Here is a 67,989-nt window from a genome sequence, read left to right as displayed (position 1 = left end):
TGGTTGGAAAAACATACGCTAACCCCTAGAGCAGTTGGATGGAGAAGATTTTCCATTTTTCAGCAGTAAAACATATTGCTTGGGCAATTCCCAGACAGCAGAGAGCGTTTGCTGGGCCAGGCACACCTTTCTTGGGAAGGAGGCACCAGGCACTCTAGGAACAGCAAAATGGTTTTGCCTCCAGCTGGAAGGACTGGAAACACCTACTACTGACTGCCAGGCAGTCACCACATCACATACCAGGAGGCTGGGATGGTCCAAGGCTCCTGCCACTCCTTAATTTGCAAACCTGGACCAGCATGTGTCACCAAACTGCAAAGAGCTGAGTTATCCAGGTTAAAAAGTCAGGTTTCTCCTGCAATCTAGATGCAGATTATGGCGCTATTTCTAAACTCCCTCCCCACATCTGCAGATGTTCAGCAGCATGTTACCACATGGCAACACACTGGGCTTTGCTCTGCCCATGGAGAATGCAGACCTAGGAGATGAGCTGAGCTGCAGGAAGCCCAGCGTGAAGCCAGGCACAGGGTATTGATCCTCTCTTTGTCCAAGAAAGTGCCTACAACCAGCAGAGCTCATGCACACACAGCCAAAACCTTTGCTCCTATCCTCATCTGCAATCCACAGCAACCCTGCAGCTTCCAGCTGTTCATGGGCATCCCCCCCTTGAGCAATCTCTGCTCTGAGAAAGTCTCACATGTTTCCCAGGCCAGTTTTTTCAGCCCTACATCTCAGTTTTCCCGCATACTACCACTCTGATGGCCTCCTGGGTCAGCCCTGGGACTGGTCCCATGAAGGTCAGCAAGCCCCAGGGTGTAAGGAGGAGGCACAGTGCTGGCAGTATTCCTCATCCTCTGCCAAAGTCACATGGCAAAACTCCCAATGTCTGTTCAGTTTCGGTCTTTTGCTTTCACCATTCACCTCTCAATTGATTTGTCATGTTTTTCAAAATGCTTAGCACATCACCATACTATACACCTTCCAGCTCTTAGCCTCCCACGCAGTGCAAATCCTTCAGCCTTGCTGCACCACAGATAAGGCTCGTCTTCTGCCACAGAGCCACAGGAGCATCCATGCTCTCCTTCCTGCCTAACCTCATATACCCCCTGTTCTCCTAAACACAGTTTCACTTTCCTTTTGCATCTACAGCAAGCCCCAAACCCCTGGGAAGCATGGAGGTCTTGCCTGCTTGAATGTCCTCCAGGTAATTTAACCTGGCTGGTTTCACATTATGGTGCTGCACAAAGCCAGCATGTCCCTTTTTTGCCCTGTTGCGGGGAGTTAATCCATCCCCAGGCCAGCAGTTTGCATGCATCCGCCAACTTTGTGAGGTCCCTGTCAGCCCAGCCCCAGACTGTTTCTAGGACCAGCCTCGTCAATATGGTTCATTTATACTCATTTATACCACTACAACAGACATCACAGTTTATTGGGTGGTTTTGCTCTTCAAGAGCATTCGTAGGATACAACAATATTTGCAGCTGAGCTCTTGTTACAGCAGGAGCAGATCCAGCCTGCAGCCTTTTCCTAGAAGTGTAAAACAAGTTAGCTACCCTTTCTGGCAAGGACAGCTTCCCTACCCACTCTGAGGGATGCCAAGCACTGTCCTTGGCTCTTTCACAGGCAATGAAGAGCAGATGTAAAACACTCAGGTTTTGGGATAGCAAAACAGTTATCTACCCTCTTCTCCCCCCTGCTTAGCATTTAGCTCTGACCAAGACAGCAGCAAGAATGCTGAGCTGGAGGAGAAACAAACAGGACGGCTGGTGCTTGAGGGAGACCCCCAAGGAGCAGCAGTAGCGTTAGCCCATAGGTTCAGCCCATCTCTGGCAGACCCCTCCCAGAGCAGGGCTTGCTGCAGAAGAGCAGCTTGCGTTGTCCTTGCTGATCACAACCCCTGCTGCAGCTACAGCTCTGCCCTCAGGTCCCCCTGGCCCTCCTTGCTTGGCTTCCTCTCAGTGCTATGAGCCACACGTCACCACCACGCCAGGGCTGTGCTCCCAGCGCTCGTGCTTAGCTCAGCCCTGCTCTTTGGCTGGGGAACAGCTCTTGGTTCGGCAGCGTCCTTGCCTGCAGCCCTACAAACAGGCGATGCTTTGTCGCTGCTAGAAGAGGAACAGTGTCATATAAGCACTGCAACTCCATCGGGGAGGGCTCCAGGACATGCCAAATATGGGGGGATGGCTAAACAACTCCACTGCAAGTTAGCAGAAACACTTGAAAAAGCCTTCTATTAAAAAAATGATGGGCCACCAAGATGGTCAAGGGCCGGAACACGTGGCATACGAGGAGAGGCTGCACATCTTCAGTCCAGAGAAGAGAAGATTAAGCCGGGGGGGGGGGGGAACCAAATCTCAGCCTTCCACTACACAAACAGGGGCGATAGAGGAGACAGAGCCAGACCCTCCTCAGAGGCACACAGCAGACAGACAAGAGGCCACAGGCACAGTCTGCAGCAAGGAAAATCCCAACAGGACACAAAGATAAACATCTTTCCTTCACTGCTCTTTTATAGGAGCTCTTAAAGGTAAACAGGCTGTTCCTAATCTTCAAACACTCACCCTCTTTTTAAACTTCTCAGGAAGAAGCAACCAAACACTGCAGCAAACTGACCTACAGCAGATGGCTGGGTGGAGCAAGGACACCCCCCTGCCTCCTCTCAGTGCTTTCACAAGCCACTGAGTCTCAGACTAACCAGGAACATGGGTGCTCTGCACTTCAGTGGCCACCCTACCTGCAGGGTGGGCACCCATCCAGGGCCTGCAGTCCCACAGAAACCCTGAAAGAAAAGCTAGTGCAACCAGGTGAAGAGAACTGCTGGTTAAAATCCCTCTTCCCCCAGGCCTGGGCAGGGATTCAGACCCTGCAGGTGGGTGGCAGGCACCTGTGGGCTGACAGGGTGGGATATTTAGGGCTGCCTCCCTTCTTAAATAGCACTATTCCCCAGCAGCCCTGCCCTATATGCTGACATGGGCTGAGCCTCAGGTGCTTGCTCTCACAACTCCAGGTACAATGCTGGCTCCGAACTAGATGCTGTTCCCTGCCCATCAGCTGTCTTTGTAGGGAGCCTTATCACTGTTTCCAGCTGCTGTGCAAGGGCATATCTAGGACTGCAGCCATGCAAAGTGCTTGCAGATGCCCTGTGACTTGCAGCGAAGTGGGGAAGGAGTGCTCCGAGGGTCAGAGACATGCCGGAGCCAGCCTGGCCCAGGTCCTCACAAGCATCGGGCTCAGACAGCAACATGTACTGCTTTTTGCGGGACTGCTCACACAGTGCTGCTGCTCCAAGATACCGGTGGGAGGAGGGGGCAATAAGTCTCATCTCTAAGTCAGAGCAGGGCCATGCAGTCAGCTGCTGGGGCAGGAGAAACCCAGAGAGCCTGTTTTCTCGCAAAAAGTGGGGGTCCAGGCCTGGAGCTGCATGCTGCAAGTAGTTGTATGGATAGCCCTTGCCAGGCACTGAGCCTGTCTGGCTGCTGGCGTTACAAATGCTGATAAATCACAGGAGCTGTTACCAACTGACAGCAGTTTTCACATTCAGTCCATGTACGTCATCCTCCAGCCCTGTGCGAAGGTACCAGGACTGGGCAGGAGACGTGGCAGGGAGGGCTGAGCAGGCTCATGGTCCACCCCAGCCCAAAACAGCTCTCCATGCAGATGGGGAGCAGCTCTCCGGCCAGATGCCGAGCCTGTGTGTATGCTCATAACTTAATGCTTGTCTGCCTGGAGCGTGGCCAGCAGAGCCAGCTCGTTGCAGGCTAGCTCACAGGGTAATGGCCTGTTCCTGAGCAGGCAGTTTGCTTCAGGACCACCCAGCAGATGTGCAGGACAGGCGACAGAGGAGAGGTGGTCCCTGCTGTAACTTCAACCTAACCATAGTGGCTGAAACATAGCGTGGATGTACTCCTGCTTGTGGCTAGCGGCTAATACTTACCCATTAGCCCACGTGAAAGCCAGGCAGACAGGAGCCAAACCAAGACTTTCCCCGGCTGTGCTGCAGGCTGACAGCTCTGCAGAGGACTGGTGTGCCAGGCCATGGGGCCCTGGGCACCCCACAACGAATGGGGTGAATGCAGCCTGGGTTAGCATGGCCAAGGTCACCCCCAAGCAGGGGTCCTGCAGCAGAGCTTCACCAGGGGTACTTGGGGCAAGTGCCAGCACCCATGCCAAGTCAGAGCCAGCGCTCCCTGCAAAGAGAGTTTAGCATGGATAAAAAGTGGGCTCCTGTAGCAAAACTAAAGCTCAGCAAACTGCTGAAATACAGAAGGCTTGTTCATGGGCCCATAACCATAAACCCTTTGCAGAGCCAAAGGAGAGTAGGGGTAACGTGCACCCTGGAAAACACAGCTTGCCCTTCCAAATGGAGAAAAATGTTGGAATGGGCATTTTACCTTCATTTCCCCATCAGACCAAGGTCCACTGAGACTGGGAGGGCAGTACTGGATTTCCTGGCCGCCTTGCTGCATTTCAGCCCCTGTGCCAGACAGGGTGGGGTTAGAAACCCCACATGCATCTGGGCCAAACGCAAAGCAGCACGTTTAGCCAGGCAGCTCTGTTTCTGCTAATCATTGGATGATGCCCTGCACAGGACCCCATTCAGCCACGGGCGCTGCTGCCTCTGGGGGAGCCCCTGGGTTGAAAGCTTTATCCAAGCACAGGGGTTAGGTGAGCGTGGGGGTCTGGCAGCTGTCATGACATGACAGGAGCACAGAAGTGCATAGCTGTGTCACGGTGAATTGGGGCAAGTAGTGTGGTGGGGAGGGATAGTGCTACGGCATCATTTCTCAAGTGAGAAACCAAGTCTCCTGGGGAAAATGCATGCTGCAGTGCAGCCTGAAATAGCACCGCGGGTCCCCGCCAAGCTCCAGGCCTGGCACGTGGTGCAGGACAGCCCGGGGCAGACTGACTTGAGAGGAGCCATTGTATGAGGCTGGCCAGGCAGCATGTCCCCCCAGCTGAATTGCCTGTCCCGGCCGGCCTGCAGCCCCCGCCATGGGCTGCTCCCTTCCGGGGGCCCAGCAGTGACTCACATTTGCTATAAACATGTCTCCTGACGGATAATGAATCCCGGGCTTTGCCGCCTGGATGCCTTTTGGGAAAGCTCTGGATTTTCTTTGCACTACTCCCCCCATCCAGCTCCCCTTCCCCTTCTGGCAGCTCTGCTCCTGTGCGTGATCGTTTCCTGATGCCGAGCAGAGCCAGGAATCTGAGGCGCTTTTTCCAGCCGGCTGCCTCTAGGTTACAGTTTACTTCAAGGACTGCGTGGGCCGAGTTGCTGCGTTAACCCTTCTGGGGAGATGGGTGCAGAAAGACAGGGAGCTCCTGCAGCAGCGGGCTCGAGAGCGGGGCCGCCCTGCAGAGTCCTTCCCGCAGACTTGCTGCTCGACACCGGAATCGCACATCCCGCTGCCGGCTGCTGTGGTCGCAGCCATGCCTGTGGGGCAACAGAGCAGCGTTTGCAGCTGCTGGGGACCCAGGCCAGCCCCTCTCTGCCTGGAGAGCAGAGGGAGGTGGCAGTTCTCATCCCGGCCTTCTCCCGCTAGCTGGGCAGAGGGCCTTAAATAGCGAGAGCTTTATTGCGTTTGCACAAATAAGCCACGAGCTACAGGATAAGGCTTGATCGCTTACGGGAGCACAGTGCTAGAGAAGACTGACGTGTAGGCTGTGGGCATAAGCAAATACATGTCACCAGGGGGAGAAGAAGCACTAAGTTTGAGCCATGTTGGCAGGAGACTAAAGCGAAAAAGAAACACAAAGAGAAGAGACAGGGAAATGCTCATTTGCAAAAGCAGGTACTGTTGGATCGCAAGCAGCCACATGCTATGCAAGCTGGTTGCAAGCTCCCATCCTCTTCCAAACTGCTGCTCAAGCTCTCTGGTCCCTGCTGGTCCTCCAAGCCATTGCTGAGGGAGAAGACACGCCAGGGACCTCCTAGTGAAGCGCAAGTCCATGCATCTACAGGCAGGGCGGTTTTGTGCTTCCAGTTCAGCCATGCGAGGGTGCGACAGTATGACCGTGGTGAGGGAGAAGCTAGCAAGAAGCTGGCAGTGTCTTCAGGGGCAGCTCCAGTGTAAGCCCCCAGTGTCACGTTTGCTGTGACGCTCCAGTTACGCAGTGAAGGTGTTTCTCACATGGGGCTCTGGATCCAGAGAACTGGGAAGTCAATCAATGAAAATGGTCAGGGCTCAGCTGAGGCTCCCAAACAGAGGCCTCCTCCTCCCAGATCTGTCCCCAGCCATGCCTTGGGCTCTGCAATCACACAAGGCTGTTTCAAGGCCCCCCACCATGCTCTGAGCAACTCCCCCATTGCTTCTGAAATGCTCCAATGTGATGCTTAAGACATCTGTGCCCGTTGGCCAAGCCTGGGCTAACAGTCACAAGGCTGCACTCTTCACTGACAGCCTGACAACCCAGTGACACCAGCAAAAAATTCCTTTTTCTGGTGAAGCTCACACCCTAACATATATTATGAATTTGCTCAAGCGTGCCAGGCTTCCAAGGTACTCACGCAGTGTACCACTGCCCTGCAGAGAGGCTGAGAGCTGGTTGGACCCCAAGACCACAAGTACCAAATAGTCCTACACTGCCTGCATCGCTCCTGTGTCTGGAGGGTGGATGGAGGCAAAGATCATGGGGATGCTGCTCTTCCAGGACACTCCTGGATGCAGGAATAGCCTTGCCAGAGAAAGTACTGCAATCTTCATGGAGACCTTCCCAGCATCCTCCCAAGACAGAGGTGGGGAGAGGGATGGATGGGTGGATGAACCTTGGGGTATGGCAACTACTGGGCTGGTTGGGAAGAAGAAAGGGACAAAAGGTGGCAGAGGGAAGAAGTCTGGATGAAGGGCTGGAAAGCTTCCAGCTTTTTTCCTGTGAAGGACTGGCATGGGTCCTTCGTTTCAGGGTGATTGTGTGGCCGACTGTGGTGCAGATATGGGCTGTGGGCTCTACCTGGGCACTGAAAGTGGCTCTTTGGGAGTCCTGGCGGAGCCATCCAAAAGCACAAATGGCACAGGCTTTATGCAGGAAAATGTATTGTTAGCACATGCTGGTGTGGGTAGAGAGGTGGCAGGGAGGGGATTTGCAGGCTGGGTAGCTGCCCGTCCACCTTGGCCTGCCTACAGGAGCAGGGGAAGCAGCGGTGCAGCTGAGGGATGGGGCTGGTCCCAACTCTCAGCCCTCTGGGGACAGCCTGGGAAGGGCAGGCAGCAGTGATGGGGCAAGCAGGGGTCCCCTGGGCAGGTCATGCTCCCCATCCTTCACTCTGGGTCACCTTTCTCACATCACACCATTCCACACCACACAGTGTGGCTGTCTCTGGACTGAGCATCACCCCTGCATGCCTCCCTCCCTGTGCCCTGCAAACGCAGTGCTGCGAGGACAGCAGAAAAAGAGAGCTGTCGCTGCTGGCCCCATCAGTCAAGCATCCCAGGTGCACAGGTCTGGTGGAGAGCAAAGTCAGAACAACTCACACCTTTCTGCAAGTGGCTGCCTTGTCCCCTGTCTCCCCTGCAAGGCAGGGCTGGAAGCAGCCCCACTGAGTAAGGAAGATCCAGCCCCATGTGCCCTCCGGCTACCTGCCAAGGAACTGCTTGTTGCAAGTGTGCAACTCAAAATTTGTTTTAAACACAAATGGAAGTTTCTCTTAGATGCAAGATTTGCGTTTTTAACTGGCTTTTCAGGAAGTTGCCAGCAGTGCACCATTCCTCTGTGGCACTCTCCTAAGACATTTTGGAGCATGGCTCTGTGCTTAGTAACATGCAGAAACGCCCCACAGGCAAGGACAGTACTGCCTGCAACAGTAACCTCAGATGATGGCATTGCTCAGCTGGTTTATGGCATGTTTGGCCACAGCCTCCAAGGAGCATGGGCATGTGTGGATGGGAGCTCTTCCCCAGAAGAAAGAGATTGCAAGGACGCAGCAATCTCACCAAAAACAACTGAATGAAAACTCACAGGTGAATGCCAAATGAAACTGTCTCCTTTTTCTCCTTTACAATGAAAATCCTGCTGGATTTCTGTTTCAGTTTGACCCTAAGCAATGGATGCAATCCCAAATTTGGGGCTTGTGTTACTCCAGCCCTCCATCTCACTCTTTGGGGGAGTGTTGAAAAGCGCTTGGGGTCACCCCACTTGGTCAGGACTCTTTGTGCTTAGCTGGGATCCTGGCTGCTTAATGGCCTGCCATCGCAATGCTGCGATGCCAGCACTGCCCTGGGAGCAGCCTGGCCCCCTCAGTGTCTCATCTGAAGGTCAAAGCCCAGAGAGGGGCCAGAGCCAAGTGACCCAAAGTCTCACCCAGCACTAGTTCACCTTTTGGCCCAGTCACAAATGCTCTTGGACATACATTTTCCTCCAGGTATAAAAATGCCACTGATACTTCAGGGAAACAGAAGATAGCACTCTGGGAGTGTTTCAAATACGCAAGTCTTCATGCACATTCCAGCCTTCCGTTTTAGCATCAAAACGGCTCTTTATAGAAATAGCATGTGTGTTTTAAATCAGCAAGAGCCCAGAGTTCAGCATGGAGTTAAGCTCATGGTGCAGCTACAAAGCCTCCTCCTGCCAGCTTGCAGAGATTGTTCCCATCGCTCCATTTTATCTAACTCATCTCCTAACTGGTTTTGTTCCCTGTGTGTGGAGCCGATATGATTACAGATTTCTGGGAAAAGACATCCCTGTGGTTAAGCTGCATAAACACTGGTGTGGGAATCCTGAGACATTCTGGTTTTGCACTTGGATAGATTTAGCCTGTGGGATACTTTTGGAGTGATTTGGTACCTCTTGTTCCTCTTTGCAAGACAACTAGGCTGAGGGTGAGTGGGGGGAGCTGCACATCTGGAGTTAAAAGAGTTGCACATCTGGTACATTCAGTGCTTCCTAAAAGTCACTGCCACGTTACCCTTTGGATGGAGGCCTCAGGCTTGATGCATAGCACAGTGGATTAAGATCCACAGCTGCATTTTTTGAAGGGAAAGTAAAAATAACTCTCTGACCAGTGCACTGTTCCTAGTGATACTGAACACAGGAGCAGGGTAATTGCACCGAGCCCTTGACCTTTTTGCAAGTTGTTCCAACCTGATCTCTGCACTGGTGTCAGCTGCCAAGTGTTTCTGAAGTGAACCAAGGAAATCCACTCCCCATCTGTGCATGCAAGGCACCAAGGGCCCAGCAAGAGGACCGGAGCCGCTCGGGAGCTTTCCAACGAAATGTCCTTCTGTTGCGAAATGCCAGGCCACCAGAATCAAATATGCTCAGGCCTGTTGCAATGAAAGTTGGGGTTTTCGTGCTGTGAACCTCTTCCCTTGGTGTAACCAGTAGCTGGAGAGCACAGGGAGACCTGAGGCTGAGGTTTCAGGGGCCCACTCACCAGTCCGGCCATGCACAGGCTTCCCAGATGGGCAAAGCCATTTCCATAAAGGTCCGTGGAAATGGTGCCTGGCTCAGCTGGGCAGATGTACAGGTTATCACCAGGGGAGACCCTGTTTCTGGCTGAAGATATTCACTCCCTTCTCAGGCACCGTTTCTCACATGTCCTTCCCAACAGCATGGCACGTGAGCCCAGATTTCCTGCAGATGGGAAGGGGCTGAGGCTGGGAGCACTGCACACCCAAACATTAGCTGTGGCCCAGGCGTCTGCACTCTCGCACCTCACCTTGCTCATGAAGGTCCTATCCCGGGTTGTAGGAAACACCTCCCAGCAGGGCCCAAAGCCCCCACGACGGACAGCCATCAGGGCTGGCACAGGAGGGGATGGACAGGCCAGGGCGGCCTGGGGCAGGCGGGGGAAATAATGCATCTGGGGGAACTTGCAGAAAAACTGGATGATGGCAGGCAGCCCCCAGGTCCCACACAGTTACTTGAGCTAGGACACCAGCTGGAGCAGGATGCCTGCAAAAAGCAGGGCAAGAGAGACATCTAGTGACCAGCTGGAGGGAGTTTCTCCATATAGCGTGCCTCCAGGAGCTGGGGTACCCCGCCATGGGCTTGTAACCCCCCCCCCCAACACAGGCAGCAGGAGGTGACAGCTGGTACCTTGCCCAGGTGAGTGGCACAGCCCAACCTACAGGCACTGGACATATAAGCCCACTCCATGGTGCAGCCAGGCACCAACCTTTGCCCAGGGGACTTCATCTACACCCTTCCTCCTGAAGCACAGGTGCCGGACGGGGTTGCCTTAGTGCCTCGGCCAAGCCATGCATGCAAACTGCCCCGCGGCTCTCCCACCCGCTGCAGAGCAGCAAAGCAGGAGTCCAGGCAAGGTTGCCCTTCCCTGGGTTTTGCGAGCCATGGCAGGGTGTGAGATGAGGGCTCAGAAAGCCCCAAAGCCAGCTGTGGCACCAGCTGTGGCAGGGCTGGCTCCCTTTGGAAGCTGCCTGCCACATTGGGGCTCTTTGCAAGCAAGCTCTGCTATGGCTGCAGTTACTGGGAGCTGGACTTCCGCGCCCCCCCGGTTCTGCAAACACAATGAGAAAGCTGTCAAAAGGACTTTATGTAGAATCCCAGACATCCTTCCATCTCTGTGACCAAGGAGAAAATGAGATTAAGGATTCATCCCTCCCACAGCATCAAGCGCAGAGCAAGCCCCTAGAAACCCTACCTCTGCAGGCACTGGGAAGGGGGTGGAAATTACCCTTTCTAATGGGCCATGAGCTTGAAATTAGAATAATTAAAAGTGACTAGCATGAATACATTAAAAAAAAAACAAACAAACCCTGAATTACAAGTAAAAGAGAATATTTAAAGTGTTTCCATGGTTAAAGTCACTTTCCCTTAGGTGAAACAATCTATTTTTTCAACCCCATTATGTGCTATATATTAAACCCTTTTGAAAATACAGTCTGTGAAAAATACATACAACAATACTCCAGAGACTTAAATTTTGGAAGCATGACCTAAGAAGGCTATGAGGTAGAGGTGAGACCTTCAGCTGGAGCTGACCGCCATGCACAGTCCTCAGCCAGCCCCTCTCGGACAGAGAGCCACCATGCTCCAGGAGTGGGGGAAGGATGAGGCATTAGCCCAATTCCTTTCTGTCAAAGCCACACTTTCCCAAAAAATAACAAATTCCCAAGAGTTTAACACAGGAATATTGAGCAAGTTACTTCCAGAAAGGTTGAATCATTCTGTCTGGATAAAACATGTTGCTTTGACAAGGGAAAAGCATCACATTAAAGCTATTCTGTTGATTAACTGTGACGTTCATGTTGCATTGAATATTTACTTCATCATTAGAGATGTGCATATATTTTTCCCTGTGGCATGGCTGTGGATGCCTCTCTGCAGCATTTTAAGATCATATAAAATGCAAAACCAAAACAGCTCGCAAGGACTTAGTCACAGCAAAGCATTCTGACTTCTCCCAAAGAAACTAGCATATCTTCGTGCTATCTTCTTTTGAAAGAAGCTGAGTTTGACATTTCCATGTGATTTTGTTGTTGTCATCAACATGCTCCCAGGAAATACGGCAATTGTTGTTTAAACACCTCTTTCCCTAGTCCTCGTTCATGACCAAATGATGATAAAGAAGCTGCCAGACTCCCACATTGCACTGGGTTTCTCTCTCTTTTCTTTTTTCCTTTGCAAAATAATGTAGGAAATCTGACTCAAAAATAAGTTGCAAAGTCAAACACTCCAAAAGTGGGTAATGCTTGGATGAAGAGCAGCTCAGCCACTCCAGCGTGACATATCCTTCACTGCGCTGTCTCACATGGGATGTCACACCCTGTGTTTTCAGCACGCTCCTCTCATTCAGTCCCTACAGCAAAGGGCGCAGTGTAAAACCTAAATGCATATGCGGGAGAGGCAGTGGGCCAGGCTGCAACCCTCCCTCCCTCCAGGATGGGCATCCTGTGCAACGGGGAGGCAAACAAGCATTTGCCATTTGGGGAGCTCAGCTTGGATTTATCATTTTTTGCATGCCTGGTTTGAGAAACTCTCCGGCTTCATTTGCAGAAATGCAGATAGTTTCCAACTATAGTTGCTCAAGTGACTTCTTTTTTTTTTCTTTTTTCTGTTATAAATGGTCTCTGAATAGCAAAAATAAAAATAAAAATGTGTCCTGTGTTACAGTAAAAGCAGAACTATGATCATTTTTGGTACATCAGGGCTCCCTTGCCTCCTCAAGCCAGAATTCAGGTCAGTCAAAGCATTCATTTAAATACCTTGGAAATATCAAGATTTAAAGATCAAACACGCAAACATCATTCACACAAAACAAACTGAAATTCCAAGGTGATAAGGCAAAATCCAGCCCTGTGCTATGGACTCCAAGGTGGCACATTTCAGCAATTTTCCATTTAAAAATGGCCTAAAAAGCATTCATTTTTTATTTAGATGCTGGAAGATTTGTGAAACTCTACTGATGCTCCGTGGAGAGCTGAGGCCGCAGTGACTCGGTTCCTTTTCTTAGATCTCTGCTATTACTTGAGTTGTTCTTTGCTCCTCCTGTGGCATGGAGCACCGTTTCCCAAAATGCTCTCTTAAGCCTGTCTGAAGCTGGAGCATGCAGCCTTCACACAATGGCTTTGATCATGACCTGATGGCAGAGCGACACTTACGTCTGACACCCCCCACAACCACCACTTTTGGTACTTTTTCCTGATGCAAGCTGACCCTGAACCAGGCACAGGCAGATGTGTGCCTCACCACGGCTGTGGAAAAGGCTCTGGAAATGACCATCCTGCTTGCTAGCAAATTCCACCCCATGGCTTTCTCATGGGTCTCCCCACCATTTGGCAAATGCAAGCATGGTGTGCAGACTCACTGGCACAGGGCTGAGTGTAGCCACATTGAAAGTATTACTAAAGTCTCCTCTCTAGCAACTTCTGGGCTCGGTTGCATCCAGCAGACGCTACTGGGCATTTACTGTTTTGGGCAGGGCTTTCTCACTGAAGTGGCAAAGTAGCACAGGGAGCTGAATGCCCATAGCACAGCACATATCTTGCAGAGAGATCCAGGGCAGCCCTGCTCTGCAGAAACCACAGGTCCCAGTGGAAAAGAGTTTCTATCACTCATTGCAATTAGCCTGCCTAATTAAGACTCCCTGCCTTCCTCAGTGCCTAAGTGACCCACAGACATACGAACCCCTGTGAACACATTTGCTTGCAATGGGTTTCCCTGGTCTCAGTTGGCACAATCCTGCTGATGATTTCTAACAGCATCCTTTGTGTCAGAGCTTTAAAATGCTCCAAAATGCACAGAAAGCTGAGCAAAAAGTGGAAGCAAGCTGCTCCTGCCATGCACCCTTGCTGCTGTCTGCATGCCTCCATCACTTATGGCATCTGCTCATCCTCTGGCTTGTCCTACAACCCCATCGAGGACCCAAGTCACAGTGAGATGGGCTAGCTCCCTCCGTACTCTGTCCCTCTCAGAGTACATCACCCCAGGCCACTGGCTGCCCTTGGTTTCTGACTGCAGTACAGGGTCTCAATGTTACATGCAAAACCTGGGTCTGTGGGCCACAACAGCCCAGCTGAGATCAACAGAGCGGAGGGACATCCCTGTAGCTGGCAAAAAGAAAGGGTTACGGAGATTTCCCTGCAAAGGCCCTTCAGTGCTTGGCCATACTGCCCTTGCACTTAGCTCACCGGTTGTAGCTCTGCAGGACGTGCATTTGAGCTGCTTGGGGGGGTTGCAGCAGCATGTGGAGTTTTTGCTGGCTGGTACATGAACCTGGGTCACTGTTCAGAGCTGCTGGGTGGCTCCGTAACACTGATGGAGGATTTTCATGCTGACACTCACGTATAGCTATTTTGTTCTTTCAAAAGGAAAAATACCTGAGCTAGACTGGAGTGAGGAATGGGAGGATACAAGGAGTGCCAGTCACCCACGGGTAAATTCCCACCTTAGCACATGGCTCTGCACTCGCTGTGATCAGCCTGCAATTTGGGGGAGGCAACATTTGGTGCCTGGGCTCCCGCCCTGCTCTGGCGTCAGCACAAATACAGTGGGGGCTGCTGATTTCCCCTGGAGGAGGTTACTGGCCCCATCTGTGCCCATTCCCACTGCCAGATGCACCTGGGTTCCCCTGGCCAGGGAATAAGGGGATGCTGTGGATGCCGGGCCACGTGAAAGGCACAACTGATTCAAAACTGCCAGGGATAGCAGGGCAGTGGGCTGGGAACAGGCATCAAAGCATCTTATTAAGGAGCTGGAAACACCTTTAAATGCAGAGGCTTGAAATGCTCTGGAAAACTGAGCTTGCATGGATTTTAAGACACCTAGACTGAGTGATTTGCAGATGCTCAGAGGCAGTGGCTGGCTCCACCACTGTGGAGGAGCTTTGCACACTGTGGGGTCCAGAGCTGGGGGTACTAACCCTGCCAGACCGCTCTAAGGAGAGGGAAGAGGCCAAGTTGCTGCCTGACATGCACAGGGCATGGGAACATGACTCTGACCACCCCATCTGAGCGCGGGCAGAGAGGCCAAGCAGTCAGTACCGGTGGTGGGAGCGACATCCCCGCAGGAGAAGAGAGGAGAGCTGCCGGCCATGCACACAGGGGYATGTGCCAACAGTACTGGGAGAAGAAGGAAGAGCTGTGAAGTCTTGGGGCTTATCTGCAAAAAAGATATATGTTTCCCAAGAGTTATGGTGCAAAAATGTATTATGCAGCTACTTAGTGGTGTGGGGACATGATATATTATGTCCCCCTCATTTGCAAAATGGGAAAAGTGTGCACCATACATTTTGTACAGTAGGAAATTACTGGATGGAAAATATATTTGTTTCTCCTTATGAGAAGTAGGAGAGGGATACAAAGACAAGAGCCTGGAAGCAGAAGGAAGGGTTGAGCCCAAAGGATCCCAGGGAAGGGCATGTGGCCTAGACATGGCAAATCTGTCCAGACAAGGTGGCCAGTGAGAGATGCTTATCATCATACCATAAGAAGTAAATTAATTTTAGGAAAAAAAGCAAGCATTGTGCAAATCAAGTACCCTCCCCTTTATAAAAAGAAGGTCTTGAACCACTCAAGAAGTGCATCACTCAGTGAGGACTTTTTTGTTTTTTTTAAAAAAAGGTTTTGTACATAACCCCCACCTTCTGTCAAAGTAGCTAAAAAGGTGGGCAAAGATGCAGAGGGCAGGATCACACTGGAGATCGTGGGGCAACCCAGGAGAAGAATAGTCAGAGCCCATTGGTAGCAGAGCTGCACAGACGTTTATTGAATACAAACACTGACAAACACAGCCGGCTCACAGAGCTTCCTGAGCTATCATCCAAAAGTTGCTTGTGGGGATTGTCGTAAGAGTGCTTTCAAAGGCCCCTGGGGATTTCAGTCCTGTATAACTGAATTCTTCCTACTTTCAGTTGCTTGTTAGTTAAAAAAGAGTACTTTCTTATGATTAGTATTCCCTTCCTTTAGTAATAAAAATGGCTTGTCTGGACCCTGCCATGTTGCAAAGGGAATAGAGTGTATGTGAACCAATGCATGCGCGTAGGCTTGGCTCCTGCACATTCTGCTTCCAAAATAACGTGGGGTAAAAACTATGCCTTAATCTCAGGGCAAGGATTCAAGGTCGCAAAGGTGAGCCAGGACAAGCAAAATGAACAAAACAGGAGCATCAAAGGAATAACTGCAAGAAAAACAAGTACTTCAAAGCAAGCACAGCTCTGTATGGCATCACAGTTCCATAGGCTACAGTAAGTACCGTCAATGTCAACTCAAACGTTTAAATAGCTAAGCTAGATTGACACTAGAGACTCATCATCTCCTGAAGTCTCACCAGTGGAAACCCCCCTCCCACCCCCCAAAAAAGCAGATGAAGTAACAACACCATATACTGAAAACAAGGACCATAACTAAAGAGTTCAGGAGCAGTACCAGGAGCACAGTACGGAGCTTGTAAAGAAACATTTCAGTGTGTGCATATGTGTGTATTTATATATATATATATATATATATTTGTTAGTAAAGAAAAGAGTATCTATGGAGATAAAGGGAAGACGGTAAATATACAGATTGTACAAGCTGGGTGGAGTGTCATTGGCTTGAGAGGGTCAGGTGATGCAGGATGAAGGATGGTGGGTGGAAATTAGAGTGCGCCCATTCCAGTGACCTCAGACGTCAGCCTAGAATAGACAGGGGCAAAGAGAGGGGGGAGGGAGGAGACAAAAACAAATACTTAATAACCAGAGTAGAAAAGAAAACAAAGATTCTGTGGGCCAACACTCCTTCTCTCGCCTACCCCCACTCATTCTCCAGCTCATGCTGTCTTTGCTGGGGCTATAGCATGAGGCAACGATCCAGCCCAGCCTTACAAGCAGCGACACCCCAAAAGGGACTCAAGCATCTTTTTTCCCCATGTGTGGCCACTTGGACATTGGGTGTGTGGCCCAAGGGTGGCCCACCCTCTCCCAGTGCCCTCCATGGGGAGGCATCCTCTGATGGATGCCCATGGGCTCCAGACACACACCTGAGAAGGAAGCCTACAGCCAAAGGTCCAGCAATAGGGGAGACAGATTCCCCCTCTCCTAGAGTCATATCAATATCCTGAATTAGGTGAATTTAATTTTTTCCCAGCAGTTGACTCCTTACTGGGTTCCTTCAACCCCTGAAATCTGGCTGACAAGGGGCTGCTCAGGAGATTAGAGGAAGGTTATTTAAAGCAGGATTGAGGGGTAGAAACCAGCCTCTGAAGCTTATGGCAGTGTGTTACAAGCCTGATACAGGGTGACTTGAGGACTTGTCAGTTGGGATTTTGGGGCCTTAATGGAGGTAGCAGGCACCCGCAGAAGCAAGGACCTGAAATATGGAGCCAGCTAAGCATCTGGATGCCTTTTCCTCTCCCTGAGGGCACAAACACTCACTGGTACCCAGGTAATGCCATCCCTGGCACTGTGTTGTGGCAGAGATGCCACCAGTGAGGGGTGGTGGTAGGAGACAACCCAAGCACATGGCCTCACTTCTACAAGCATCTCTCATACCACAGATGGGTAACAGCCCTAGCTTCTCTCTCGCCATGAGCCCTTCTGGCCCTTAACCTTCAAGCTCCCCTGGTCTCTCTGTTTTCCTCTGGATATTGAAGCAGTGGGAATCAGAGATATGTCCAGTCCTCCCCCTGCCAAGCTGCTGTCATTCCCTGTGTTAGTCACAGCACAAGCTGCAGTTCAGCTATCCCTTCCCCAAAAGCGAAGAGCCCCTCACTTTTCTTTCCCTTTCTTTTCTCAAGAAGTTGTTGGGATTTAAGAGGTGTCAGGAAAGCAGCTCACGCAGTGCTTACAAAGCACCTCCGGGGAGTGAGGGGGGGGGGCCCGTCCCTCTCTTGTGAAGCTGGAGGAGCATGGAGACACAGACACCAGAGAGGTGCCATAGGTCAGAGCAGAGGTGCTTCGGCACAGTAAAGGGGGAGCAGGGTCAGGACAGAATGGTAGAGTTTGTTGCAGGTCAGGGCTGAGGTGGGCTGGTGCAAGGAGAAGAAAGCTCGTGCAGATCTTGCCAGTGCTCCCAGCCCCTCACCTAAATGAACATAAAAGTCTTCACCAAAAGCTCCTCCCCACCCTCTTCTGGACCCTCATCCTGCCAGAGGCTGCTCAGAGCAGTGCATGTCCTGCATTAACAGTGCTGGTAACAGACTGACATGGTACCAACTCTGCCTGCTCTGGAGAGTGTGGACAGTTGGCTTCATGAGATGGGTGCCTCAGTTTGCACTGCTCTGCAGGCTGTGTTTCTAAGGAGGGGTGCTAGGTCAGGCAAAGGACCCATTTCCTCTTAGACTTCCTCTCCACGTCACTTACAAATTTGTGCTCACAGGCGGACAGGTTTGCATAAATCCAAAGTCCCCCTAGAAACAACTCACAGCCAGCATAAAGTCAGCCGGTTCCACCTCAATACCAATTTCTCTCCAACTAGGTCATCCCACATAATTTCCCCTTGCAGTTCCTTGCTTGCCATGAGCAGGCTCAGCTTACATGATCCATGACCCAGTGTAACACAGAGAGCATCAGGACCCCAAATGGAGACAGCATTAGAAAAGACTGTTCAACTTAAGCTCAGACCCTATGTGTCCCTGGAAAGTCCTGCCGTGCCAAACTTGTTAGAGAAGTATTGATACGAAAAGGAAACATCCAGGCTGTTCCCATGTCTTTTGTTTATTGGACTATTTGATTATTTTCATTTGATAGAGGAAAACATTTTGGAGGCCTGGACACATGTTAAAGAGGGTCTGAGAAGATATTGAGACAGTTGGTCTGTATGATTTTGCAGCGAGGACAAGACCAGCCCACCAAGCAGTGTCAGATTACGCCTTCCCACCACCAGAACAAATCCATCTCCATGCTCTGCCCGAGAGCTCTACCTTGTTTGCAGGGAAAAGTAGCAATTTTGCCTGGTTATAAGCAAAATCCTCAAGCAAGGATGGCAGGTGGGCAGGTGACCAGCCCCACCACTGGCTCTAGCACAACCTGTGGCTGCTCCGACAGCAACAAAGTGGCTTCTGGTCCCCAGCCAAGGTGCTTGTCTGAGAAGAGGCCCTGCAGGTGATGTCTGATCCCCATTCAGAGGACTTAGCAAGAAACCGTCAGTGTGCGTGTCACATGCCGGCCCAGAAAGCCTCATGAAACCCCTCTTAGCCTGAAGTGACTGGAGCATGTGCTACTCTCTGAGCTCCTGCAGGACTTACTCAGCCAGCCTCTCTCTTTATGGGAAGATCACGGAGGCAGGGCTGGGCTCATGTGGCCTCCGCTAGCGGGTCTCACCTGGCGTTGATGAGGTATTGAGCGAGGCTGATGTTTGCAGGGGTTCCTGTGATGGTAATTTGGCGTTCTGATGATCCTTCCGTGGCATTGGCGATTTTGATCTGCGCTCCAGACATCTGTCGAATTTCATTGATTTTGGTCCCTTGGCGTCCAATTATGCAGCCTATTAGCTAGAAAAAAGTATGGAGGGAATGTCTTAAAGCAGAAGCTCAGGCAGTAACTGGCGGGATGCAAGCACAACCGCACGGTGAAGGTCAGAGGGCTGGCAGAAGCCCTGCTCTCTCTGCTCAAGGGTGTGAGTGACTTTAATGCTCATGAAAACAAGAGACTAAAAGCACTGGGTTGAGTCCCACCTTAACACGAGCAATATTCTCCCAGGATACTTTCATCGTGACCTTTAGCGACCTGTCCCATTCTAGTCCATTGGGAGCAAATTTTAATTATCTGAACATAGTGCCAAAGACCTTTTAGGGTTTCAGAAAGGGAAAGACACCTCTACCCTATACCAGGCTTATTTCTGGTCACATCCTTGGCCCATAATGGGAAGCCACCAGGAAAGGGAGCTCTACATCTCACCTTTTTGTGAGATGGGAAGGACGGCTGAGCCTGTTGGGTGGCTGTGCCCTTGCAAAGTGCCAGACACATCCTGGCAAACCTACTTCTCTCACTGCTCTTTCCCTAGATTTACATCTGGGAGGAGGAAGAGGATCCATCCTGACTCCCTCACCCAATGCATGCTGACATACCTGTGTGGCCAGTAGGTCCTGAGGGAACAGAGCAGCAGTGGGGGGAGCTCACGAAGGTGGTACTGGGTAAGGGAACAGAAAGGGGTCAATGTGTTCTGCACTGATGAAAAGAGGCCCTGTTGATAGCACTGGACTGTAACATTTGTGAGCATAAATACTTCACTGCAACCTGTGCAATTTAGGGTGATCCAAGCTCTCCACCATTCCCTAACCTTTCTCCCAAGAAGCTGTCTCCCAGGGTGAGAGATTGATCAGATCTCTCCACCCATCTCTGCTGGCTGCCCTTTCACATCTGGCTGCCACTCTGGGCAGAAGTGGCCAGTTCCAGCATCTACCACAGGCTCACAGCAATGGAAAAGGTGGCAATAGTGAGAATGAAGAACAGATAGACACAGGGAGAGGGAAGAGAGCATAAGAGAAAAGGTTTGCAGCAGGGAATGATGGAGTTGCCGGCTTTTTCTGAACTACACTTCAGGGCATACAGCTCCAAAGATGGCTCATCTCCTTGAGATATTTAATGCTTGTTTGAGATGGACAGAAGGAGCTAACTCTGGACAGGGTGGGATCGGTGTGCATGCAGAACTCCGGCAAACTGTCCACACTAAATGCCAATGTAAGACACTTATTAAATGCTTCTCTTGTGAAGCAGAAGTCCAGTTAGCTCACTCTGAAAGTGTGCTAGCTTCCCTCAGTGTGATTCCCTGCCACACAGCATACTAAATAGCAATGGGGATGTGATGGGGAATGTGATTACAGGATAGAGGTTGGAAAAGCTTGCAATCCCTGAATATTTGCATGATCATTAAATCAGACATTGAAGTGTCAGAGCCAGCACCTTGGTAAGAGAATCAGGCCTTGGTCACAACTCAGATCTGCTTCTGGCTTCCGCTCAGCTTGCAGGTTAACTCCGTATTACGTTCACAAAGCAATTCAAGCAACCGGAAGGGTTTGGGCTGTTCCAGACTCATTTCCCAACAGAGCGTTTTACTGCACCTCACTCCGATCACAAGTGACGATACATTCGTGATGCTTCTCCCAGGCCTGCTGAGCAAGCCTGGCCAGAGATGTGCCATTTCCCTACCCTGCTGCTGGAGGAACGGACTCTTTCCAACACAGTTCTGCTGAGGCAGACAGGTCTTCTCTGCACAGGGTCAAGGCCTGGGTGCTGGGACCAGGATCAGCCTCAGAGTCACCAACGCAAAGCAAGGCGTCACTGCAGCGCTGAGATGCTTGCTACTGCCTTGCATGGAGCACACACTGGGGAACAGTCTGAAGTTGGCCTGACAGCAGAGGGTTTGGCTCAGGACTGATTCAACAGCCCTTATCCATTCTCTGTCATCTCCCACCCTTTTCAAGACTTTGTTTTGAGGACAGTATTTTTTTTCTTTCGGACCTCTGTTAGGCTTGGAATTGAGTAAGTTTAAGGAGAAGTCCCACCTCTGTAATCAGGGCAATTTCCCACAATTTCTGTCTTTTGCTGCTCTCTGAAGTGCCATCTGCACAAGAGACAAAAGGAATCTCTCACAGAATCTTTAACGCCTGATCTTTTCCAGACGAACCCTAGTGAACATGCTTAACACAACTGGCATTATAAAACAGATTTTCATCATCTAATAATCGGACAAAGCCTTTTTTTTTTTTTAAGTGTTTAAGGATGGAAATAAATCATGTTTCAGACAGTTCTCTACACTTATCTCACTGCTAATCACAACTAACCTGAAGATGCTTATAAAGAATGTATAATCAGAAGAAAATAAGCATGCCACTTACCAAAGGGGTCAGTTTAACCCCAAATGCCCCCTCAGTAGATGGAATCACGCACCGTTAATAGTTTCACATCACTCGCCCCATCCTGTCCTACACACAAATTCCCTGTCCTTCTGCCTACAGAAGGGCCCAAAGATAATTACAACATGAAGAAGCAGCATCCTGAAAAAATATTCTCAGTCAATGTTTAGGAAACATGGGCTTATCTCAACCATTGCATGTGTCTTTCACAGCCTTGCAGTCAGCCCCAGGCTGGGGACACTGCCAGAGGTCTCTGGCCCAAACCCTGCCCCAAGCAGGGGCACCCCAAAGTCAGGGCCAGGTGCTCAGGGCTGGGAATGGGGTGAATGTGAGACACTCCCCAGGGTGGAGCACCCCCCACCTCTCCGTGCCCTGTCCCAGGGTGACCCTGCTCTCAGGGAAAAGGAGTTTCCTTACACTTCTTTGGGATTTCCCTGGCTGCAGCTTTGTGCCCGTGGCCTCCCATCCTTTTGACCTTTGAGGATGGTTCATCTGCCTCTTCTCTGTTACTCCCTCTTAGCTCCTTCAGCGTGAAAAAAATGCATGCGGAAGCTCAGTTTCACCATATGCCTTTGACAGAATGAAGAGCAAGTGGAGAGCAATACATGGTTACAGCACCAGCAAAAAAGGGGACTTCTACTTAAAAACATCTTTCATACTCTTGAAGAAAATATAGTTTTTCCTGAGATCCAGAGGGCTGAATTTTCTCAGTGGCTCCTGAGGGGACCTTTAGATTTGCTCTTACTCATTTGTGCATCAACTTATAGTTTCCTCAAGCACCACTGCAGCTTGTTAAGGCAAATTAAGATGTCCAGCTTTTCCAACATACACGAGGTGTATCTGTGTGCCCTGCTTGTCTGTGAACATTTAAGTCCCTTTCCAAGGTCACATCAGGGAATTTGGAATGTGGGAAATTCATCCTGGCAGCTGCTGGACTTCTGTCGCTGTCTGTAGAACTGGAGACAATTACTTCTCCAAATGTTCATTGGTTTTGCTGTCAGATCGTGTCCACCTTAGAAGAGATGCTCTGTCCTATTTGGTTCTTAGATTTTAATGTGAGATGGCAATACTTTTCTGGGTAGATTCCTTTCATTGCCACTCTCAACAAGGATACCAGAGCGCTCAACAAAGCAGAGGGATTAGAAAGAGCAGAAAAATGCCCTGCAGTTGTCCTGATTAATGACACCATCATGCATGATATCATGCCAACAGTTTTCCCTTTTTAAGCCTTGCAGAAAGCTGTATTGACAATCTCCTAGTGAACATTTCTTAGCTTCACAGAGTAAAAGCCACCCACAGCCATGTCCATCTCATCACCTTATTCTTCACCTATCAGGTAGAGGGGTACTGATGGTTAAAAGACTTGAACGCATGCCCCACTATAGCACTGGAAAGATATCAACTAGCTCTTGGGCTGCAGCATGATGTACAGCCCAGCACCCACCTATCCTGGTGTTCATAGTGCAGAAATAACTCAGCCTGGAGAGGGTTCAGCAAAATACAATCACTTACATCTGGGAACCTGTTAGGGAGACAGCTGGAGCCAAATCTATTTAGAGAGGAGATTTTCAACGAGATCTCTGCACAGCATGCAAGTTTCTCCTGACAGTCAAAGGAATGACAAGATCTGGCACCCAGAAGCTGACGGCATGATGCTGCTTCAGGGTCACAGCTCAAATCCCTCATGACTCTATTTGTTAAGGTTCTGAGGAAATCAGACTGGACACAAGTCTTATGAATGAAGTGATAGCTGGATTTCATCATCAGATTTTCTTGAGCCCTGCTTTCTCTGCAGCACAACTGCAAGCTAGTCTATGCCCCCTAAAATGAGTCTCTCAATGCTTTACTTCAAGGGACAGACACCCAAGCCTGTCCTCCATTTCCAAGGGAAGATGAGAGCAAGAATTTAAGAGCCTTCAAAACAACAGGAGGCCAAGCTAAGGAGGTGTTTTTCAGCAGGCGGAGAAGGATGCAGGCAATGACATTTAGCACAGGTCTGAAATGGCTGAAGCTTTTAGAGAGAACATGCTCCCAAGTCCCATGGCAGGTCACCCAGCACTTTAAACTACAGAGCAGGCCCCTTTGCAAGGTAGCTCAGTATTCCCAAAGATGCCCTCGTTGTTACTAGATCCATGTTTCCTCACGCTAGGCAGACATGGTTGCTGCAGCCTCAGGAGCACTTGCAGATCTCCTGGAGGGGTTTTTTAACCAGAAGAACAAAAGCAGATTTGGAAAGTTGTCCTGTGGCTGCGCACAGCTTTGGCACTGGCGCCCATGTGCTCCTCGGCAGGGCCTTTCCCACATCAGTTTGCCCAAGGGTGAAGTGTCTCTGAGGATTTCAGCAGGCGGATGCTCGGAAGTTGTTTTGCTGCTGCATCTCTCAAGTGGAAGGAGCCCTTGCATGTATCCTGACGAAGCGGAGGTATCCAGGCAGTTGTGTCTGGGCTCATTGCTGTTCTATACATCACAGCACAACTCTTAAATAGCAGAAAGAAGTGGACAAAGTTGCCAGACCTGCTTCAGCAACTCCTGAGAAGGATGGGCTGAGGGATCCTGTTGGAAGTCATTTCCCCACTTGCCCTCATCCTGATTTGACTGCTGGCTGGCTATCAAACACATGGAAATCACTGGGCCAGTCCAGAAGCAAGTGAGAGCCTTGGATCCAGGTGCCAGTTGTGTGGGCTCTCCATCCCGCCTACTCCCACCTGAGCATCCCTGAGCATCTTCCTTTTACCACTCAGTGCCCAACATGACTCCAGCTTTCTTCCAATGAATAGCCAAATCCACCATCCACTTTACCGCAATGGCTTCATCAATAAGACTGAAATCTGACTGCCACCAGTACTAAAATGAGATGTACTGTCCTTTAAAAGCTTGGCAGTTTGTGGCATTAGTAACACTACTTATGTCCTCTGCAAGCCCCCAGTAAACATGCTTAAGTTGAAACATCATTTCTGATCTGCCAGCAGTATATTAAGCAAATGATGCTGGGACTCAGCAGAGAGCACAGAGATAGACTGGGCAGCCTTCTCCCTTCTCAGCCCAAAACCAGGCACATTTAAGTGATAAGACAGAATCTATGCCAATGCTCAGTGCTGTAATCACACTGACTTGGGAGCTCCCTCCCCTCCCGAGTGCTGCCATCTGGGCATGTTTCATGAGCAATAAGTTCACTTTGAAAGCAAAAAGGAGTATTAAAGAGGATTTTACCTAGCAAAGTTATCGAAAGGGTAAAAGTCCAATGAGTACTTATGTTTTATACTGTTGTCTGACCCTCCCTGCCCCCAGCAATCAGACTAGGAACTGTGCAAATGGCATGAGTGAACGTGGTGAAGGGACTTCTCTAAGGATATTTAACAGGGTGGTTTATCTGCAGCTTAAATATATATGTGTATATACACTCGTACACACATGCGTGCACACACACCCAGAACCAGGCAGAGGAAGCATTTGGAGCCACTATACTTACATCATTGGGAATGGTGAGTTCATGAGTACTGGCCGGGGGATTGGCATCCAAACCTGGGCATGTGCAAGGGAAAATGGTTATAGCTTGCAAAGGCAGTGTGGTGGATCTCCTGGTACTTTACCACAACAGTAGACATTACAAATGCTGCATACTGCTCCAGGGCCAGGAGGGGAAGGGGATCACACATTCTGGTACAAGGAGGAGGAAGATGGTTGCTACCTAACTCTTCCGGAGCCGGTTGCCACTTTCCCCTGCTGCCCCTGGGTTCCTCGAGCTGGTTCTCACAGGCACCATGCTGCAGACTGAAAATACTTTCCTTGCTCTCCTCCACTTCCCAAGACACACAGGGAAATCACTGTGCTCCTGCTCAGCTAGCTTCTCGCTCCCCACCCTCAATTTTCCCACTCAGAATGGCTTTTGAGGCAGGTATGTTACAGTGCAAGGTTACAGTGTCATCAGGGAGAGGCTGACAGAGGTTAAAAAAGCAACCTTCTTTGAAGTCCTCCTCCAAGCAGAAGCAGGCAGCCTTTTGGCTAGGAAACCTGACCCTAGAGACAGCAAACCTGCCATAGAGGGAGTGCTAAGTCAGGAGGATTGTTCGTGTGCTCTCTAGTCCTCTCTGGAGAGATCGGTACAGAGCGGCTTGCTTAAGAAAACAGCTCAGCAGCCCAAAATCAAATTCTCTGGGAGATGTGGCAGTGCTACACCATGGCAACACTGCCTTGTGGTGTAGGTGTAGGAGAGCGATGCTGCGGGGCCATATATCGAGGCATGGGAGATGAAATCCTTGGGAAACCCTCCCCTGCTGGGCTTTGCAATGTACTCTGCAAGTTAAGGCCCCTTAGATTTGCATACTGAATTCAAGCCAACGACTGCTAAGATGTGCACGCTAGCTGGATTCAGGACTGGTTGTTGCTCTTACTCCAAAGGGAAAGCAAGGCAAACAGTACACAGATTTAGAGCCTGCTTCCCTGCAAAACTCTGTGGAAACCCTCAGTATGTATTAACCAGTGAATACAGCAATCTGCTTCCTTCCAGTTTGTCTAGGGAAAGGAAGGACGCTTTCCTTTATGGTGGGAAAGGTTGGAGTCAGAAGACTACCATATACAGCTTCACATGTAAGCAGACGACATGTCATAACACTCCTGGGCCAGGATGAAACCTGTGTTACCAACAGTTTTCCAGATTAAATTGCATTGTTGCTGAAATAGGGACATCCTACTGCAATCCTGCAAGATAGAAGCTGTCTGGTGGCTAACATGTATTTACAGTAACCACAAAAACGTAACTGTAGAATATAAATTACAAAGGAAAGCTTTTAAGATCAATGTGTTCAAGAGTCTAAGAGACAGTAAGGTCTGCATCCAACAAAAGAGGGGAATAAAGGGGGCATAGAGGAAAGAAAAGGACCAAGAAAGTGGAACTATTGAAAGAAAAGGAGGAAAAGGCAACTTTGCCAGGGTCAGATGCTGCATGTTTTCTCAGTTTCCCTGACTCACTTCAATGAAGGCACCATTTACTCCGCTGCTGTGAAACAGCACAGCAGCAGCCCTGAATTCCTAGCCACAAAAGCCAGGGGAGCTGCTAAATTTGCCACTGCCTCAAAAGCACAATGCAGCTAATGCAAGCAGAGATCAAGTTTTGCCAGTATGCATTTCCATCAAGGCTTATTGTGCAGTGAAAGAGAAGTTCCCATCCAGTTTTGTTGGTAACAACGGCCTAGGTTTTAAAAATCAACAGGTCAAAAATGACATCTGTCTGGATACCAGCATTGTCAAAGCAGTATTTTCTTACAGAACAGCAGCTGTGGCAGTGCTACATCCCCGACTGGCCTCGGGACTGCACCGAGAAGAGGAGGGTGGACCGATCTTAAATTGGATGGGTAGCCATTTGCCTACTGGAGCTCCCACGGTTCAAACCTCTCACCCCGGCTGAGATCTACCGACTCCAAAACATACATCAAAATTAAGCTTTACATTGGAATCCCATTTCAATGTCTACTCCTAGAAATAAGAAGACCAGGTGTCTTTTATTTGCTAATGTACAATTCAAGTTCTTTCCTGAAGAGACAGGCTAAGAACTGAATCTCCCTTACAAAGATGCAATGTCTGAATATAATACACAGGTACCTACTTGAAGGCAGTCTCTTTAACATGTTATTCCTCAGCAGCACAAAAGGAGGCAAAATGCAGAGGACGAGCAGACAAATCCTCCAGTTAGCAGTCCTATGCCTGCTTTCACCTGTGCCTGGTGTACTTTAGCCAAAAACTGCACAAAATAACTCCTGTCTGGGTTTTACACACTGCTGACTTAATGCTAACTTTACAGCACAGTGTGCTGGAACAAACCTTTCACAGGTGTTTTCTTTCTCTGATAGCAAATTCTACCTCTGCGGTCTTTGTGCAAAGACCAAGTGAGAAGGGCTGAACATTTCCGCATACTCATATAGGATAAGTGCCCACACTCCAACCTGGACAGACTCCTTCCCTCTGCTTCCTGGTGTCCTCCTTGCCCTCCACTTTGCACCCAGTTTGGAGCTAAGCCTTACTGCAAGAATGCCTCATTTCTCCCCAAAACTGTTTACCACTTGAAATCTCCATGGCTTATCCTAGCTGGGTCAGCATGTCTGCTGAGCCCTGTGCTGTCTATTACTCCAAGTCTTCCTGTGATCTAGGGCAAGACAGTCTCTGCCTAGCAGAAGGGCGACAGCTCCCCAGGGTGCAGACCTCCTGACCTCTTGGCCAGGAATTAAAAGGCTCAGCTTGATAGTGGCCTGGATTTGGCAGAAAACATTTTCTGAAGTAAATGGAGTAATATGGGATGGCTTCACAACAGTGCTAAGGAGCCCACGGGTCTTTGGAAATCTAGATGTGGCTCCTCAGACTTACAGGTAGGGCCTCCATCTGCGCTTGGAAGGCATGTGCCAAATCCCTGGTGGGTGTCAGTCACCCATCACCAGCACTGACGGACACCAGTGGGACCTGGGACCCCCATGCCCCAGCTCTGACAAGGCTACAGTGGCAGGAGCAGTGGTGCCCACTGGCTGAAAGCTCTCGGGCCATCCGCACCACAGCACTGTGTGATCTGCTGCATCATGATGGCAATCGAGAAATGGCAACATCCTTCTTGATTACCTTGAGACCTTTTATTTTAGCATACCAGATCCTCCCCCTCTGACATGTACACACAGTCCCTGTGACTGTAATGGGAGGAATCCATGTGCTCAGCCAGAGCAGAATTAGTTCCATGGACAATCACAAAGGACAAAGCAGAACACACAGAAAACAAGGTTTTGCACATTAAAACTATGAATCAATTTTTGCTAAAGTCTTGCAGGATCTATTTCCATAGTCTGTGTTTGCTTTTTTAGTTAAGCAATGTCCCCAGACTCTTTCGAGGCACGCATGAAATACAGCCTGGATGCCAGCAATGGACCCACATGTACTGGGTAGGCAGAGGTGAGGTCTGTCTCACTTCACTGTGAACCTTCCAGTCTCAAGGTAATTCATCTAAACAATGGTAGGTTATAAAAAAAAAAGTATGTTTGGCACATATGGACCCACATGTAGCTGTCAGTACAGGACATTTGAAATAGAAATTTCTCTGTGATTACAGCCATGCTGTGACCCCTCAGTGTCCTGCTCTGATTCCTCAGTGTCCTGCCCCACTAAAAATGTGGCTCACCTTGAATAGCTTAAAGACAGCTAAAATTGCATGTTATCTCAGTTCCCACAGGCATTTTTCTATTGTTTCTGGGAGAAGATTACACAAAATTAAATGCAAGAATAGGGGTGATAACTCTGATGTCTTTCCATTACATGGGTGGAAGTTTTACACATACATCAAGAAAATAGGTAATAAAATATAGGTGCATTTCTTTTGACATGCTCTACAAAAGAGGCAGGCAATGTACTGCCTGATCTCTCCCTGCCCACCAGAAAACATGCTGTGTTCTCCACAAATAAGACAATTTATCTAGGAGCACAATGGTACAGTCCTATTTGAGAAATATATTGCAATAGAAGCCTACTTATTTCCCTGTAGCTTTTTTTTTGTTGTTGTTGTTTTTTGTTTTTTTTTTTTTACCTGATGATTGGCCCATCAGATTTTGAGCTTCTTCGGAGGAATGTAAGGGCAGCTTTTCTCCTGAAGAGCAAAGAAGAAAGAGATTTAATGCTTTTGCCTTCAAGGAGATAAGCAATGTCACTTCATCTAGGAAGCTCAAAATATGATGAACTTATTGTCAGAAAAGGCATTTCCAACTGGCACGTTGACCATTGAGTAAACAAAGATACTTAAAGTATTTGCACCCCCCTGTGCTGTATCTGCTTCCTAGTTCCCCATGAAATATTTTAGCTGGACACCAGTTTTGCAGACAGTGCTAATGAGACATTACAGTTCTGGCTGTCCTCCACATTAACGCGGCTCCCTACAGCTGCGTCTCCTTCCCATCTCTCTTCCCAGCGGAGGGCTGCCGTCCTCCCCGGCTCATGCACTGTGGCGTTGCACTGCTCCCTCAGCTACGTGGAGAGAGCCTCCCCAACAGCCACCAGCGCCAAGGGGAAGGGCACAGAGGAGCCTCCCCCACTTCCACAGGCGGACAGCGCTCCACACGGGAAGCAGGGCTGTCTCATCTAGTCCGGCTCAATACACAGTAAGGCATGCTAGCTCCTCTGGGCTAGAAAGGGTCAAGGTTTATACTGGCGCTCATTCACTTCTGCTCAAAAAGCCAGCAAAGCTGGAAGCAGGATAAACACGGTTTCACAAGAGCAAACCGGACACCCGCAGTTAACTGCTGAGAGCTGGCCTGTGAGGAGAGTAACCGCAAAATATTCATCTAGTCTTGCTGTTGACTTTTGCCCATTGACATTGCAACTTCAGTTTTACTTGTCCTATTTATTTCCATTAAAAAAAATGAGTTCAGAAAGAGAGAGAAACTCTACAGGTAAGAAGAGAAGGATATCTAGAAAGGGCATCTGGGTACGTACCAGGGAAAGCGGGGGTGGTCTGTCCAAGGGGAGTAAAGGGGGTTTGCTGCATAGCCAGCTGGTGGAGCTTGGTCAACTGCTGAGGGGTAGGAGGGACATTAGAACTAAGAAGGTTATTGTTATAGAGTACAAGTCACACTGAAAATCAAGAACAAAATTATAATGAAAAAAAAGAAAAACAAACAAACAAACCAGGAAGCCATGATGAGACATGGCAAAAACAACATTAACAGAAGGACTTGGCCTGGGTAAGACGCAATAAAGCCCAAATCTTTTGCAGAAGTGCTTGGTCAGGGTCTGAAGTACGATACCAGCAGGAAGCCCATTCTTAGTTTCCATCTCTGTAAAATGGTTTAGCTCCTTCACCACAGGTAAGCARCCCTCTCCGCCTTGAGGAAACAGGGAGCTGCTAAAGCAGCAGCAGGGTTTATATGCAAACGGTTTCCAGCCATTGCCTTCCTTTCCCAGGCTTTGCAACCTGCTACAAATGGCTGCTGCTCACTTTCATAAAGTTTTAATGCGGAGGAAGTATTTTAAAGATACTGCCGGATCTGAAGCTGCTCCATGTCAATAGTTAGAAGATCCTCCCGCATTGATGGGGTGTTCACAAGAGCCACATTGCGACCGTCTCCCTGTGCAGTAAATGTGCTCTTGTGCTATGCGTCTGATGGGAACTGTCTCTGGAGGCAGACAACCTGCAGCTCTTGACGTCAGCTTTGACAAATGCATTACAAACACAAGCCCCTTAGCAGTTCAGGGAAATATGGGCTTCAACCGTGACCAGTAGGTATTTCAGATCCTTGTATCCCTTGTTGTGCTGGGTATCTTTTCATGCTCCATCAGGAAGCGATTGCATAGAGAGGAGTTTGTTTGGAATACATTTTGTGCTTTGTTTTACTGTTCCAAATTAAAAAAAAATAATAATTAAGTGGGCTGAAATTTAAGAGTTCTGCTGTGAGCAAGAGGGAGATCACCTCTCTCTTGGTGATTTCATAGTTCCCAGAGGGTTACCAGGATCACATCATCCCCCAGATGCAAACAGCTCATTGCACCCGTCCCCTCCACAGCAAGGGAGAGGCAGGAGTTGTAATTTCAGCGTCTGGGGGGGAACAATATTCAAAAAACTCCTTGCTCCTGCAGTGTGTTTGGGGGAGGGAGTGCAGGGAGGTCTGACACCAGCAGTGGTAAGGGTGAAGCGCTGGAGAGAAAAGACCCAGGGAGATAAAGAGATCAGGTGAAAGACTGGAAGGGAGCTGCAGGAATGGGAAATGCTTGCCAGTCACTGGAGAGGTACCAGAGGGAAACCTACCCAGGCAAAACCTTGAGGACTTTCAGGCTTTGCCTGTTCACTCAAGCCTGGGGAAAATGTCTCACTGCTGCACAAGACATGGCACGACAAATCTCTCTGTGTAGCACACAGAAAATAAGCTGAAGAAGGCCTGCACCAGGCTGAACCACAACCAGCTCCAGATGAGACTGGGCATGCCAGCACTCCTGCAGATAACATGGTCTTCAGTATTCTCCTTTTTTTCCCCCCTAATCTTGTAAATTTTCTATTTTGTTTTTCCTAAAATTACACCCAGACGTGTCCTGTCTGTGCTCCTTTCAAAGTTAACCATGCATGTTTCACTTGTTCTTTTGCCACTATTTTAATGCTGTAGAGCCAGCATCTCTGTTGAACTCACAGGCAGCTCGTGGAGCTTGGTCAGCTGAAGGATATTAGTGCTAATGAGGTTATTCTTATGAGTCACACCAAAAGGAACACCACAGGCAGCTGCTGCACAGCTCTAGATAAAACCTCCTTCTTCTTTGCAGCATCTGGAAACTTGCCCAACATTGCTATTTTGCATGACAGCAGTCCTGCTTACTGCTAGCGGAGCTGTGAGGAGGAGCCTGCCACGAAGGACTGCAGAAATGGAGCCGATCGGGCTGCTCATTTACCTGCACGCTCCTAACCGTGTCCTGAGGAAGGAGTCCTGCTTCACCTGATGGGTGGCATCAGGAGCCTTGGAGCACTCTGTGCGCTGCTTGGGGCAGGGAAAAATGCCAGAATCTGTTCTCTTGTTGAACCAAAACATTTTTAAGGAATAGTTTTAATACTGGTATTTAGCAAATGCCCATGATACAATGACAGCAATGAAAAATAGCTGCACAGAAAGAGAGGATTGCTACGTCTAGGCATTACAGTAAAAGCTGCCACATGAATGCTTGCACTGCATAAAACACCCTCTCCTGTTTCCTGACAGGCTGGAAAAAGCTAGAAGCGAAGACCCAAGAGCATTTTCTCAAACTTTGGTTCCTCGTACCACCAAAGGTGAGTTACCCCATTGGCAATGCTGCAAGGTACCAGAGAGTACTGCTTTCTATCAACATATGAACATGTAGAGCATCACTAGGCACCCACAAAAATGCCTGGTCACATCTCATCAGCTGCCAGTCCGACTCATACCCACGAGTGTGCACGCTGCAATTCCCTGGTGCAGGGAGGTTCCTCTGTTCAACATCTATTCCATGCCCCAACGCCTTCCGACTCCCTGCTGCCACAGGCTGTCCTTCCGTCTGCCCCTGCAAATTTAACAAGGGCAGGTAGCTTACGTGTCATATCCCATATGGGGGCTGAGTACCTAGGGCAATCCTGAAGCCTCTCATGAGGCAACATTCCCACTGACCTGGATGGGTTTTGCCCAAGGGAGAAAATGAAGACAGGAACTCAGATTTTAGTTGTGGCGTTTGAAATCCTGCCCATTCCACAGTCATGAGTTTGTTGCAGAATCTACAAAAAGGATCCATTTAAACACAAATATCTGCAAGAGCAAGGACAAAACCTTAAGAATTTGTTCAAGATGGATTTCATTACTGAGCAGTATTTAAAATGACAGATTCTTATGAGAGAGCTATGAGAGTAAGGAGGGAACATGTGGCCCTTATACAAACAACTTTTTCCAAGTCTCAGCAAATCTGATGGGAGCAGGCCAGAGTGTAGCCAACAAGACACAGATACTGTTTTTCCAGCACTGACTAAAGCATAAATATTGCCCCAGCACTATGTGTACCATAATGTTTTTCATTCCTATGAAACAGAGGAGTATAATAACAAGGAAAACACTCTAATGCCACTGATTGAAAAGCAAAACCGGGACAAAGAACATATTGATTTGCCCTCGCTAAATATACAGTCATATGTATTTATGTTTTACTTAGGGAGCAAGAACGAAATGCACAAATAAAAATATTTCTTATCAACAATTATACCAGGCTGGTATACCAAAATACATGTACTGGAGTCCCATGGAAAGCCAAATTCTGTCCTCCGTTAGAGTGGGTGAAATCACTGCTGCTAAGAACAAAATTTACCCTGCAGAGCAAATATAACTTCTAATCATTTCCATTAACATCATGGGAAGCATGTGTTTATATCAGACAGCTTTGCCTAGTTCTCAATAATGCAAGAAGTAATCAAATGATTTAATACCCAACTTGCCCATCAGAAAGGGAAATACCAAACCATGTCAAATTCTTTAAGTGTGTAAGATTTATGGTGAGGTCTTTCCACCCAGACCACATAATTTACAATTATCTGGCACCCGCAGAGCGGCTTTTTGTGCTCTGTTCTCACTGAAGATCCAGTGATCTTCACAGATGTCAGTGGAAAGGGGCTTCTGCATTGGGCTGCTCTGGATTTTTTCTCCTTAGTCCAAGACATTTAGAAAATCCCAGCTTTTTCCAAGAGCTCCTCAGCATTTGTCAACCATCCCTCAGCAGCTGTGACAAATTACAGAAGCTGAGCAGTTGTCTTCCTGACATCCAGGCACTGAAAACCTCCACTTTTATGCTGCCAGCAAGGAGTTGCTGGTGTTTTATTTCTTTGCTGTTTTCCATCCTTTAAAATAGACTAGTTTTCTATTTCTATCAGTGTTTTTACGCAGAGATATGCCAGCATTCATTTCCTACTTGCCCTATTCTGAAATGTTCTGTGTTTCCCTAACCCACCCTGTCATTCCTGAGACACCCAACGAGCAGGGGGATTTGAGCAAGAACCAAATCCAGCTCCGCTTGAAGTGTGAATGGCATTTGTCTTCACGTAAAGGAGTGCTAGATGCAGCAGAGACTGTGTCTGTGATGTCCCCTCCCAGGATGACAGAAAGCCAAACCCAACGAGACAGCTGTCAAATGGAGGGCGACTGATGTCCTGCTGGTGCTTCGCTGATGGGAGGGCAGCAATGTGCCGTCAGAAGCACAAGCAACAAGAAGTTCACTGGCCCAGGTCCCTCACTTCCTCATAGAGTATTAGCTGGTGCTGAGAACGGGCAGCTCAGCAAACGCCAACCAGCCCCACTCCTTCCTATTGACCACCCCTGTGACAGGCCTGTCCCCATCCACCTCCAAGCATCCTGCAGCCTGGCCCAACCTCAGCAAATCACCCGCCCAGATGTTTTCTCCTTCTGAAGGTCACAGAAAGCAAACAGGTGACTGCAGTACTCCCTGGGTTAGGAGAGTGGAAATGGCTGTGCTGGCAAACAGCTCCCTGTCACGAAAGCGTACGAGCTGCAGCACATCCCCCCCCAGGGCCTCTCCTGTCAGCCCCTGTGTTTGAGGGTGGCAGATTCACTGTAGAAAGGTCGCTGGAACGACCTTCCTGAGCGGCAGCATCTCCTCATTGATGCTGGAGCTTTTGGAGCCATCGTTCACCTTGCCTTAAGACACTTTGTCTATGAGAGAAAAAGCTCCGTCACTGCCCCTGCCCCATACTCCTTGCCCAGCATGGCATGACCTGTCCTCTCTCTGTGTGCTGGCGATGCTATTTTCACATGAAAGCAGAGAGGGAGGAATGAGTGCTATGGATTTGCCCCTGATTGAGTGGCCCTGCTGCAGGTCACCTCTCCTTTGAGCTTTGGTCTGGTTCCTCCAGGGACACACAGAGCGGTCAGTGAGGTGAGATCCAGCATGGACGAGTACTGCAGATCAGTGCTGTACTCATCCCTCTTTCCCTCCCTTCTTTCAGGGAGAAGCAGATAACAGCTTGCACAGCTTAAACATCTGCATTCGAGTCACCCTGGAAAGGACCACAAAAAAGACATGTCCTCCTACCTCAACTTCAACTAGGAATTAATGCGTCTCTAAACCTCTTGTTTCTCCCCCATCCCACCAAACTCATAACGAAAGTAGGAGGCATCAGAAAGCACCAGGTCTGCCTTGGGTACCACATACAAGACAGTGGTAGGACAATCTCACCCTCTTCATCACAGAACAAGAAGTTGCACATCTTGAACAGCTGGACTGTAAAGCCACTCTCCAGTCTAAAGCAACAATTAATCCAGAAAGAAGGGAAATAATTGAGCATTACTAGACTTGGATGCCCTTTTTGCAGTACGAAAAAGGACACATTCAGTTAGATGCCAGCTTGTGAGAGACCAGCAGTGCTCAGAAAGTGAAATAGCCTCCTTTGAGAAGACCAGAAGACACTCAGCACCTGAATAAGTCATTGGGTTACCAACACTTAGGGAGATGGGGGGAAATAGAAAGGAAAGGTTTTTTTTCTTTGCTTGTTTTGACCATTTTGAGGCACAAAATGCATAGAATATGGATTGTGTGATAACAAAGGGATAGCACTGAACAATGCAAATAATTTAGCATCAGGCCAAGTCCTCAGAATTAATAAAGTTTAGCACTAACAGGTTAAAAGGCTATTCAAGGTATTACAGATACTACACACGGCCAGTAACTTTGAAAATATGCTATTAATATTATTTTCTAATATTAATATTATATTAATTAACAGTAGCATGCAGGTGACATAAAAGGGTATAAGAAAAATTAGGGTAAAACTCACATCCGGGTGTGGAATAGCGTATTGTCCCTGAATTGTATAGGCCTGCAAAAGAAAAATGTATGTTATTAGAGCTGGCAGGACTACATGGCTAAGCCCTGTGTCTCCGCTGGGACTGTCATCCCTGTGCTTTTCTCCTTTGCTATCTAACATGAGGGAAAGCTGTTAATGCATGAACGAAACAGAAAACCACGTCCCCACCTTGCTCTGCCCAGGACCCTGTGCTGTCACTGCCGTCTGCACCAGCACTTCAAGTTGCCTGGTGAAAAGCAGGCAACTTCTCATCTCAGACTGCTCTGCTACAGAAAACAGAGCGTGGGATTTCAGCGATTCACAGAGTGCTCTATGGGAAACGGGCATTGCGACACCAAAAAGAATCTGCCTAAAAGGCGGACTTCACGGCACAAATCCCATGACTGGATCACACATCTTTCAGCCCTCTGCATGCAGGCGTGTCCATTGATTGAATATAATTAAATAGCTGTTGCCATCACCAGCTGTCAAGGATGAAGGTTGAGTTTTGACACTGAAGGGGATGAGGGCAGTACTTTCCCCTGTGCAGCAAGCAGATGCCCTGCACACCTCCCCGGCTATCCCAGGTGAAGATCCCCCCTCCATGCTGCAGTGAATGCCAGTAAAATTCACTGAGCCAGAAAGTCCTTGGATAACTTCCACCACAACGATGGAGATGTACTTCTCCAATCAAACTGAGAGTATGCCAAGCTACCCAGCCACACATCCTGAAGGGCTTGAGCTCTTTTTGAAAAGAAAGTTCAGCTATTTAAAAGTCCCCAAACTGCATGGAGTCGAACGATAAGGTTGTTATTGTGCTCTCCTGTACTGAAGATATCCATCAAATCAGAATTAGCAGGCCATTCTCTGCTGCATGATTACATCACCACTGCCCTTTGCACATAAACTTGATCTCAGCATCCTAGAAAATAAGGCAGCAGTGGTGATTCCCTCCATATTTTAAGGTGCATTACTGTTAACACACTTTAAATCTACACATATACTCCAATACTCTTTTGGGGAGAAATACATTCCCATGCAGAAAGCCAGCTGGGCAGTATGTTACTTATGTCTTACCAGTGCCCCTACAATGTGGGAGAGGGGTTAGGGACAGGCTGTCTGCACTGCAATGCATTTCGCCATTTATAATTAACACATCCATGCAGATGTTTGTTGGGCAGTTTGTTTATTTTTACCATTATTTGTAGCAATCCTTTCACCTCTGTAAATACCCTGAAAATAAGCACCGTTGCAGGTAAAGAGCCAGACGCTAGAACGTCCAGTATTTTGGATTTTACCAGTTAACAAAATATATCTTGCTAGTTGACACATTATTCAGATGATTCCCAAAGAAATGGTATAGAAGATGGATAACACTTTATAAAGGGAGAGTAAAGATAGCAAAGAATTACAAAGGAAAAATCTCTGAACCGCTTGGAAACTGCAGCATCATTTGGAAACAACGAAGTGTTTAGTGTAAAGGATACTCCCTGAAAGCCTGGAGAAGGAAGGCAGCAAACCTCCATGCACAGAAATGGCAGTCCTGCTGCCTGCCAGCACCCATGACAGAGGGTGCTCTAAAAAGTTCAGGTTTCCTGGCAGTTTAATTTGGTCTTTGGTTTGTTGGGGGCAGACTATGTTTTGTTCAGTTTCCTGTGCCCGGCTGCCACTAAGTAGAGGTGGAGTTTACAAAGGCTCTAAAACCACGCTGTATGGTTAGGGGCATGTGTGCATTGTTCTGCAGAGGTTGCAGCAATTACGCAGCGACAGGGAGCACCACAGCACGCATAACACCAATGACAATGTCTCCGATAAACACCTAGCCTCTTCAGGGTGTTCTGCTGATTAAAATGCTAGCCACAACTCTGTGCAATTACAAAAAATTAATTAAAGGCAGGAAGGTGTCTTGGACAGATGCAACAGAAACTCCAGCAGCACCAACCTGTAGCACAAACATGGCTCCTACGCTGCCTGGGTCTCACTTGCTGCAAACACTAACATTTTAAATAGGAACCTCAGCCTGTATGGCTGAGCAATTTGGAGATTGCCATCAGTCACTACATCCCTCTGGTTAACTTATGTGCAGCTTCCTACCTTCCTGCAGGTTTAACCCCCTCCATCACTCCCTGAAAAAAATCTCCTCGAGGCTACCAACATGGCTGCTCATAGGCCCCGGGGCTCCCTGGCACAAGGCCTGGATGCTGACGACTGAGAAACACGCCATGCACAGAAGAGCTGCCAGGAATTCAAAGACAAAAGGAGCTGCAAATACCTTGCAACATAGCCTATGCATAACCTGGTATCCTCTGTGTGGGGCAGGAAAACCGGTCCACTCCATGTCACCTATCAGTCAGACCCAAAGGACTCAACAGTGCTGACTGAGAGGACAAAGGAAGAGCTCTTATTTCTGGAAGGTCTGATCTTTCTCTGACATCACTTCTGTGCAAGACACCAACCATTTAACAGCAGGAGAAAAATTATATCCATCTTACTCTCCCTTTTGAGAAGATACAGTTCATCAAACAGTTGGACTCAAAGCTCTTTTTCAGGACGGCTGCTCAGACCAAATGGCACACTCATCCCAATTCTGGTGGCTGGTAATGACTAAGAGATGCTACTTCAGCACTCTGCTAGAAATAGCATGTATTTTGGTCATGTGTTTCTATATGCAGTTTGCCCTTCTGCTATTTATTATGGTTTGGGAGAAACAAAATAGCTCATACAGTATTACTCTGGAAGGCATTAGTCGGAGGCATAGCTAATGCAAAGGAAAATGCTGGCTGCCAATGCCTGTATTCAGAGAGCTCTTGGGCGTGGAGGAGAGGAAGCAATTTAGGGGCTTCTCAATCCAGACAGAAACAACTAGAGTCAGACACACCAGGAGCTCGGGACTTGACTTGAAGTCAATGAACATGCTGGCGCTTGTTTTTCCTGAAAATCAGACTGTGTGTCTCTAGTTGGTCTCCACTTGTCTCCCAGATATGGCTCTACATGTCTATTGGAGCTCCTGTAAAAGCACCGTCTGATTAGATACTCATGTCCTACAGCACTTGGAGCATCTATGGACATGACTTTGATTACAAGGAGAGGCAATTAGATTAGATAGAAAAAAAGAATGATTAAAGTCCTCTTTTTAAAAGCTGCCATCTGTTTATGTGCACTTATTTCACAAATCATCCATCTCAAATTTGGTTTATGCTTTTCTCTCACTAAGTGAGTGCAATTTTGGGGTATTGACCTCAGGACCTCTCTGCCTCAGGCCTCTCCCAGACCAGGGGTGGTCATCCAGGTTCAGAAAGCATTCCTGGCTTGCATTAGGGAAGATCACAGTGACACACGTGAGGTCACAGCTAACCTTACATTGCTTTTCAGCTAAACACTTTAAACCCATTCCTGATGCATGTCTTAAGCAAATCACATATTAATTATCTTAACCGAAAGGAGTGTCATCAACCAGGAACACATGCCATGTGCAAACTTCTGGCCTGTGTTGCATGCACGTGCTATGGAAGCTGATGGTTATTCTGTACACAGAAATGTGTTCTCACTTCCCAAGGGTTATTAGAAATACTGCATCATAACTGCAAGCCTTGTTTTTAGTCAGGTTTACCCACTGCATAATGCAACTGAAGGCAATGTAATGCAGGCTCTCCCACAGACACATATGAGGCCAATCTTTGCAGTGGAGGTTAGCCTGAAGATGGTTGTTAGGAAGCACCACTGAGCTGGGCTGAGCACCAGTGACAGGGAACAACCCTTTCATGGACACCGCCAGGAACAGAGGCACTCAGCACCATCCTGGAAAGGCTTCCTATCTCTGTTCAGTTACAACTATGCAAAGGAGAGATGCCAGAAAATAAAAAAACCTGGCAGCCACTGCGGGAGCATGTTCATGGTCTCTCGTTCTACAATGATTTTTTTTTTCCCCACTTTCATACAGGTCAGCAAGTACTGAATTTGGATATAATAAAGTAAAAGCAAGCCAAAGAAAAAATTATAACCAGTACTCACAGGGGTGTGAATACTTGCAATATTAATACTTAGAGCACACAAAGTCATCTGAAACAACAGGTTTCCCCAGGCCACATTAAAACCTGTGTGCTGTCTCCAGCCATTTCCTACAAGGCATACAAATACATGAGTGCACAGTGGAGTTGATGACTCTTTCCCCAGGCCAGCCCTTTTCTTACTCTCCAGCAACAAGCAGAGGAGCTAAGCCGGGTGTCTGGGGTTGCAAACTCCCAGCGGTTCTGCAAAGAGCTTTCAGTCCATCTGTCATGGCACGAAATGGATGGGATGATACCATGCAAGTCAGAAGGCAAGAAACCTGAGTGCACTAACGGGCAGCGGCTGGTGCTGCAGTAAAAGGCTGAGGTTGGCAGTGGAGGCTGCAAGCGGGTCGGCTCTTACCTGACCACCTGCAAAAATGACAGGGGTGGAGGCGGGCTTTGGGCGGTAGGGAATGGTGGCACCTTTTGGTGGGGACTAGGAAAAGGGACAAGGAGAGGGAGAGAGAACATTAGAACAGCTTTCCTGAAACAGTGGCAAAAAGAGCATTAGAAAGCACCCGACGGAGCGTGGGCCACCACGCACAAGCAACACCCACACCAGGTGAACAGTGTTTCTAGACAGGAGGACACATGGGAAATTGTCATTTAGTGGAGAAAAGGACATCCTTGGATACAAGAATCCCCTTGCCAACACACGGCACACTGAAACACTTCCTTGACCTCAGCTGCTTCCCTCGCCTTTGCTCTGAACTGATGCTCATAGCCTAGACTTGAGGCTTCCTCAAAATTTCCTGTAGAGACCCCGTAAGGTGCTGGAAAGCTTTTACTGCTTGGTTTGGTTTCTGACTATCCAAGCTGGCACATGCCTTGATGTGTTATGAACACTGCAAAGTGCTGTCACTGCAGCCAAGACCCGCTGTGCCCCATGGGTGCCAGTTCAAGCAGCAGTGATTGCTTTGCCCAGAGTACCGAGCTCTGGAGGGTGCTCTATTCACTAGGGCAAGTGGRTAATTTGTGTCCTGCAAGAGGCTGGAAACAACCCTCAGATGGCAACAACTACATTTCTAGAGATCTTATTCTAATACTGCACATTGGAAACTCCTTATTTGACTCAGCAGGCAGATAACAACAGCGCAGGCACTGAGCTGTACATATTCACACCCCTTTCTCCTCTGGCAAAGTGCCTTGGGGCAGCACCGCTCTTGTTTGCCAGGACATTTTCCTCTTTGATGCTGTAGCCTGTGGATAAGTCACAGCAGAAGTTGTAGTCCACGTGTCGACATCTGCATGATGTATTATATCTTCTCACCAAAGTTATCTCTGTGTCCATTTTCTCTTAAATGGGAGATTTCAGAGCAAATCCTTCTGAATCTAACCATCAGTGAAACAGTTCAGTTATTACTAATATATAATAGTAGGCAGTATAAATTATGTGTTTATATTATTTTGCAGAAAATTCTTTATTCTTCTATACATTCTTCTACACATCAACATATTCAAATCTTCATATGAAATATTAGTCTGTAGGAAAGTTGTATGACCAAAGCACAGCATGCATAATCACAAATCTGTTTTTTTCTTTCATTGTATTACAAATTTTAGAGGTGCTGAGTGAGAATTTTTCTGCTAAGATAATCTATGACATAGACATTATAAGGAGCATCTCTGGGAACTGTTAAAGTCAAGGGACTTTCCAGATTTCAGACTGCAAGAAAATTCATGGGTTTTATTTTTCCTTCCCATTGCTGAGCAGTACAGAGAACCAGCAACTCCTGTTTTGATCAGTGAGACTGCAAGCATCCCCTGGGGCAGGTCTGGAGTTCTGGTCATCTCTGCTGCGATCCACAGCATTATCTGGATTCATGCCAGTACCCAGATGGCACAACTAAAATTGCGCTTCTCTAGCAGTACAGTGTATTAGTGTGAGCATTGCTACCAGCACTGGTTGATAACATCATAAATAACAATTCCTTTTTGGCCATGCCCTGTTAACTAGAAGTTGCTTGTGTTTGGTTTTGTTTCATCTCCATGAAGCCTTGGATTCCTCATTCAAAGCTCTTGCAGCAGTAAATGTGCTCCTACCTGCCACGAAAGGGGCAGTGATGACTGGGCTGGACTGCACAGCAAAGCAGATGGGCTTGCTGTCCATCCACCTTTGGGCAGCACTGGGACGGGTGGTTGTCACTGTCCCACATAGTTTCCTCTTGGACTTTCTCTCCTCCGAGATGACAAACATGTATTTGGGGCACATGGCTGGGGTTGTTCCTGGCCATAAGTCATTGATACAGCAGCATGTCTCTCTTGCAGAGATCTTCAAGCTCTGCCCACCAGCATTTCTTCCAGAAAACAGCACCTTGGACACACATCCACGCACTCTACTGTTCCCATGGGCCCTGCTTTTCACCAGCCTTTCTCAACATATTTTCCTGCTCTGCCCTCACTGGAGCCTTGGACCCTGTGCCCAGGTTTTCTTTTCATGCTCTCAGCTCTCCTCCTTCTGTGCTCTCTGCACCACAGCTACTCTCCTGGCTTCCTCAAGCACAGAGGACGTGCTGGCCTCCTCCCAGTCACAAGTCAGCCCCAGCCTTGTGGGGCACCAGGAGCCCTGTTTAGAAGAAGCCAACACCCAAGGGTTTCACAGGACTCAATGCAATCTCTATCTTCTTCCTACGGCATCCTCCATGCTGCTGTGTCCATTAGGCTAAGGTTGGCAGAGCCTGTGTAGCGTCCTCCAAGACTCCTCACTCCTGAAGATAACCCTGCACTGCAAAACAAACAGTCTCCTTTTGGGTACCCTACCAAGAAGATTTCCAGCTCAGGACTCTAGAAATAATATATGAACACAGCAGGGGAAACACACAGGGTGGATTTTAAAATAAAGGTACCAGGAAATGAGAGTGGTCCGATAACAAGTGGTGAACAATAACAGAGACACGCTCCACAGCTTTCAGCACTGTTGTGGTGGCAGGTGATTTTTTTCCTATATACTTTACCCCCTTTGTTACAGACTGTACCTCCAGCATCACCACACAGATCTGTTTGACACACTGGATAATTGCGTCGGGTGTCCCCGAGATTGTCACTGCCCGCTCCGTGGAGTTGGGCAGCATGTCCCCCGCCACTTGAACCTGAGCGCCTGTGGACTGGAGACAGAAAGAGAGAGAAGGAGAAATCCCAAATTTCAACCGAGGCAGCTGCAAGAATGGAAAAGCCCAACAGTCCCTTTACTTGCAGTCAGCTCCAGCTTCAGCGCTTCGCACCTCCAGCAAGCAGCAACTGCCCTGTGCTAGGTCAGGCACAGCAGCCTGCCAGCACGCACAGGAGCCCAAGCGCTTATGTGCTAGGCCCTGAGGAACGAAAACCGTGTCCTTACTCCTACATCAGCAGGACTGTCCTGGGAAGCAACGTGGCTCACGATGCTGGCTGCGTGAAGATCCCCCTTTCCAGGGCTCCCCCTTGGTTGCAGATCATATCTAAGGAGCTGTGATTACATGCAATAGGTAAAACAGATCTGATTTACCTCCCTGATTTCCTTGATCTTGGAGCCTCCTTTGCCGATCAGTGAGCCACACTGGCTAGCTGGCACGACCAGTCTCAGAGTCACTGGAGGTTTACTGGTAGCAGTGCTGTTGCTCATTGAGTTGGTTATGTCCTGGAGAAAGAAGAACACAGCAAATCAGTCCTCCTTATCTGACCACATGCCAGTAAAGAGGTGTCACCAAACGCTGGCTGCTTTCTGTCCATAGCTGTTCTACATGCTCATGTAGATGCTCTACAGACAGCATTGCCCTGTTTGGTGGCTTCTTTGGGGACTTCCTCCAGCATGATACTGAGCGAGTTGGTGGATTAACTCAAGGAGGAGGGGGTAAACAGCATTTCTGTCAGTGCAACAGTGTCACTTGAACCCTCTCTCCCCCGGCACAGTCCCACTAAAACTTCTTCATTCACAAGCATCATAGGATAATGCTGCAGCACATCTCTGTTTTTTTTTCACAAGAAATTATGATTCTAAAGGGCTGCAAGAAGCAGTTAAAGAGCATCTGCAAATCCACAGCCATTTTGATATATTCTCCCTTGTGCAAATATGTTCCAGCCAGGAAACAGTCAGCCATCACTGTGATGATGAACTAAGTTATTTTGAGCCTACAAACGTTTAGGACACGTTTTCCCTCTGTCTTTCTGGATTGCCTGAAATTAACTGCAAGATCTCTGGGACAGTGCCTTGAAGCTCAGGTCTTGCTTAGCTAGAGATGCCTGGACTAAGTAAAAGGTTTTGCACTGAGGTTGTTTGTGAGGTTGTAACCTAGTCCAACCAGGCACAGATGGGCTGGAGGTAACCAGGTGTGTCTGCATGGCTGACCACTGCAGCAGGCACACTTTAGCTCTGCTAGCCCAGTAGGCCATCTCAGCTGGATGCAGACCTTTGCTCCTTTTCCTCTGCTCTCCTGGGGGAGAGGGCTCACATTTCTCACCTCCTCAAATTTGTAAGCAATCATGGCAAAAGCCTTGAAGATGGCATCAGTGGGGCCTGTGATGGTCACAATTCGCTCTGGGCAGTTCCCCTCTGAGATGTTGATTCTTGCTCCACTCTAGAAAGAAAAGAGGAGCCCTCAAACATTCACAGCCAAGCAACCATCAGGAATGTACAGTTATTTCATTGGGTCTGATCCTGCCCAGGCCTGGGAAGGCTCAGCGCACAAAAGCAGAAGCTCAGAGAGCCCCAGAAGGCCTGGGAGCAAGTTGTTCTGTTGTTCTGTGGGCATCACCAGTGCCAGTCTCACAATATCCTGTCTAATCTTAAAAACTTCCAGCAATTTAGATCCCACACCTGCCCCCAAAGATACATTCCAGTGCTGCCTTATCCTAACCCTCAGAAAGGATTTCCAAATACCTGCTTTGGATCTCTCTTACTGCAAGGCAAAACCACAAAATCAAGACAAGATTGGCTCATGGGAGCGCTGCTTTTAAAAAGAGTGTTTCCCACTGGTATGAAAACCCTTTAGTATCTAAAGACACAACAGTCTTAGACAAACTCATGTATCTTGCAAGTAAGTTCATTTTACTGTTTCATTAATATCGAGTTCTTAGCTCTGGAAAATTCCCATTAAACGTAGTAGAAGTTTGCTAGAGCATGGAGAGCAGAAAAATGGACAAAAGAGCTCTGGGGACAGCTGAAATTTTACTGCTGTGCAGCCTGCTTTCTTTTCCTTACATTAAGACTGAACCCGTGAGTTACTACACATTCTTTTATGGGGCAAATAATTGTCCATGCTGCACCTTCCCCAGACAGGACAGTCCCACCGTCCTTCCAACTCCTCTCTGCTTGTCTTAGAAATTGTTTTACAGGTCAAGGTTGCTCACCTCCTCACGCATCTTTTTCACAGTCTCGCCTTTCTGAAAAGAGACAGAAACACATACAATTGTAAAAAGTCAAGTTTCACCTTCAAAGCAACCTTTCTGAACATGTTCAGACCTTTCTCTCAGACTTGGAAGCACACAACCAAACATTTGGACAGCCCTCCATTCCCACGTGATGCATTTTCTAGGTAGGCTCAAGAGTTGACAGTATAAACCCATCTCTTTGGGATCTGCTCCAATATCTTTAAGATACTGTATAGACAAAATAGCTAGCAATGCACAACTGTAGCTTCAATCTTCCTTTCTAAATTTCCTATTAGGAGAAAAACAGCACGGAAAAACCTCAGAAACCTGCCAAATGTTCAGAAAAGCTGACACGTTAGAGTGCTTTGGAAGGCCTGTTTTTCATCTAGTATCTGGAGCGATCTAGTATCTTTATATTCAGATATAAAGCAGGTAAAACTATGAATCTTTCCAGGTCTGACAGGCTAAAAGAAAAATTAGGCACAAGCATAAAAAAAAGAAGGTGTTCTTGCAGCAAATCTTTGCCACCATAAACCTGCTTTTTAAAAACACTAGGAAACCAGTCCTATACAGTCAGGATTTTCCAAAATACTGCAGCAAGTATCAATGGCACCACAGAACAGAGCCTCCCATGAAGCTTTCTGCACAAGCTAAATGCTGTTTGGTGGCATTTAGAGGCAAGTGCCATGGAGTTTAAACCGTTTCCCGTAATGTTTCTTAATCTGTCTTAATGATTGTATGTAATTAACATATTGGGGCAACATGATCATAAACATCTGCCTTAGCAGCCACAGTGAAGCAGCTAAAAATGGCACTAGGTAAGTTTTTTTTTTTTTTTAAGGGAAACACTCCTTGATCTCTCCGTTGGTCTCCTAACATTTCCATCATGAAAACACAGCAATAAGCTCATGCACAGGGAACATTTGAAGGGACATCTTGGAAAAAGATAATTAGCATCTATCAGAACACAGGTAGTAAACAGTGCAGGCAATTCAAGGAGCATCTAAATACACATTTAAAGATATCATTACCTTTCCAATGATGCTCCCAACTTCCTAGAAAAAAAGCCAGACACAAAGGGAATGACATTACAAGATGTGAAGATAATCCAATCAAATCTCATTATAAAATAGACACCTGGTGCACACACTAAGTGTCACTGATGTGTGCTGTCCCTAGCTAAAGGACAGCAGGAGGGCGGATGGGGAAGTATCTGAGAAGGCCCATGAGCACTGTACTGTGGAGACTGTCAGCACAGCCACAGCTCCTGCGGCAAATGCAAGAAAAGTGCATGCTGCAACAGTGGCTGGAAAGGGGGAGAGAGATGCAACCTTCTACAAAAGCCCTGTTAAGGGTTTGTCCTTGTCCCCATCTCCCCAGTTCTTGTTTTGCAGAGGAGAAGAGTACCCAAAATACCGACTGAGATAGCGCCCCTCCGCTGGGATGGTGGAAAACCACCACTCCCAAGCAGGAGTCCAGTGCTGAGATCGCAAGGAAAGTATGTCCAACCAGCCCCATCTCAGCTGAGCTCTACGGGGGTGTTGGGACCTCAATGAAGGTGTCTCCTGGTCCTGCCTGGGCAGTGAGAACCTATGGCTGGGGCTGCTGTGGTGCCTGTCTGGGCAGGCACTGGAACCTTGACAGGTACACGAGACTGTGGGGATGCAAAGCCATTTGGGCAGGTGGCTTTGGAGCAGTCCAAGTGACTTGTCAAGAGGCCTCATAGGCAGAGGAAACAGCAACTCAACAGCAGCTCGCATACACAGGCTGTCCTGGTGCCTCCTCAGGCCCACAGCAGCCCACCAGATGTGGTGAGGAAGCAAGAGGAATGGGATCGGGCGAAGCGCAGATGCCTGGGAGAGAGGGGAGTTGTCTGCAAAAAGCCAAGGCCAGCATGGCTCAACCCTTCTGCATGTGGAAATAGCTCCCTGTATCTGCTCCTCTGCTAACAGGCCCAGCCTGAGGCTTCAGAGATGCTGAGCAGGCTGGCAGGACCTGAGCACAGCCGAACTGGAAGCAGGAGAGGAAGCTGCTGCCTCCTTGACTCCTGTAAGGAAAACACCCTCCCCAAGGTGGCCTGCAGCAGGTGAAATGCAGGCAGCTATGCGCCATACCCCCGTTACCTTGCCGTGCATCAGCAGCCGGATGGTGAGGGTAACGTTCAGGCCACCTTCAGAGACCTTCGAGTCCATTTCCTAACGAGGGACGGGAGACGTGTGTTAGCTGGGAGGGGAGCCCTGGCGCAGAACGACACAGCACCAGAACAGTATCACCTGCGAGGACAAAAAGGGAGAAAGGCTCGGTACCACCTCTACGAACTCTCCCCCAGTCCCTCTTCGTGGCTTTTCCACCCCTTTCTCTGCTGACCCAGACATGAAAATGTTGACCCTAGTGGAAAAATAACAACCTTTCCTCCCTTTGCTGTCCCTCTCACTACAGCAGGGAGGGTGAAATGAGCCCAAGAGGTTTTCTCTCAAAACAGTTTGTTTTCTTGATGCGGGATGGACCCTGTGGAGCAGCAGCGGGCACACGAAAGCAGTGGCGGGAGGAGTTGCAGGGGAGATGTTGTTGCCTGAGAGCATTCATCGGTGCAAATCAGGCTGGTCATTTACTGCAGGGATAATGCTAGGTGCAAATCCAGAAACACTGCAAAACTCTGCCCCGGTTTGTCACCTGCTTTACATAAAAGCCAAAGCAGGAACAAAGATTCAAGCGTCTGAAGTGAAATAGCCAGAGAGCTAGCCCAAATCCATCTGAACCTAAAAGAAGCTGTGTCTCAGTTGAGGACATGGAAGCAGGAGCAGGGAGTCAGGGGAGCAGCCTGGCCAAAAACTGGCTGCTGAATTACGACTTTTAAAGACCCAGGACACATATCTAGCAAACCCAAACTCACAATTTCAAGTGTGAATGGGCACTCAGAAAAAACAGACTGGTGAGTTTTGGAAAAGCTGATTCTTCAGTAACTGGAAAATATATACCAGACCCAAAGAGCAAGGAGCAGGAAGGACCAAGCTGGTGTCCCGATTACTACATTCCTGTGTTTCCATCCAGATTTTTAAGTGCCCCAGCTAGGGCACTGTGTCTGAGGAATAGATGCCATTTCCAACCATACATGTTTTGCATGCTATTTAATGAAACATCTGTAAGTTTTTCCAGGTGTTGTCCTTTCCCTTTCCATTCCCTCTCTTTCCTCCTCTGACCTCTATAGGGAAAAACATCACTGGTATTTTGGAGGCAGGAGAAAAATCATAGCAAAGCAACAGATGCCCCCTCTTCTTTCCTGACACCTTACTTCATACCTGCGCAAGGATGACATATATGAAATGTCTCTGCAGCCTACTGCATGAAGATACTGTGTATGTGGTCCTGTCTCAGAGAAAGGTGCCACGTTCCTATGTGCAATGCCATGAGATTTGCAGCATTCTGTTCCATGTTACTTAATCCCTCAGAATATTACTGATGGGAGCTTTTTCATCACAGTTATGTGATGGCATCTGGCATTTTCCTTTGCTCAGATGGGGACTTATGTGGCCTAAAAGAAAAAAAAAAAAGAAAGAAAAGAACCTCAGGAGAGCTGCTTTGGGAGCTAAACCGGTGCTCAAGCATTACTTTAATGCAAAGAGGCATATGGGATGTATAAATAGTCAGCAGTACACAAAGCATGGCTGGAAAGTGGGGTTGATATAAAGCTTCCTCTTCCAATAGATTCTTACAAAAAACCCAAAGTAGATAAAAACCATGTGGTTAGCAGGGAGATAGTCCCACTGAGCTAACAGGAGAACAATTCACTGGTAAGGAGACTGCTTGTAACCTATTTCTGAAAGCCAGTCTGGAGGCCACTGATTTTTAAGTTTTTCATTTGTAGCATCCTCACAAGAAAAGAAACATGCTGAAGATATCAAGTTAATGTATTGTTAAGATATTAATAAGGGTGGGGAGAAGGAGAATATCACAGAGAAACAAGTTGATGACYTTGGGGACCAGAATAATGGAAATGGGATGAAATGCAATAGTACAAAATGCAAGATCAAAAACTTTCAGTTTCAAGACTGAGTTCATTGCAAGCAAACAATAAAGGTAAATAAATACCTCGTTGTATTAGTCAGCCCCAGGCTGGCTCCCATGTATGGGAGGCAACCAGAAAAAGGACAAATGCAGTGGGAAAGGCAGAAATTTCTGGGCTGATTCATGAAGATCTGCACTGCTATTTGCTCTATGTGAAGCTGAAGTGATGTGGCAGGAGACAGTGCCTGTACCAAAGAGATACCCCCTGTGAAGCCCAGCCCTGCCCCATGTTCCAGTGCAGCATGGCCCTTCCACAGGGATGTCCTGCACACGGAGCAATCTAGCCCTGCCACAGGGGAAGACACAGTGGCATAACTCCCCTACAGCCACCCACAAGCCCAATGCACGTCAATACAGATGCACAGCTCCCTTTCCCAGCTGGTACACATCTCTCTGACTGATAACACAAACAGAGGAAGGTAGAGGCTGTCTACAAAGAAGGTATATACTCAAGCAGAGACTGTCCTGACTTCCAGAGGCAGTAATTGCAAGGCCATCCTGCCACGCATACTATGCCCAGGGCTTCCCTGTGCAAGTTGCCTGATGACAACAGCCTGGGCAGTGATGACCCAGAGTGTCAGCCCAACAGCTAGGAGCAGACAGGCAGGTAAGGGTGAGATCCAGGAACAATATGGGTTTTGCCACCAGGGCAAAGGACCCCAAAACTCAGCTGGTTGGCAGAGGTGCTATAAAAACAGAGACACCCCCCTGCAGCAACAGGACATCCACGACACCTGCCCCTTTGCTCAGCACAAGAGCTAGTAGTCCCAAATAGATGGGTTACAACTTGCCTTCTAAGGACTGGCCAGATTTGCTGTTTTGCTTTCACCAAATGGACTCTAGCATAATCACTTACTGCTGCAATTTCTATCATCCCTTGCTCCATATCCCTCACATGATGAACTCTGAATCAGGTCGTTATGTAAATGTTTCCAATTGATTGAAAAAGTGGGTCATGTGTTAGCCAAATGCTCCTGGCTTTAAGATTTATCAGCATTATTAAATTAAACATGCTTCATGCTCCAGTGAGCAGGAAAGCTACATTGGCCTTTTCTTAATCATACTGGTGAAAGGTATGTCTTTTATATGGAAGTTCATAAACTCAGTGAAAATGATGGGAACAATAGGGCAGAGGCATTTACTCTATATATGTGCCTCCTCTCACATAGTTAATTCTTCATGGACAAAGAACGATTCTCCCCAAAACACCATTTTAAGCATTTCAGAGCATTTCCTGCCAGAAGAGAGACCCATCTAGGGCTCTTCCTCTTCACAGGGCCATCACATTCTGCTTACTTCAAAGAAGCTTTGAAAGTGCTTCTTTGTCTTTCTACTTGAAAGCCCTGAAGATACCATTATGTCCAGTCCAATGGATAAAATAGATAAGAGGTCCAATTCCATCCCAGTGCAAAGCAGGTACAGCCCCACTGAAGTCAAAGATGCTGCATTAGGAGACAGAAGATTCGAGTTTGGCCATGAGATGGAAAAAGCACGCTAGACAAGCAAGGCTTTGACAAGTGTAATGCCCGGGCAAACACATACTGAGGACCAGAGCAACATCTTCCCAAGCATGACCATCTTGGGGAACAGCCTTTATTGGTCTTTGGAATAGGTCTTTATTGCAGCAAGGAAAGCTCTCCAGGGTAGAGAATGTGGTGCTTGACACTAATTTGGCCCAAAACAGCTGGGGAACATTTTACAAGCAGTGACTATTGCAGAAAAAACAAGCCTTTTAACTCCAGTTGTCTTTTGGGAGAATTCTCAGAGATATCGCCAATATTCAGAACAATCCCATTCTTCCCCTCCCTCAGCTTTAAGATTAAAAAATATATATATTAAATTCTGGGAAATTTTCTTAATCTTTCAGGAATTTCCTGTGTCTGAAAAGGCAGCTCGATTACAATTGACATGAGAGGAGGAAAAAGAAGAGAGAAAATGGAAAATGAGAACAATGGAAGGACTCTCCCACACACACACTGCTTTTTTTCCACATCAGTTTTGTGTAGGCTAGATTGATCAGTTAATTTAGTGCTCTTAGTTTTAGGCTTGCTAACACCCCAGAAGTACTGAGATGCTCCTGAAGATCAAGTAAAACCTTCTTATTAAAAGAATGCTGAATATTATGTATTAAATTAGTTAAAGACTATGACTATCTTCACAGTTATTTCCCATACTGGCCACTCCTGAGAAGGCATATGAAGCAGGATAGAGGAGAGGGAAACTGAGCTCTGGGCTCGACTATATTATCCAGACAGGTTTCCATATGAGAGCTCAATAGACACCCATTAGGTTCCTGCACCCCACAGCCCTCATCAAATGGCAGGGGGGACAACAAGCAGCTTTTTGTGGGGCATGTTCATCTGAGCCCCTGCAGACCATGGGTCCCCATGGGGGCCTGGGGCACTGCCTGGCTCTGTGGTTGCTGACGGAGTTGAGTGCATGCATTCACGTCGTGTCAGAGGGCAGACAGCAGCAAGACACCTTAAAAGGAGAGCTAGCTCCTGTGATTGCAGCAGTTGAGCTTGTGACACATTTGTTTTGGAAATGCCTCCCTGGAACAGCATCCAAATGCCTACACAGCTATATAGCAGTTAAGAGTATTTTGCTTTTCATTAAAATGCCATTTCATTTGCCTCCAGTCATTGGGGAGATTTAAAAAAAAAATCTCAAATGGCTCTTTTCCCTCTTAAATGCTTTGTTTCTTTGTCTCAAACGCTTTGCCCTAAGTTCAAATCCAGCCCCCATGGGAGCAGGAGGCTGGACTAGAGACCTCAAGAGGTCCCTGCCCACCTGAATTAGCCTGCGATTCCCAGTTCTTCACAGAATGAATTTTAACTCTTTTTTTCCCCCCTGCAAAGTTGAGAAAAAGGCTCTTCCTGGCTGTCCTGTAGTTTGTGCCTCTGTCCCTGAAGTCATGCTACACCATGGGTGCAGGTGCCTTCCCTGTCCTCTGCCTCATGCAAAAGCAGGAAACAAAGCCTGCATCAAGCAGAAATACCCCCACCACCCTGCTTTGCCATGCCAGCCCTCCTCCTCTGGTGCATCCACTTCCACTCCCTGGGCACATTAGCCATGCGCGAACGAGTCCTGCGGCACAGCTACAACAAACATTGCATGCACCCACTCTGCAAATGTTCAGTGGAGAGCCAAGGCATCTGCTGCTGATACCGGTGGGCACACCTGGGATCAGCTCCCCAGTGATAACTGCCTCCTCTCCTGGGACACGGAAACATCAGCATACATTTTAGAGGAGCTGGCTCTGATTCTCCTCCCATAAATAAGGTTCAATCACAAAGCTGTTCCCTTTGCTTTGGCACTAACATTGCTACTTCCCGCAGACCCTAAATCCAGAGCGAGGGTCTCTCCTCTCATCTTTTCAGGGCTGGGGTCACTGCTCCAGCAAGGGCACGTGCTTCCTGGCACTAACTCCTTTCCTCATGCCATGGGTTGGCACAGGTGTTTAGCAGGTGTTTTCCTTCCTATACTTTGTTTATGGCAAGGTGTTTCTTATTTCTTTCCCAGAGATCTGTGAAAGCCACAGTAAAGTAAAATTACCCTTGCCCTAAGCTGATAGCATTTTTCAAGTCCATCCTCAAACCCTTCTTCAAAGCAAAGTTAGAAAAATACAAGACAGGCAGAAAATATGCTTGTGTTAACTTCACTAAGTCACCCTGTTGCATCTGGGAGGTACAGTCATGCCAGAAGCTGGACACAAGGTAGATTTTCTGTTGCAGATTTCATCATGGAATGTTCTCATCAGTATTATGGAACCCAAATTTTATGGATTTAACTAGATATTTATTTTGGGGGATGGAAACATTTTGTTCAAGCTGTCTGAAAACAAACAGAGAGGAAAACTTGTTGCAAAAACATTCCACAAGCACGACTAGCTCCCCTCTCTGAAAAGTTTGGATGGAAATTTACGGGCACTGCCAAATCAGACTCAAGGAAGAATGTCTTTGTAGCCCACATCACCCATTATCTAGCCTTTAAAAATAAAAATCACACTTTTTGATAGGTTTTGTCAATCCAAGATTGCACTTAAACCACAACACCCTTGAGTCCCTTTTACCAAGGACTCTTGTAGATCCATGCAGTTAATGTGCTTTGCTCTAGGTCTGTGTACTCTGCTGATCTGGTGCTGATGAAACCATGAAAGCCTGAGACCCTGCTAGATACCAAACACTTTACAATCAGTGTATATAATTTCCAGTTTTTGTAAAGCCTCAAAGGTTTGTAAGAACATGCATCAGGCATCAGCACTGGGCAAGGAGGAACTAGCAAGTACAATCATGAGACTTCCCTGAACTGAAAGTGTAAAGGGAGAGCATGTTGACTACTCTTGCATTAAGCAGAAGCTATGGTTAGTACTTTTGTGAGTATTTTTGCATGCAAAGCTACTGGGCTTTATCTAGTCTCCCTCCTCTATGGGAAGGCTGTGCAGCCTGTCCAGGGGGCCTTCCCCTGGGATCCTGCCTAGGATCATCTTGCCTGTTTTTTAAAGGCACTATCACCATTAAAAACATCCAGTATGTTTTGTGGGCTCTTTGGTGCTTCAGGAGTCCCACCATCAGAAATCCAGACATTAAAGACAACTGCAAAATTTCAGTGTCCTTCAGCACACCATGATATGTAACAGCAAGGCCCAAATTTCTAATGTGGTTGGCTTAGTTTCCTGCTGGGGATTAAGATCTTGGCCAGAAAGTCCATAACTCAAGAATGCATTTTTCTCTGTGAGGGAGGAAATGTTTAAACACCTCTGACTTCTCAACACTCCCTGCACAAAATTCAGACCAACATTTTCTGATCCTTAGAGACTGAAAGCCCTGTGCTAAATACACAAAAAAGTACACAGAAGGGAAACCACCTGTTTTTCCTCTATTTTACACTTTCTAGTTTGTTCTCCTGACAAGAGTTGCCTGTTAGCTTGCTTAAGTAGGAGCTTTCTCCCCACTCATCTCCCTGTAGCTTGATCCTGCCATTAAGACCTAATCTGGTGATTTTCAGCATTGTGTTTTAGCAGCTGGGAAGCAGTGCAGTGCAACAAATTCAGAATTATGACGTCAATACAGTCTGCCCAGATCAGGTTGGAGATGGAAGGAGCAAGAAGATAAATTGCTACGGCAGAAAACAAAGTCTAGTATTCCCTTAAACACAGACTCCATGTGGAAATGCATCAGCCATCAACAGAATTAAGTTGTCAGAAGGTCTGAAGCTATAAGGAGAGAGCACTAGCAAAATCTACATGAGTGATGCCAACTACTATTTCACAACTAAGCTGCATTTCCAGCTGCTGCTCATTTTGGCAAACTGCAGCTATTTTGGCTCACATTTCTTCCACTTGGTCTCCAATTCCAACTATTTTAGAAACCTCTAACCCAAGAAGAAAACTCCACACTGCCTCAGTACGTCAGTGGTATTCCTGTTTCTCATCTGCCTGGTTTTTCAAAGTGTCACAGGAGACAAATCTTCCCGCTCTTGCCCTCACTGCAGGCATGTCCGGAATCTTCATTCTTGGTCACCTGCTCACATCTTCCTGCTCTCCTCCGGGCAATGTGTCACCACTCATGGCCTAGAATGTCACTCGTTGGCTGCTGATGAGCAGTTATAACCTGCCTCCCTCTCCTTGCTTGTGTACACCGCAGAGCTATTTCAGCTCCACTCACCTCTACACTCAATTGATCAAAAACTAATTACTACAATTTCTACCATGGGTTTCCAAACATGACTTCCTCTGGCCCAGGGCCGGCCAACATGTCTGCCGAGAGCCCTGCTTTGCTCCCTCCTTTACCCTGTCTGTTTTGCCAACTCCTTGGCTGGCAAATTCAGAGCCAGGACCATGACTGCCAGCAGCCCTTCTGACTGCTGTCAGTGCCTCCCCCACTCTCTTGGTTGCTACCTCCTTTACTCATGTTGCCTATTAATTCCTGCTTCTCCCACCAACCACTTTCCTAGCTGCAGCCCTTGGGAACGTTTGTCTCCTGTTTTATAAATAATCATTTCCTAGCACTGTTTAAGTCAGCATGATTTTCTCCCCAGCTCTGTTGATCCCTCCCATCCTTCCCCACCCTTGCCCTCTTGACAGCAGGGTGTTTTTTTTGTTTTCTTTTCTTTTTTATACTGGATGGCCCTGCATGGAGAGATATTTGCTCTAGATATTATTACCTAGATATTAGCAGCAGCTGATACAGATACCTCTGAATGGTGGCCCATGGGTCCAGCCCTGTGAAACCACCATAGATTCAGCTACATCCAAGCCAAACGCACATCTCCACTCTGAACTTGGAAGAAAGCTGTACTAAATCTACTCTTCCCTTCAGGAAAATCCCTGCTGCTCACCCAATTTTCCTCTTTTATACAGCACATCCATAAGCTGGTTTAAACAACCAACTGCCACTTGAATTTGTTTTCGGCTAGCAACAGGCTGTGCACCTTGCTGTGGGTGTAAGGCATGGTAGACCAGTTTTTCTTCTCCTGAACCCACTTTAAATATGTATGTTTTCAGTGGGAATGTTGAGTTAGTCTTTGAAGCAGAGCTCAGCTCTTGAATGCCTTCTCTTTCCTTTTCTAGAGAAAGAGGAGGAAGAGGAAAAGGTCTGTACAAACTGCAAACCTTCCATAGCAATTTTAAAATCACTGGGTAGCTGAACACCTTACTGATTTTTACTCAAGATTTCATGTATTTCAGAGTGATTTCTGGCCTGATCGATAAACCAAAAGGAACAGAAACACAGCATCACATACCTCTAGCACAGACCTGACCCACGAGGCAATGAAAGTTAGCAAGTCTCTGCACTGAAGAACAGCACAGACCCCTGGATCCAGCCACCGGACACCCCAGGTGGGGGAATTTCCGGTAAGAGTCTCCACTAATCCATCGAGAGTCATGTCATTCCTCACAACCTACTGCACCTCAAAAGCTAATGAAAACCAGCAGCAGTCTCCAGAAGAGGTGTAAACCTGGCACAGCTGATGCGTGTTTGTCCAAGACAGGAAACTTGCATCAGATATGGTGGGAATATGGGTGGTGATATCAAGTTCTGGTCCAGAAGACAGCACAGAAAATGTTGGAAGAACAGCATTGTCCTGACATTAATGGTGCACATAACTCAATTGCAGGGTATTGCCTGCATCCTACTGATTCAAGGGCTTCTGTAACAAGTGAAATCAGAATTAGGCCCTTATTGTCAGATAGTGTTAGTATCCCTGATCTCTAACGTAAGCCCCATCTAAAAAGAGCTGTTTTTGTTGCAATAGCTGTGCCATTATAGTGATCTTTCATGTGAAGGCTAGTGACTGAAACTGCAATTCTTCTTATTGATCACCACAGGATGAAGAAGTCTTGCCTGCAATGAGGAGAGAACAATAACTTCATTTGATATGACAGGCCAGCATGATTATAGTACCTTCTTTTTTCCCTGATGCATCAATAGAAGACATAAAACTCAGAGGCTCATGTTAATTACCAGGTTTAGGTGAAATATCTCAGGCACTCCTACCTAAATATATCTGGACATATCTATAGGATACAGAATTTCCATTCATTCACATAAACCACTGCTGGGTTGAAAACAGAGTCTAGACAGAACAGGAAGCAAAATTAAGTTTAGTGGGACCAAACAAATACGTGCCCTTGTGCAGCCTAGAAAACCTTCCCTAACTGGGCTGGCTTCAGTGCTCAACAACACTGGGACTATGAGCAAAATCAGTGAGTTGAACCTCTTAAAGCAGCATCTCACCAAGCTTAGATAATCCTGCTTGGAATAATAATGGATCGTCACTGAATTTAAGTTGTTCTATTTTGTGGTGAATTAAAACGATTTTTGGAAGGTTGTCTACTTGGGTTGGGGTAAGGGGATTTGCAATGCAGTTTAATTCAGTTACTTCCAATTCACCCTGTTACTTAATTTTGGAACAATTTGCCAATATAAATAATACTTTCAGTGAATGTTAAACTGCTTAAGTACCTCAGAGATTGAGGATTCAACCCATTATGTGTTTAGCCAACAAAAGTGAGAGCCAATGCTGTTTGCACTACTATTATTGCTCAGTGATCAAGAGCATCCTCAGATCTGCAGATGTCTGAGCCTTTAGCAAGTGCCAGGTAGACTCAAGAGCCCATGCACTGAGAAATAACATTTCCTAGGACAAGGAAAGCAACTCCATCTCCTTAATTACAGTTTTTGGCTCTGCCAGCAGATTAAAGAATACATAAAACCAATCCATTAAAGATTTCCCTGAGATTATATGCCTGTCCCTCCATTCCTGAACCAACTTTCTGTAGATGCTGGGTGGCAAGGGCCCTATCTGAGCACCAGCAAGAAGAGCTGCTGATGTGCAGGCAGCTAGGACCAAACATTTGCTTGGTCTCCACTTACTGTACGTGCCCTGGACATCTCAAGTAGGGAGAGCTGCAAGCACTGCATTGCACAGCCAGGCTTGAATCCTGCTACAGGGCATGGTACTGTGCAGCAGGGCAGATTCTAGAGCAGCATCTGAGTGACAGAAACCCTCCTAAAGCTTTAACAGCTCAGTGGAACCACCTTGCACTGTCTTGGATTAAACTGGTCCAATGCCATGCTCCATGCTTGCACCCTTTAACATGTCAAGGGATCTGTGGAAACACTACTAACTAGGCCGCAGACAGCAGCTGGGCTGAGCCACTGGAGAACAGAAAAACTCGTTTGAGATGAAGGGAGTCAAGGTAGTCATCTGGCATTTCAGCAAGAAACAGTAATAAACATGTCCCCTGAGATGAGCCCTGGCAGAGAGAGGAAAAGCCCTAGTTGGTAGTATAGTAGTGAGATCGTTAATACTGTCCTATGTGACATCATTGTCCTAAATAAGCTGAAGAAGCCTGGTGTAGATGGGACTATAGGAAGGTGGCTGGAAAACTGGCACTCTGAAGACATTTATTAGTGATACTCCTGTTAACCTGCCAGCTGAAAACCCAGGAGAGGGAAGCCAATATACTGCAGAACAGAGTAAGAAGCCCAAAGGAGCTTGACAAAAGGGAGAAAATAAGCAGCTCAGCAAGGAAGAGAACTGAGCTTGGTTGCATGTAATTAAGTGCACAGAAACAGAACGAGAGTTCCCCATTCACCTCAAAAGGGCTGGGGGGCTGACACCATCTCAATATGAAAGTTCAGGATCTACAAAAGAAAAACAAAAACGAAGAGGTGTTTCTTCAGGGAAGATGCAGACTAAAGACAACAAACCAGAGGGGAACAACCCAAAGTCCCCAAGGGCCAGGAAACACAACCCATGGGGAAAGGCTGGAGGAACTAAGGTTTTGGGCAATGGTCTTGAATCAGGGGCTTGAACTGCAGCAAAGATGATCCAGGTCAGATGCTCGAAAACAGCTTGCTAACAGAAAGGACACCCACATGCTGTCAGTGACAATGTTATTCTCCAGTCATATTTGTTTAAATCTTACAAATGGTTATTCATTTGCAAACAAAGGTCCTCTATGAAGGACACCGATGCACGTAACCTTGACATTAGGCTATGCCCAGGGTCAGTCATACTTCAGGGTATACATCAGATTTAGTCTTCTTTCCCCAGTCAAAGGCTACGGAACTGGAGCCAAGGGATGCTTCCTTACACCAAGAGACACCACAAACAGGCTGCCCAGCAGCATCTTGCAGAGGTGTGGTTCCTGGCTCTCAACTCAGTGGAGGTGCATACTGCTGCATCTTAAGGCTGTTTCTTGCAGGAAGCCATAGCTCAGCTCTGGAAGAGCTCTTTATTCATCTCTACCTCCCCACAGGTTGCCAGCCCCACTGTCAAGCCACATTCATCCCCTCCACTTGCATTTGATCCACATCACACATGCTGGAAGGCCTGCAGTGGCAGTCCTCCAGTCACGCACAGCCTACAGAGACCTTACACTGCCCTGGGCCTAGCACTGGGTAATAATAAAGCAGCACAGCAAATATTTACTACTGAGGAGAAAGAATTGCCTCATGCCTATGCACCACCGAGCAGAAACTGGCCTAAAACAGTAAATTTATGATTATATTCAGTGTGAAACTAATAAAAAGTATATATTCCCAGCAACACTATTCAGACACTTCACTTTGTTCAACATGCACATTTATCAGTGATCCTACTGCCTGAGAGCACTGTCAGGCACAGACACCACAGGGAGCTCTGAAGGACCTGCTTCTCACTCAAGTCAAAGGATGCTAGGGCAGCCAACATTAGCTATATGCTGGATTGTCCCTCAGAGATGGAGAAGCAAGGATTATCAAATTGCCATCATCTACTGTCCCCTGTATGCCATCTTTTACATGTAATTTTTCAGGGGAAGGCCAAGACACCCAAAAAAAGGAACCTCACAGCTACAGGTCTGTGACAGCTGCTCACAAAGCAGGAAAAGCCACTGCTGGACCACGTGGAAAAGAGAAGGCCTCAGAGGACAAGCTATTTGATCTCCAGCAGCCTGGAAATGCAAAGTCACAGCTTCTGAAAAGAGATCTCCAAGTACATTACTGGCATCCTATTAAACAGCAGCACAGCTTAGAAGAGAGCACCTTTGGGGTCTCAGAAAGAGGAACTACCCCAAACAAAGCCCCCAAAAGGACTTCAGAGAGCAACAGGCACGTTCATCTCGTTCCCATGCCACAGCCTACCACATCCTTGACTATAACTTCCCACCCCTGACCCTGGGGTATGGTCTCTACCCCTCCTTCTCCCTCTCCACACCTCCACCTGCCAGGCTGCAAATCATTCCAGGCATCCTGGAGAGCTGAGCTCACGTCTGCAAAGCAGAAGATGTCACTTCAAATCTCCTGACAGAGCAGCCTTGGAGATGGCTGATGCTCCTGTGTCTGCCTGCTTGGAGCATGGCGCAGGGCCAAACAGCAAGTGCTGTGAGCGGCCTTGCCTCTGCAGCCTTCACTCTCCTTGGCACACTGCAACAAGATCTCCCCCTCCTTTGATAGCTCTGTTTCCCAGAAGCACTACCCCTCAGCCTAATGTGGACATGCTGAAGTCTTCCTTGGAGAAGGTAGGCAGCCACAGGTCTCTCCCCAAAGGAAGGTGTTCAGCCACCCAAACATTTCTAGCTTGCTACACTGTGTGCTTCAAGCCTCTCACACTACAGATGCTACAGGAGGACAAAGGAGATGAAGAACTGAGCAAAGGCTTGGCTAGGCAGCAGGGAAGACTAAAGCCAGTCCATATTCCCAGAGCTACATTTCTCACAACCCAACCTGCCAAGTTGAAGGTCCATTTGAAAAAATCTACATTGCATGGATTCCCCAAAATGAAAGGTCTTTACATTCCCCTTCCAAGACATACCACTCTCCCTTCCTCCCTGCCATTCACCTTTGAAACAGATAAAGAGGCAGCCAGGATCATTTTCCCACAGCTTATAGTTGCACACAAAGCAGGCATCCCACAAGCTCCCATCTGGGACCCCCCCTTAGCCCCCTCCACCAGAGCCTATTGACAGCCCTGCTTTTAATCCCACAGGCAGTATCATCCCAATAATCTCCCTCAGTTTTCAATCTACTGATCTGGGGGCAGCCCACAAATCCTCTCATCCTGAGAGCAAAGCAATCTTTACTGCTTCATCTCATCCCATCTCATTTTTTGTCTCTAATCCCCGGAAACAGGAATGAGCCATGCAGAGGGTGGGCTGCCCTAGAGCAGTCTGGCCAGGAGCCGGTGGACAGACACAGAGAGGGAAACATGGAGAAACAAACAGGACGCACCAGGTCAAGACCAGCAGGGAGAGCCACAAGAAGGGCAAAATTCCATTTGATGGGCTGGGGAGGGTCTGAATAAAACAGACATGAGATTATTTTCTATCCCTCACTCAGTAAAATCAGGTTTCCCATGATTATAGCTGAATGGACATTCCCTGGGTAGGAGGAGAAAAGAAAATCTAGTTCACTGCTCTCCAAATCACCCACGAGATTTTAACCCATTATTGGCAAGACCAACAAACTCAGCTAGGAAAGCACCCAGGTCCCTGAGATCAGGGACCTGGTCTGAGGACTGGATCCATCCAGCCTCCTCCAAGAGCATCTCACCTACACAGTTTTCAGAGATGAGAGGAGAGAAAGACTGAAGAGAACAAACAATTTGGGGGGAAGGGAGGGAAGAAAAAATTAAAAAAAAAAAATCAGGACTTGCTCCTCAGTTACAGTGGTTTAAAGTTGTTTGGCGACTTGGAGATGCACCATACAGGGGACTTGCACAGATATCCCTGCTGCCACTAACACTCCCCATGCCTCAGTCTGCCAGGACATGGTTGGCAATCGAGCCGTGGCACAGCCTAGCTGTCCTAGCCATTGCAAAAAAGCTGGCAGACCATGCAGCTACTCACTGTTGATGGTCAGGCAGGTAGCCTCGATGCTACAGCAACCCCTCAGCCTCTCTGTTTCCGCAAGCCACTCTAACGTACAACAGGGGCAGCTGCAAGGTGCCTATGGCCTTCTTGCAGACAATGGGACTGATTTAAGCAGCAAGCTGCCAGATTTGGCTTTTCAAGCACATCGCAAGTGACTGAGTGGTAGCCAGACTGGGCCAGACCCAATGCCCTGGCATAGTGTCTCCTTGATAGCTGAGGAAGGATTTTCTTCTATCACTGCTAGGTGTCCTCAGACGTGCTCAGGGATTATTTTGACCGTTCTCCAGTCTCTACAAAACATACATGATTTGACCAATTTCCAATTGCATGCATTTTTTTTTTTTTTGTTAGACAGTCCAATGTCAAGCTGTGCATGAAAGGGCAGGGGTTTGGGGCTGATCTCATGAATGTCACTGAATTTTTCAAAGCACCTCAAGGCTGGGCCCAGATGCCTCCTGCTCCAAGTACAGCAGAAGCTGGAGGAGAAGGAAATGGGCAGGCCTTCCCATTTTCCCCACCATGGGCTGTGTGCAGAAGAGACAGACCAGATGCAGCTTGGAAGCCATTATTCTGCCTAACAGCTCTGCAATTGACAAAAATGCATGGGAACAAAGCAAGACTGATAGGGTGGCAAGGCAAGCTGCCCTATCCTGCTTGGTCCAGTCTTGTGTTATAAACCCTATCTTCCAGTGCCTGTGGGTTCAGGTCAGGATCCAAACACGTGCTCTGCCTGCAGCATTTCTCCCATTTGTGCTGGGTCTCTGCAAACCCAAGCCCATGTTTTCCACCTACAGTCAGAGACTCCTTAGTATCTAGGCTGGATGAGGAGCTGCCAAGCAGGGGTCCTGGGAGATACTCTTTGGGAAAGGGCATCTCATGGGAAGCATAGGGAAGGAGATCCTTGGAGCAGGGGTCTCTCCCAACCCTTAGAGAAGCAACCTGGCACTGCTCAGTTAAGACAGAGCAGCTCTGGGGAGCACAAATCTGCTGGGATGCAGCACTTGAAGTCTTTCCTACTTTAAGCATCTATATACAGAGAGTCAGAAAAATGAAGCAGGGTGAAGACAAGCTCAAAGAGCATGACATGCACAGAGCTCACCTAAAGCTATGCCCCAGTGGTGTGACCCCCTAGCTGAAAGCACTGTGAGGAACAAGGATGCAAGGATGGTACGTGAAACAAAGCCCACTGGTGGCTAGGCTGCACAAGCAGCCCGTGGGCCATGACACCTGCAATGCAGGAGGTGGAGCCAGGCCATACTGCCCCTCTCCATCCCACTTGGCAGGCACCCCGTGCACAGGTTAGCTCACTGGGCAGCCTGACGCCAGCAAGGTGGTGGTGGATCTCCAGGCCACCATCACACCCGGGTTTGGCTGGCAAGGACAAGGTATGGGGGAAGTCATTATGCGGCTCTCCACGGCTGAGGGTGGATCGCCGGCCGCGCTATGTTCAGACCCTGACAGCAGGCTCCAAAACTGTCACTCCCTATCTATTTTCACTTCAGCTAAATCTCAACCTCGATTAAAATCAAGGGGAGAGTTGTGTTTTCCTCTCTACTTCTCCCTGTAGTAGGTCCTCTATAACCTCAGGTCTAAACAGTAAGCAAAATATACCAATGAGTAAATTAGTCTGCTTGTAAAAATCTGCTAGCCCAGGATTCACCAGGAATCCAGGCTGCCAGCTATCGGAGAAGGGGCTATTCCCACCCACAACTCTGAGCACGGCTGTGTCCACATTGTTCCTCCCTTCCCCTGGCTGCAAGGGGACTGCCACTGCAACGGTCCCAGCAACATGGGGCTGGGACCCACTGCTGTCCCCAGCCTGCAGGCAGTCAGGGGAAGGATGCTCTGCATCTAGCAGTCCAGACCTGGGCTGTTCCTCCTACCTCCCTGCAGCATGCTGGGGAGGGCCAAGGTGCAGCTATGCCTTCCCACCTCCCTGAAGGTGCCTGCCAAAAAACGGCAGGCTGAGCAACCCACACTGACCTACCTCTGCCCTATGCTGAGTTGTACCCAAACAGCAGCTCTGACAAAAGGTATGTTCAAGGGCTTGACCAGGTTGGTGTTAGCAAGATGCCCTACACTGGCACCCATTGCACATTACCAACTCTTTTAGTGAAGCTTGAGTAACATATATGTATATATATGTATGCATAGACATATACACAAACACAGAATTGCAGCACCACAATGAATGCATTACAGTGAAAAGCAGAAAGAAGCTTGCTACAGGGATAAGGACAGCTCTCACTCCCAGGAAAAGCCTTGTTTAAATTCACTTTCTATTTCCACTAATCAAAAGGTGCCCGTGGACGCCTGGTAAATTCAAGCTGTACAGGCTACAGCTCACCCCTGTCACCCACCCTTGTGCCGCAGGGAAGGGGGCATTATGCCAGACACACAACCCTGTGCAACCACCCCAGTCATGGCGACGCAACGTATCCCTGGGCTTCAGCCACAACAGCAGTGCTGAGGAAGCATCCTTTGTTTCGCTTGCTGGGGATCCAGACAGCGAGACACAACTGCCACATGCCAGACCCAGCGCTGCACAGCCATAAACCCCTTCATCATCCCCGCAGACAACCGTGGGGACCACCCCTACCCCACAGAGCGTAATGCTCTGCAACACCAAGGGAAAAAGCAGACGTGTTTTGGTACAGGTTTCCAGCAGACTCAGGACTACAATTGCTTCATTTCTAATAGAATTCCAATTTCTTTGTCCCCCTGCCATGGAGAATGAGCTAGCGCTGCAATGACAACCACAGAAACGCTTCTAACCATGAACATGCTGCCAGAGTCTCAGCTTCTCCAGGTAGCCCTCTGCGGGCTCAAGATTGGGCTATCAGAGGTGCAAGGGGCCACATTTTTTTCTACCACAGACCAAACTACTTCCTCTAACTGTGGGAAATTTTATTTCTTAGGTAGATGTCATACTTGATGGAAAAAAACAATTATTCGGTCATCTTAGAAAAGCAGTTCAACATCACAAGGAGACAAATAAGGACGCAAAAATGTGAGGAATGAAAGCATCATTTGTAAATTATCTAAAGGAACTTCCTACAGTGTGACAAATGCTGTCTTTCTAGATGGATACACAGGAATCCTTCACTTCCATCCGAAATCACTGTATCCTGCAAAAGGCAGCTTGCTAGGTCCCTTCCACACAAACTAACACTGGTCATGAGAGCATTCATATTTTCCAATTCTTTGCACTAAAATCCCATAGCGTCTTCAATGCATTTTGAAGACAACTTACACCCATTGCAATACAACCATTAAAATAATATTAAATTTGTTTTAAAAGATTTTTCCCTTGATCTTCATCAAGTCTTTTTTCCCCCCTCCCCTGAAACAATTTATTTTGTTCAGAAGGAAATATCCTTTTAATTTAGGTAGACTAAGAACATTTCTAATCATTATTTTTCAGGGAGAAAGAATTTAAAAATTCCCCCTTATATCTGTGAACACTAAAAATCTTCATATAAATTAATCCATAAGAGAAGAGTCTGTGATTAAGGGCTTCAAAAATATTATTTAATTGTTTGGGAATTCTGTATTAAAAATGAAATCTCAGATATTATGCAAAATTGTTTTTTTGGGGTTTGGTTTCTGTATCAAAATGCAGGCTAGCATCTGTCTTTGCATCTATCAAAACAAAGATCAATCATTTTATGGAAACTTAAACACAATGCCCTTAATCCAATGTGTCTGACATTTTTAAGCTAGACATGACTTTTGAATAACACAATAAGATTTTCTAGTATGGCTCAAATTAAAGTTATATTAGCCCAGAAAATTCAAATTTCAAGAAAAATGTCAGAGAGCATTTTCCCTTTATAATAAGATGCTGATATTTTGGTATTGATTTCAACAGCATTTAAGTCCTCCAAAACATTTGAAACTAATATTTTGCTTTTACATGTATAAAGCAATGGTTTAACCAAAGAATATAACAGAAACATAATGGTATCAGAAAGAATTTAGCCATGCTAAAAAATTATCAAAAAAATGGCAAACTGAGAAGAAAAAGCGAGCCTCAAAAGATACTCCTCTTTCCAAAAATCAAATTTCAGTCCATTTCCTCAGTGCATGAAAAGGGAGGAAAAAAAAGGAAACAGAATCAAAGGGTAAAAGTTAAATCAAATAGGTTTTACATGCTTGCATCCTAAAAACATCTTGGTTTGGGGGTTTACTATGTTGCTGCACAAAGAAGTGATTAAAATCTATTTCAGTTGCATTTTCTTTAATCCAATTCAAATTGTGGTATTGACACTCTGTGCTTGTATATAAACAACAATATCCAAAGCATGCACCAGAAGTTATACATAAGTAGAATATTTAACCTCTCCTAGTTTAACACAGAAACAAAGGCTTCACTACTCAATGGTATTATCTTTAGCATTAGCCGCTAATTATAGGGTAAAAATGAATTTCATGAAAATAAAGCACACACTGCAACCAAGATTTTTCAAATTCAAATATTTTATAGGAGAGACTCAAAGAGTAGCCATTAACTACATTATTCAAGCACCTGACTATTTTTCCCATAATTCCACTTCCACCTAATGCAGACTTAAATTTTCTCAACTCAAGAGACTGAGGGATTCACTTAAGAAGGCTCTTAAGTGTTCAAAGCTCTTTTAACCCTTATTGGAGTCCCAGCCCTGACTGACTTCTTCATTCCTCACTATTTTTCATCTGTACAAAAAGTTATATGCAGCAGGTGGTCTTCCACCAATACAATCTTTTAAATCTTCTTACCTTCCCCAAAGAGCCGCGTTAACAGCGATTCCGTGAGATGGGGGTTTGGACAGATGGCCACTCTTCACGTTTGGAAAAGATGAAAAATGCAACGGGGAAAAAAATCCCAGTGATCTTTTGCTGTAAAGCGCAGAGGGCTCAAAACCTCATTGGCCCTGGGATGGCAACCACGTGGCACAGGATGAAGAGCATGTGACCTATTTTCTCCCATATCTCCTGGTTTGCTGGAAAGGGGGATGCTCCCACCGCTGATGTTTGCCATTTCAGTGGGTTTTGATTTTTTTTTCTTTTTTTAAAGGCCACTGAGCAAATCAGGTTGCCTCAAGGCAATGAGGACGAACCAGCCAATGCTTTCAACATGAAAGAGAAAGGAGCTCCGGCATGAGACAAGCACTGGGGCGCTGCCTGCTTATATGGGGAAATTTGGAGCTGCTTTGCCAGGGTATCAGCAGAATACTGTCTGTCCATGAGCTCCAAGGAAAGGGACCTCTGGGAGGAAGAGTTTGTACAGTAGCACGCACATTTAACTGCTGGTGAGGCTGCTGTTGACAGGTACGTTAAAATACTTATCTTGAGGGCAGATTGCAACCAGTGAAAGCATCTATTTGAAGCCCTAACTGTAAACCCTAGCACTCAGCTGGCACGTCCCACCTGCTGAGCCCAGTAGGAAGGGGACAAAGAAGGTAACTGTTTCAACAATCTCTTTGCAAAAAAAACCCCCAAAAAACAAAAAAACAACCTCACCCCTGCATTTCCCCTGACCCTTCCTGAACTGATCACATTTTCTGCTGCCGTCCTGGGTAACACTCAATGATTACACCAGCCAATTGCTCCAAGAGCCAGTAAGTCTTCTGCTTTGCAGGCAGAGGGGGCATAAAATAGTTTTCTTGGGAGAAGAACCAAGAAGCACTGCACACAGGCAACAGTGGAGGGATTGTGGCATACTCAGGGCAGGTATCATCTGCTCCTACTACATGGCCATAGCAGGCTTGGAGGACATTTCAAAGTCTCCCCCATAGATACCTTCTAAACATGCAGAAGCTGGGAACCTAAAAACCAGAGAGCAGCTGTGGGCCCCCCTCACCCAGGCTCAGCATGCAGCATTTCATAGGGCAGAGGAGCTCACGCAGGGTTTTTAGGAGAAAGGCCCCTTTCCCAGTTCACCTAGCTCTTATCTTTCAAGATTCAGTTCAAAGAGACAATACCAAATCTGAGCTAGCAATGGTCCACAGGCCAAGCAGCTTTTGGCCTTCCCTTGGTAACAGCAGGTCCTGGCAGCCTCACACACCAATGCTCAATAGGAACGCAAGCCCCAGGAGTATCCTGAGGTCTGGAAGCTGATGGAGCAAAGAGCTGGAGTTTGCTCCTTTTTCTTTTAGGTGACTAAAGAGGAAATGTGTTTGAGCTCACTTTGCTTCTAGGTTTTGATTTTCTTGGATTTATTTATTTTTTAAGTTAAACATAGTTCTTTTGTACTAGCACATTAAATTAGAGTCAGAATGCTCAATGTGGGGAGGAAAAAAGGAATTTCAGCTTTTTGGAGCCCAAGATATCCTCTTATTTTTCCCCAAAGTTCATGTTCATAGTTTGCATAGGTCAGAAGCTGTATTTTCTGGCAATTTAAGTCTCCACCTGGAAAATCTCTCAACTGTGCCATCTTGTCATGCCAATGATATGCTTGTTTATCACTCAGACAAATGGAAGGTCTCAAGTGAACCTACCTCTGGCATGTGGCCCTGAATTTCAGTGAACTTATTTCTGCAAAGCAGCTGTTCCAATCCACACTATTATCTAAGGGCTTGAAGAATCAGCTGAACTTTGATTTCAGTGAGAAAGAACCACCTCTATGCCTTCTAAGCATCACCACCATGTCCAAATCCAGTGCT

General features: G+C 47.5%; 1 protein-coding gene across 8 annotated transcripts; it reads right to left on the bottom strand.

The window, feature by feature from the left end:
- Window positions 1-16,035: 16,035 nt before the first annotated feature.
- Window positions 16,036-47,111, bottom strand: PCBP3 (poly(rC) binding protein 3). Of its 8 annotated transcripts, none has more exons than XM_026086511.1 (13): window positions 47,043-47,111; window positions 45,951-45,974; window positions 44,899-44,931; window positions 44,010-44,126; window positions 43,058-43,189; window positions 42,552-42,680; window positions 39,869-40,012; window positions 35,519-35,560; window positions 29,689-29,767; window positions 28,787-28,846; window positions 24,701-24,753; window positions 18,698-18,867; window positions 16,036-16,072 (listed from the first exon to the last, which is right to left on the bottom strand). In XM_026086511.1, the coding sequence occupies exons 1-13, from the start codon at window positions 47,109-47,111 to the stop codon at window positions 16,036-16,038; spliced, it is 1,089 nt and encodes a 362-aa protein (XP_025942296.1). The 8 variants fall into 8 exon arrangements, with proteins under 8 accessions (XP_025942296.1, XP_025942297.1, XP_025942300.1 ...); XM_026086512.1 differs by having other exon boundaries at window positions 29,689-29,764; XM_026086515.1 differs by having other exon boundaries at window positions 39,938-40,012.
- Window positions 47,112-67,989: the final 20,878 nt, after the last annotated feature.

Source organism: Apteryx rowi, unplaced genomic scaffold (assembly GCF_003343035.1).
Source record: "Apteryx rowi isolate R43461 unplaced genomic scaffold, aptRow1 scaffold_699, whole genome shotgun sequence".
Classification (NCBI taxonomy): Eukaryota; Metazoa; Chordata; class Aves; order Apterygiformes; family Apterygidae; genus Apteryx; species Apteryx rowi.
This window is presented reverse-complemented; position numbering and strand designations above follow the sequence as displayed.

What these genes read in the sequence shown, in the direction of transcription:
- PCBP3 (XM_026086511.1), bottom strand. Translation starts at nt 47,111, where the DNA reads ATGGACTCGAAGGTCTCTGAAGGTGGCCTGAACGTTACCCTCACCATC. An exon ending in GACCACCCCCGCTTTCCCTG is followed by an intron (nt 28,847 to 29,688) that starts GTACGTACCCAG and finishes TTTGCTCTTCAG; the next exon opens with GAGAAAAGCTGCCCTTACAT. An exon ending in CAATACCTCATCAACGCCAG is followed by an intron (nt 16,073 to 18,697) that starts GTGAGACCCGCT and finishes TGTCTATTCTAG; the next exon opens with GCTGACGTCTGAGGTCACTG.